At 41.9% G+C, this 72089-nt stretch overlaps 1 protein-coding gene across 1 annotated transcript; it reads left to right on the top strand.

Moving 5' to 3' along the window:
- Positions 1–23107: 23107 nt before the first annotated feature.
- Positions 23108–51820, top strand: LOC147883386 (uncharacterized). The gene is made up of 6 exons (XM_087399319.1): positions 23108–24170; positions 24553–24664; positions 24775–24900; positions 25910–26130; positions 27762–28622; positions 47749–51820. The coding sequence occupies exons 4-6, from the start codon at positions 25969–25971 to the stop codon at positions 51172–51174; spliced, it is 4449 nt and encodes a 1482-aa protein (XP_087255445.1). The 5' UTR covers positions 23108–24170; positions 24553–24664; positions 24775–24900; positions 25910–25968; the 3' UTR covers positions 51175–51820.
- Positions 51821–72089: the final 20269 nt, after the last annotated feature.

Genomic DNA, 72089 nt, shown 5'->3' with positions numbered 1-72089 from the left:
GACCTTATCTAAGAGCACAACAATCTTGCTATATAACTCAAATGATGTGGGTTGAATTCAAAGTGAAAAGATGGTCATGAATCTTTGCATCTCTTAGCCCAATGAGGAAATGTGGTAGTAATCGCTCATCTCTCATCCTCTTATGAGGCAATGGGAGTTCAAATGTTTGATTCTCACAATACATTCCCTCAAGGAATCATTGTCCTTTTGCTTTACCTCATATAATTGGTTAATAGGGCTCCACCTGGGACCTAGTGGGGCTAAATGATTTTGTAAGCATTTCCTATTCTCTTTGGCACTTAGAGCCCTACCAGTGGCCTACCTTACTATCGAGTCTCACCCCGAATGTGTTTTCCTTATCCAAGTCACTTAGTCCCTGAAGGTCTCACAAATTTGCTCGAACCTGTCCATAGTGGGACATTCGATTTCCCTCTCCTAGGAATTTAGTGATAGGCTTAGAGATGGTGATTAATCTGCTCCTTGAAGAGCTGACATCCCTTCCAATGAAGGTTGGTGGCACGGACCTCCTTCCTAATGCTTGCACTAGGATCCTCATAGCCTCGTCGATGAGTATTGCTTGCGGTGTTGGTGGAGTTGCTAGTGGGGCCGGTGCAATGCCATAGTTAGCGAGCGCTAAGGATACACTATAAAAGAGTGTGCGTTGTGCAGGCCTTGTGTTAGCGAGTACTGGCACTCATGGTGGGCTTGGCTGTACTGCCTAGTTTAGTGAGGGCCTAGGCATAAGCACACCCATGTTAGGTACCAGTCAATAGGGTGCAGCCGAGGGTACGGAGCCGGCTCCCGCCCAAGCTAATTACAAAGGGGGGCGAGAAGCCATTATTCATGGAAACCTGTTCCGCCCAAAGTCCATCTATTCATTTCCTTACCTCTCAGGACTCAGTGGGTGTGTGTCGCTCTCTCTTTCTTCTATTTTATCAACTTTTACCTCTACATACAACTTCTCCCCCATGCTGTATGTGGAGCCTGATCTTTTTTTTTAGAGGTTGTTTTAGCTGTGCTTTGGACCCAGCTGTGTTTATACCCATTCTATGAAAGGGGGGTAGGGGGGGAAATTCCCCCCCTAGGACCATCACCGAGGGGTTCCAAGGGAGGGGGGCCTTGGCAGGGGTTCAGGGGTAGCAACCCCAAAGCCACAAAATGCATGAAAATTGGTGCATGACTTATATGGTCAAATTTGTAAGATAAGCCTTTGGCTCACATAGCATGAGAGCAATGGATATACTACTTGTATCTTGTATCTTCATGTTGCTAGATAAGGAAAAATGTTGGACTAGTTGTTTCTCCGTGGACGTAGCCCACACTGAGTGAACCACATATATCGATGTCTCTCTTTCCCTTCCATTCTATGCACTTTTTGCATTGTGGATTCTACGCATTTCACTTCTCAAATTGTTGCTCCATTATCGTGTTGCTCCTTACACCTCATAGAATTGCACCTAAGGCCTCGTAGGATTTAGCATTGAGGTAGACTTTGGGATAGTGTGTGTGCTTCCTCATGCAGATGTTGGTGAAGGGCCTTGTAGCTCCTCAGGCACTCTAGTTTGCCTAAGTTGCAAAGGGATTTACCATATCAGGGTCAGAAAAACCAAACCTCCCCATGAAGTTAGAGAGTGATTCCCTACGCCGTGAGGCTACGGTTGATGGTGTGGGGGGTTGAGGTCTGATTGAGCTAGAGTAAGGAGCCATGGAGACCTTAGGATTCGAGTTTTCACCTGCTTCTACATCAAAGCTCATTGCGTCCTTCAAGCTCGAGGTGTTTGTGTGTGCAAGACCATGCACTGAGTATGAACTTAGGATCAAGATCCCAGAAGGAATTGACACTGAGGTGTTTGATGGTCTAGGTACAATATATTTAGAGGAATAGTTCTCCAGCTCTGGTTTTAATCCTAGCACTCTACCAAATGTGAGGCACTATCCTCCATCTCAGGTTCTAATCCTAGCACTCTACCAGAACTGAGATACATGTATTGGTCACACTATCAGGCTGCTATAGTCAATTTTAGTCACTATGCAATTGTGGCTTTAAAGCAAAAGTCACTGCATTAACCAATGACTCCTTAAAGCAGTGAGACTAGTTTATAGCAACGACTGTGAAGTCACATCATTGTCCTTAAAGCAACAACCTCAATATAGCAGTGACTCTTAATGCAAGGGAAACCTTAATGCAGTGGGTTGGATATAGCAGCAACTAAATGGTGCTATATTAACCCTAAAGCTACAAGTTGACTTTGGATCTGACCCTTGTCAATTCATTTAATGCCACGTGGTAGAGTGGGTGAAGTAGGTGAGGTGTTAGTGGTAGTTGAATAACAATAATTAAATTAGCAGGTCACTGCGTTATTAACATAACGATTCATGTACTCACTGTGTTACGCTTAACACAGCGACACACAGACATGCTCTACGACTGATTGGTTTTTGGTGATTTCCTCAAATTTTTAAGTTTTTGTGTAAGGTTTGGAGGCTATAGGGAGTTCTACCCTACCTATTCTACCTACTCAAGGCAAATAATAATAAAAAACAACTTCTTGAAAGTGCAAAATGGGATGTTTTCAAAAGAATGACTGTCAACACACTTCAAGCCACTTTGAAATCTGCTTGTGACATCATTTCTTAGTGGTTTTTGTGAGATTTTAGTATACACACACCTTAATAATCATCTCTACCACCTATTCTTTTAAATCCACACCAAAAAATAGCTTTAATCAATTAAAATGCTTGAAAGACAGGAAAGGACGTCTTCTTCTTTTCCACACTCAACTTTCCACTCACACTTCATCTATACTCCATAATCAAGCTTCTAGTTAAGCTAGAAACATTGAGCAATGGGTGGATAATGAGAGAAAGCTTATGCATTGCAAAAGCGTTCCTTGAACGTTCATCAATGCTTGTATCATCATCACCACTTTTAGACTTTGAGCAGTTCTGATTATTGGCAATAGATCCTTGATTATCTAGAATAGATCCTTGACATTCTCAAACTGATGTCAAAATAAATTGATTGTCCAAAATGGTATCCTCATCATCATACACTTGGTCTTTAGCCTTCTTTGCATCTGACTTATTTTGTTTGTTTTGCTCTTTTGCATCCTTCTCAAGCTTGAACCATGTGTGGGGATTAAAGGCCACTGTGCCTTGACCTTGTTTATGTACAACACTTAAACACATTTTTATATGGATGACATAGAAGATTAGGGTGTTCTGCACCCACTAAAAACTTGTGTGGCTCTTCTTTGGCTCTCTCTCTCTCTCTCTCTCACCCTCTTAGTTCTGCTTCCATTGAAAGCACTCTCAACTGGTATCAGAGCCCAAGTGGTCTATCTAATGCTTGTGGGTGGTCTAGCTGAGCCCATGTGTGTGCGTGGAGCCTAGAGTCTGTTGCTTTAGCTATATGGAAGGATGGAGCAAGCCTGTGGGTGCTCGTTTGAGCTACCTAGGTGGTATTCGAACCTTGTAGAATCCTGCAAATCATTTTTGGAAGTCTTAGAGTAGTTTTTGCAAGCCTATAGTTGATTTTGGAGCAAAAAGACTTTTTTTGATGATTCCCTTGTTCCTTCTGATGCTGAGAATTCAGAATGACTTGCAAAGGCAACCATTGCCTGCTTTTGGTGTACTTTATTCTTGAATTTGGGATCATTTCATTGGATTTCTGACTCACTCTCTCTGCTTCAACGTTTTTTTGCCAGTGTGTTGGAACTCAAGTTTGAAGCAACCATTTGTAGATCTATCAGTTCTGGTGGACTCAGGAGGTCCTAAAACTTCTATGTTACTCATCATTTACTTTTGGTGGAGTTAGCAAACGGATAGGTTTACAAAAATGTTTTTCAACCCGTGTGTTAGACCCAATAATTGGGACCACGGTTTCCAAAACCGTCTATTCCATTGTGTTTCAGAGGCCCAAAAACCCCTACATGTCAACTCTTGTGTGATTCTATGGAGATTTAGAGATGTTCCGTCTCTCTGAGACATCGAATCGGCTGTTTCTCTGTCAAAAATCCATTCAAAGGTTCAAACCTTTGGGTTTTTTATTATAGGTCAATTGCAGAAGAGAGATATTTGCAAATTTTATTGCTGAGTCCGATTATGCAGTGACCCCCATGTTTTGAGGCATTTTTCACTAGTGGTCATTGCCATGGGGCCATGATTTTTTTGATATACCTTCTTATGCATATCACTCTGGTGGCAGTTTGATCCGTGTGCACTCATTTGTGGTTTGCATTGGGTTGCAATGGATGCTTTACAGGCCATAATGATGTATTGCGATCCTTGTTGGATGCACTGATAGGCCCACATTGCCTTGTGGGATGCTTTATTGATGAGTTTAGCACACAGATGCTATTCTATGCTGAGGGACAACCTTGACACACTGCAGTTGATGCACTAATAGTGATGCTCTCTTGGATGAGACATTATTGATGCTTATGTCCATGGATGGTGTTTATGCTTAAGGCATTTGGCTCTTATTGGCATTGGGTTTGCCATTCTTTTGTCATTGCATATTGGCATTTTCTTTTGGGCCAGATTTGCTCATATGGATGCATAGTGTATGCACATGAGTTAGATGCATTTTGATGCTTTGAGCTTTGAGTTTTTTTGTGATATTACCCTCCATTGTGGTAGACATATTTGGGTACACTTGGTATTTGGTGTGATTCTTTCTTGCAGGCACTAGCATTTGGGATTTTGCTTTATTTGCATTATGGCATCCTCTTCCATGTTTGAAAAGGCATTTTTTAGCATTTAAAAGTTTGATGGGATAAACTTTTCTCTGTGGAAAGAATAGATAAGGGATATGCTTATTCAAAAGAAGCAGATTAAACCTTTGGAAGGGATTGTAGCTAAGCTTACAAATATGTCTAAGGATGATTGGAATGAGTTAGATGCATTAGCAAAGTCTAATATTAGACTTCATCTTGTAGAGTCAGTTTATTTCACAGTAGTAAATGAGCAGGCTACAGAAGATTTGTGGGAGAAATTATGTGCCACTTATGAGAAGGAAACTGCCTCTAATAAAGTTAACCTCTTGAAGAGGTTGTTTCAGCTGTAGATGAAGGAAGGGGTCTCTATTGCTTCTCACTTGAATGAATTCAATATTATTTTCAGCCAGCTTCAAGCTCAAAAGCTGAATTTTGATGGGGAGACTAAGGCAATATTCCTCTTGTATTCATTGCCATCCTCATGGGATACCTTCCATACAGCTGTCAATAACTCTGCACCTAATGGAGTACTAAAGTTTGATGATGTTGTGGTGGGTAGCTTGTTGGATGAGGAGATTAGATGGAAGTCTATGGATGGCAACAAGCACGATGCATCCTTAAATGTGCAAAGGGGTAGATCATAGTTCAAGGGGAAGTCCCAAGAAAGAGGGAAGTCCCATAGCAAATCCAAGGTACACAACATTGAGTGTTACCATTGTGGCAAGAAGGGACACATGAAAAAGGATTGCTACAAGCTAAAAAGAGAGCAAAAGGATAAGAACAAGAACGCAAATTGGGGTGCAAATAAGAAGAAAGAGAGTCCCTGGGAGGACAAAGGAAAAGCAAAGATCGAGGAGATCAATGCAGTCACTTATGATAGTGACAATGACATTCTCTTCATAGTCTACTTGCAGAGTTGCTTACCACTTCAGATGATGCATATTCTCAAAATTGGATTTTGGATTTTGGTGCTTCATTCCATGTTACACCCCATTTAGAATGGTTCTCTACTTATGATAGTGGAAAGACAGGTTATGTGCATCTTGGAAATAGCTATGCATGTGACATAGTGGGAGCAGGTGACATAAAGTTTTCCTTTGCAAATGGGTCCGCTTTTGTTTTGAAAAATGTGAGACATGTGCCTAAGCTGACCAAGAGTCTCATTTCAGAGGGTCAGCTAGATGATGCTAGTTTTCAGACCACATTTGGTTTTTAGAGTTGGAAAATTAAGAAGGGCTCTATGGTTTGGCAAGAGGTGCCAAGTGTGGTATATTGTATCCCTTACATGTATTAGGGGTGTCTGATCATGTTGTTGCAATAACCAATTAACCAAGTATGTCTTTGTGGCATTGCCAATTCGAGCACATGAGCCAAAATGGAACGAAACTCTTATGCCATATGGGTTATGTACCACATTTCAGTTTTTTTGATTTTGGATTTTGTGAGCACTGTCTCTATGGGAAGCAAACTAAATCATCCCATAAAAGAAGGGAAAAGAAAGATCTTTAAAAGTTGGATTTGGTGCATTGAAACGTATGTGGTCCCATGCTCATTAGGCGGGGTTGAATTTTATGTGACATTCATTGATGATGCAACTAGGAAAGTGTGGACTTATGCTATAGTTCAAAAGAGCGATGTGTTCTAAGTATTTCAGAAATGGTTGGCTTTGGTTGAAAATCAATCAGGTAGAATGCTTAAATGCCTACGGACTAACAATGGTGGAGAGTATCTCTCTCATGACTTTCAGCATTTATGTGATACAAGTGGGATCAAGAGGGAGATCACGTCCCCTCGTACTCTAGAGAAAAATCCAATTGTAGAGCACATGAACCGCACCATTTAGGAAAGGTTGCAGTGTATGCTTTCCAATGCAAGTCTTTCATGTGCTTTTTAGGTTGAGGCAATGAAGATTGCAATGCATGTGATCAATAAATCACCTTGTAAGAGTTTGGATGGTGGTATTCTTAAAGAGGCATGGAGTGGAAAGAAGCCCTCTTACTCTCATTTGCATATATTTGGGTGTGAGGCATATGCACATGTGCCAAGAGAGCTTTGGAAGAAGCTAGATCCTAAGTCTAGGAAATGCATCTTTCTGGGTTATGATCAAAGTGGAGAGATGGGCTATTGTCTCTAGGATCCATAAGCAAAGAAGATCATATGAAGCCATGATGTGGTCTTCAATAAGAAGAATATGGATAAGACACCCATGAGGGATGTGGAAATGAGGAGAATCACTTTCCAGGATATGAATCCACCAACATATGTTGATAGACAACAAGTTGTCCATGCACCGAAACTGTAGGAATCTATCAACAAATTATCCATGCACCGAATGTGTAGGAAATGGTGCCACCAAGTGCTCCCACAAGTACACAATCAAAGGCAGATGATGGATCATTTATTGGTGGAAATGATGAGCCAAATGTGGCTGATATGCAGGCGGGACAGCAAGTTGAAATGCCCTTGAGAAGATCAGCTAGAGTGTCTAGACCGCCTAATAGGTTTGTTCCAGGGGGAGACTATGTGATGCTTACTAATTACAGGGAGCCTTCTTGCTACAGAGAGGCTATGATGCATGAGGACACCTGATAGGTTTGTTCCAAGGGGAGACTATGTGATGCTTATTGATTACAGGGAGCCTTCTTACTACAGAGAGGCTATGATGCACGAGGATCAGTGCAAGTGGGAGTATGCTATGCAATCAGAGGTGAGTTCACTCATGAAGAATAAGACTTGAGACTTGGCTTCTTGCCACATGGAAAGAAAGCATTGCCATGTAAATGGGTCTACAAGATGAAGGTCACAGGTAATGATGTGCCTAAGTACAAGGCATGTTTGGTTACTAAAGGGTTCAAGCAAGAGAAGAGTGTGGACTTTAATGAGATCTTCTCTCCGATTGTGAACATGACCACACTTAGATGCATACTTGGACTTGTGGCTACAGAGGATATGGAGCTTATGAAGATGGATGTCAGGACAATATTCTTGCATGGGGATCTGCATGAGGAAATTTACATGGTACAGCCAAAAGGATTTGAAGAAAAGGGCAAAGAGCATTTGGTTTGCAAGCTGAAAAAGAGTCTGTATGGACTTAAGCAAGTGCCTAGAGAATGGTATAAAAAATTTAACGCTTTCATTCGCTCCCAGGGTTTCAAAAGGAGTGAAATTGATCACTGCCTCTATACTAAAAGGGCTAAGGATAATATATTAGCCTGATACTCCTAGAACTTTATGTGGATGATATCCTATTGGCTACAAGAACACTTATGAGCTAGATGCATTGAGGTCCAAGTCGCATGAGCAATGACGCAATCGAAGCCTTCTTTCAACCCCTTTACTTCTTTCAACCCCTTTACAGATTTCTAGAAAAATATAGGCAGAGTATCTATGAAGGCATGCTAGACTCGAGAATCATGCATATGGAAGAGTTGCTACAACTGGCCTTGTGGTGCAGTAAGGATGATGATGCCACAAGGGTTGCAGATGATGCAGCATATGAGTAAGTGGAGACAGTCAAACAAGAAAAATATGATGGTTAATATAATGACAACAACGACTATGCTGGGGTTAGTTTGAGCTTCTCTGCTGAATTCGTTGAGCTATCGGAGGCAATGGAGGGAGGAGGAGCTGCAAGCGACCAGGGGATCTAAGAAGAGGCCCAAGCTCTCAACACCAGTTGGAGATGTAAAACCAGGGGGGAAGATGGATACCAAAACTCCATCAACACTAGCTTCCACCCCAAGCAACAATAGCAAAGTGCAAAGAAACATGCATCCGCAAAGAAGTCGGCCGTTTAAGAAAATAGTTCAAAATCTGGTACACCATCCTCTGGATAGAAGCTTGGTCAGTTTACTTGCTAGCCATGCAAAAAGGCCTTCCAATCAGAATATGCTCTAAGCTAGCACACCAAGATTGAGCAAGGGAACAGTTAATAAAATTAGCCAACAATAGATGAGAAGTTTTTTGCAACTCTCACTATGAAAAAGAGGCATGTTATGAGGTTATGAAAGACAACCAAGACCTTGATAAAAATAACCATTGCTTGATGTATACACTTGTGCTTTGAGATAGAAATGACTAGATATATGGTTGGACATGAAGATCATAGCATTTGACTAGAACCAGATTGGTCAAAGCAGCCTACAGCTTGGCAATATTTGCCCCGTACTTGAAAGCTTACTATAGCAAGCAAAGCATTAGGAACTCTTGCAAATTGAAGAGCAGCATTTGGATATAGCTTACTGAAGGATTTGATCAGCCATTGTCAAGGATTGAGGCAGCCATTGCTACAAGGTACAACACTAAGGAAGCATTTTATCCTGCATGAAAGAAGAGGACTATTGGGAAAAATGGCATTGCTTTAAGCAATTCAGATAGCCATTGAATCTTGGAATTGAAGGATCACTTATGGACATTCTATAGAAAATCAAAGTCTTGAAGGATGGCATCCCATATGGATAAATGTTACAGAAGCCAGCCATGCTTTCCTATTTTGACGGCAAACAGTCCGACCATTGTTCTCCTATTTTCGATTTGTTTTTCATAATCTGACTTGACAGCATGTTTTAACATTGTATAAGATTTATGGATATGTTTTTGTATTTTGAAATGGAAAAGATTTACTTCTCGGATTGAGGTCCAACTTGTGTGCAGTTGTCGGAAGACAGTCCGACACAATTTTGAATGTCAAATTGTTATTGACTTGAATCAGATCAGAGATGTATCCCAAACCTTGCTTGTTGTACGGATTCCTATAGTCAAGCTCATCAAATATTGCATGCGAATTGATCTTCTCTTGTACATCATATCAACGGCAAAATATGGTGCAAAGGCATAGCGCACTCTCTTTTGAATGTTGATCTCCTTTAATCGGTAAACAATCATCGTTTGAATCTTTATCATCACTGGACCTCTTTCTTGTTGCTCCATTTGTCGATGAAGAAAGCTAGAACTTATTGGCATTGCATAGTCTTCATACACTTCTTTGCTTTCAAACTTTGTAGGAGTGCTTTCCAATTTGTCAGACTTACTGTTCGACTGTTTGGATTGCTTTTTGTCGGAATATTATTGAACTATTGTCCAACTATTTGAACTAGATGTCTAATGGGGTCTGATTTCAGTTCATAATGTTTCTGATGTTGATATTGAACTTGACAAATATGTATGTGAGGAAGATGCTATCATTGAGTAGTTCCTATTGTCCATCAAGAATAAGAATTCTATGTTGGATAACCAAATTGTTCAAATGAGTACTGCAAATGGTCTGACATCGGTCCTACATAGTAAAGAAGTTGTTCTAGATGGTCAAGCATCCATTTCCAATATTGAGGATACAAGCATGGTGAGAGTGCTCTCCACGAAAGTGGAATGGAAGAGGGTGTGTGAGAGAGAGAGAGCCAAGAGAGCCACACAAGTTTTTGGTGGGTTTAGAACATCTTAATCTCCTATGTCAATCATATATATGTGTGTGTTTGAGTATTAAACATAATCGAGGTTAAGGAACAGTGGCCTTTAATCCCCACAACCTCCCACTTAAAGGCAAATGATCCTTTAAGAAAGAACAACCAGTGAGCATACTATCCAATGCCCATCAATATGTGACAATACTCAAACCATTGACTAGGTAGATTCTTTGTTAGCATATCTATAGGGTTATCATCTATATGAACCTTGACAAGCTCTATGCACTTTTCCTCAAGTATCTCCCTGATGAAATGATACTTGACCTCAATGTGTTTGGTCTTTGCATAAAAGATCAGATTCCGGGCTAGATTTCGGGCTAGCTGAATAGCACTCATGGAATCACTATGCAATTTTGGTACACTTGTATGAATCCCCTCTCCCACTAAGCTGGATCAAGCCATCTAGCCTCCTTGCAACCCTCTGGCTGCAACATACTTGGCCTCTGTGGTAGACAAAGCAATGTAGTTCTGGGCGTAAGACATCCATGACACTGCACCACCTACAAAGGTGAACACATAACCAGAAGTGGATCTCCCACTATTCACATGCCTTGCATAGTCTGAATCTGTGTATCCAAGTACATGTATCTCTCCTCTGCCAAAGCAGATGCACATCTCCTTGGTACCCTTCATGTACCTCATGATGCACTTAACTACCTCCCAATGCCTCTTTCCTAGATTAGCCATATACTAGCTAACAACTCCCACTGCAAATGCGATGTCCGATCTAGTAGCTATCATAGCATACATAAGACTCCAATCAATGATGCATAAGGAACCTTGTCCATCATGGCCCTCTCCTCATCTGATTTGGGACTATCTACCTGACTCAGTTTCACATATGGAGAAAATGGAGCCCTTATTCCCTTCCCTCCCTCCATATTGAAATGCTCCAATACTTTTGTAACATACTCCTTCTGTGAAAGCCAAAGGAGTTTCCTACTCTGGTCATGCATGATGTGCATACCAAGAATATGACCTGCAGGTCCCAAATCCTTCATGTCAAAGGCCTGAAGGGCCATCACTGGATTCGAGCAGAAGTAGCGTGGATGGTGCAGATGGAGCATAAGGTAATGTTAGGATTGAAGGCAGGGTCGATACCACAACTGATAATAAAGGAACCAGCACAAAAACCTCTGAATGATCCATAGAGACCACTAGGCCAGTACAAAAGACCACCGACGCCATAGATGGAGAGGCCGGTGGTCATGAAGGTAAGCTTATAGCCCCAGTGACAGAGGATGTCCTAGTGATGGCATAATTGGTAAGAACATGCACATTATGAGCACACCTTGTGCTTGGATAGCATGGCAAAAGCTTCTCTGCATGCTCACTCATCTATTTCGAATGCCCCTCAAGTGGTGACCAAATGTTGACATTTTAAATTTTTACTGCCATTCTTTCCACCCTCCCTCACTCACAGATAATGCGTGTGTGCAGGCATGGGAAAAGAGCACCCGTCAACCTATTCTCTTATATGTGGTATAATGTTCCTACAAATGTGCCAAGTGCATATTACTAACACATATGCAATAGTATTATTCAAGAATTAAATGGAAAGAATGCCACGGGATGATCTTATCCTCATTCTATTAGTTGGTAGCCCTTTTTTTTTTCTAGAGAACCCCATTTGAAAAAGGAGCACCTTAGCAGGCTATCCTATCATCCTCACCTTAACCATTGTGTAAATTTGGTGGAGAAAATTACCCATAACTTCATAAAATGCTTATTTTGATGCATATAACTTTACTAAATGGTGCAAAAAATATGATAATTATCTAGATCATGTCTTGCCATTTGATTTGATATATCATATGACCTGGTTTGGATTTTTCAATCAAAAGATATGGGTTAAGTTTTTGACATTCATGAGTCCATAGCAATTTGATTTGTACAAGACATATCTATCGTGAGTAATGAGGCTAAGGTATGTAGGTTCGGACTTCACACGTGTTTAAATAAAGTCTTTATTTGGACAAGGCATATGATAGCGTTCAATGGAATTATTTGATTATTGCTTTTACAGTGTAGCTTAATTTGAGCTTTGTTTGCAAATGTAGATGCTGCAGTGTGCGTAAATGCGGAATTTTAATGACAACTAGTGTTTTTTTGAAGGCGAGTGTTGGAAAATTAAGACTCATCAATGTCAAGAACTTCATTAGCAAGGCAACTACCTACAGATATTGTAAACAATGTTTTGGGGATTAACTTCACTACAATCGTCACTACACTTGTATTCTTATCTTCAATAGATTGAAGAGCTAAGATTCCATTCTCTTTTAATTTAGTCATGTAAACCTGCGACTTTCTCTTTTCGAGCTTTGGAAATTGGGGAGGGGTATGGGTGATTGGAGGTCCTCAAGTTCCCAAACAAAGACTTGAAATCTCGAGGATGGAGGGCACGAGAACATTCCACCCAATGGAATTCTACTCACATAGAAAACGTCATAGAAAAATCATGTGAATCTCCTAAACGCTCAAATTTCAGATCCCGTTTGACAAGTTCCGTATTGCTCAATTCATATTTAAACGGCTACCCAAAATTCGCACTTTTGTTTTCAAATGAATCCAAATAAAATCGCAGTTCATTTTCAGCGCTGCTTTCATTGCTCAATTCGTATTGAAACCGCCACCCAAAATTCGCAGTTTGTTTTCAAAACAATCGCAGTTTTTAAAGCTCAGATTAAAAGATCAGTAGACTTGTATTCTACAAAAAAACATGCACAAACTCACGAATCACGATCGTGTAAAGGAATTTAAAAACCGCGGGGGAAAAAAAGAACTAAAAACGAAAAACGACCTGCAATTAAAAAACCGCGAAAAGACTAAAAAGCGACAGTTAAACGTTAATCAAGATTTAAGCACGCCTAATTTTTAACTTAATCCAAAAGGTGCCCGCGTACAATCCACCACGTCACCGTCTGCGTCAGGCGAGCCACGTCACGCACCAAACGCAAGCACTTTTTATTTTAAAATATTATTATTATTTATTCAAAGAAAAGGCCGATCGCAGTGTCAGTGAGCCGAGACGCCACGTCGCAGAGTGGGAAAATCTGGAGGGGTACACGTGGCGGGGGCCAATTCGAGGAAGCCGCACTTTCACGTGAAGCAGAATATTGGGAGACACGTGTGGAGCAGGGGTTGGAAGGGAACTGACTGAGCACATGGGGGGATCAATAGGCGGGCTGTGATTGGTCAAAGATGTGAGGGCCAATAGGCGATCAGATCACGAATCCGTATAGAAGACCAAATATCCTATTGATCTCGTTTGCAGTCTTTTCGCTTTCATTTGAGACGGCCCCGTGCTATCTTCCCGTTTCACACGTTGCCTCCCCCCCTTTCACATGTTTTGTCTCCTTATCCCATCTCCCCACTCTCACACCATGCTCCCATTGTTCGCCATGCCAAAGCGCCGGGTATCATGCATACATTTCCATCAAAGTGGGGAGGTAATTTAGAGAAATGGAACACGATTTCGGGCAGCACAAATAATGCTCCCCCCCCTCCCCCCCCCCCCCCCCTCTCTATATATATATATATATATCCTACCATCGATTCCATGTATAATGTTAGCAACCACCCTAGTGAATGGCAACTACCAAAGGGAAGGTATGACACATAATTTCCATCAAAAGTGGGGAGATAATTTAGTGAAATGGGGCAATTCTTATAATGTTCCCCTTAGAGTCTCTCTCTGTCTCTGTCTCTCTCTCTCTCTCTCTCTCTCTCTCTCTCTCTCTCTCTCTCTCTCTCTCTATATATAGGAAAGACATGATTACAATAATTTGGTTTTGAGAAGAGGGGAAACTGCCCTCTACCCACGCTGCACGAGGCTTGTAAGATAGCGACCCTATGGTAAGACACTGCCTAACCTAAAGAAGAGTCCAACTAGCTAGAGGGTCCCTAGAACTGGCAACCCAATTCAAGTCTTGCAAGTTTGACCAAAAATCAAGTTCACTTGAGCTTGCATAAAATTCTTTAGTAATATATATAAAACTTTAACATTTACTCCAAAAGTATACACAAAAGACAAGACAATTGAGGTGAATCAACTTGTTTGTACGTATCCAATGCATTCAAAAGTTAGATCATTGCATCTATCAATTTATATATGGTTTAAGGCTATCCCTTTCGTCATCAAGAAATCATAAATAAATTAGCAAATAATTTCGAATGCATGCACAAATGTATAAACTAGATTAGGTGATCTTCATGATCATGCCAATTATGGAACAAGTACTCTTATATAATATTTATGAATCATTTGAGCAGGTGGACATTATACAATGTAGATTTTGATGAATAATCTATAATCATAGTGACATGAAATGCTATTCATCTTGCTACCATAATTAAGAGTTTTGTGATGTTATTTATATGCATGTGTGGGGAATTTGATCTTATAGCATTGTGTTTTAAGTTCAGTCTAGCTATATAATAAAGTTGAGAATGCAATTATGCACCCCATTGATAAAATCACATTGATGGTTGCCACATTGATTTTGATAACTTACTTGTAGGTAAAATAAATTGATGCTTTCGTAATTTCGATCAACTTACATATTGTTTAAGAAGGGATATGGGTATACAAACATTGATGAATTGTAGTTTTAGAGAGAAAAGCTAGTCCCTACATCAATGTTCCCCAAAAGGTTTAGCCGACCCACATTTACTCACATTACATCTTGGTTTTTAAGTGTCTAGATTTAAAGTGAAATCCTTCACATTAACATAGTTGTAAGATAATTTATTAGGTTGTAGTCCAATTGAGAGTCACACGTAACCATTCACATAAATTAGGAGGATAGGATCATTATAAACCATGCATCATGTAGTATGATTACTCGCTACATGTGCAATGCAACATTACCTAAACTTGAGGCAACTTTTTTGTCTTTAGGCCATAGTTAAGCCAAAGTATCTACTTTTCTCATAGCCTACTATGACAATATATGGCTAGATATGGATTATTGTTAAGAGGGCAAGCAAATCTATTTGTTTTACTTATTTTAAGTAGAGGGACCAAACCGCCATACAAGAACCTTTGCTTTTGGAAGTAGTGCCACGCATTATGTATACATGATTGAAATCCCATTCATCTTGTCTACAAGAAATAAAGTGAAAACATACGTTAACACTTCTTAATCCTTTAAAGCTTATTAACTTCTTTTAAAGATGCAAAGTGTGACTTCCCACAAAGACATGATAGAAGACTTCAAGGAATCTTGTACTTGAAAGATTGATCAAGGGAATATATTCTATAATGGAAATTTCCTTTAAAATAGTCTTTTAATTCCTTCTTCTAATAATCATATTTGTATCCTTAGTGCATGTCTACATTCTTTGTGAAGGCCTCTTTCGTTGTTCACTTTATTGTTTCTTAATGTTCCATGTAGTAGGACATCTTGTCCTTTAAAGCCTTACCCCATACATCCCGATAATTTTCCCTGGTATACATAGGGCATCCATTGGGGCATTCTTGTATCCCTAGGCTTGACCTTGACGCTTAATTTTCACATGGATGACATAATTTTTATTCAAGGAGTCTCTTTAGTACAAAACATAACTTTTATGAAATGAAATACTTATTCAATATGATAGAATGCTTTTTTATTTCGAGTGAAAAAAGGCAAAATAAATAGCTTCACTATACTACAAAATGTATAAAAATTCCATGAACATGTAGATGTAATAGTGAAGGTTTGAACATCCTAGGTTTATGATTTGAAAAGCAAGGTTATGCTATCTTTTTCCTACTTTAAGAAATCAGAAGGGACACAAGGCATCATTATGCATTTTGTGCACATTTCTCTTTTGAACATAGTTTGTTTCTTATTGTCATAGCACCCGTTATAAATGCTAAAGATAGGTTTTACTAAATATTCAAAACAATCAAAGATGATTAACATTTTTCATTTCCAATAAGGAACTCTAAAATATGAGCGTCTTTATTTTGAATAATTACTTTACTGAATTGGGAGATATGGCTTTCATTTAAACCAAAGGTATCCCTACGGGATAAATATTTAGATTCCCTATATGTACTTCAGTTTAAAGGCATTCTAGAGTTGTATTAACCTTTACAGTGATGACTATGGGGACCCTCTTATTTTTGCTACTATACCATGTATATAATGTGGCAATTTTTAGTCACTCAATAGATAGTTCAAACCCATCTAATTGGGGTGTGAAGCGGACATGGATACATCCTCAGTATCCTATATCATGACAATAGCAAATGAGTGATTTCCTTTAATTGCTTCCAATCCCTCATAAAATTTCATACGCATCATCCACACAAACTAACAAGGTAGTCAATTTATATGTCTTTATATATTTATGAGCAAGTACATGGTTAAAATACTACTATTGAGAAAATTACTGCTATATATAAACCCTTTATAAACTAAAAGAAGGTACATATTTCAAACATTTCTGTTTTAAAAACTAGTTCTGTATATTATATTTGGACGTATAATTACGCAATTGTCACTCAATAGATAGTTCAAACCCATCTAATTGGGGTGTGTAGCGGACATGGATACATCCTCAGTATCCTATATCGTGACAATAGCAAATGAGTGATTTCCTTTAATTGCTTCCAATCCCTCATAAAATTTTATACACAGCATCCACACACACTAACAAGGTAGTCAATTTATATGTCTTTATATATTTATGAGCAAGTACATAGTTAAAATACTACTATTGAGAAAATTACTACTATATATAAACCCTTTATAAACTAGAAGAAGGTACATATTTCAAACATTTCTATTTTAAAAACTAGTTCTGTATATTATATTTGGACATATAATTACGCAATTGTCTGCTTGTATTTTGTAAACATACTCTATGTATACATATTCAGATGTTGGGGTACTCAGACAAAGTAATCACATGTGATGTGATAAGTATTTATATAATCCATATGGGTATAAGGGATATGTAAACCCATGAATTTAAGGATCCAATCTATGCTCTTATCTATTATGTTAAATATATAAAAGGTGACTAACCTAGGCAAAAATCATGGTCAATGAAGAAGCAAGAGGTAGTATTTATATAATCCCTATGGATATAAGGTATATGTAAGTCCCTCAATCTAAGGACCCAATCTATGTTTTGATGTGTATGTTAAATATATGAAAAGTTAATAACCTAGGAAATTTGAAGAGATACGTAAGAAGATGACAAAGGCAAACACATGGTTGCTTTGCATAAAGATGCCATGGGATTATACCTTAGTGGACTAGATATAATATGTGATCCAAAAGAGAAAAGTGGTGCCCTCAAACGAAAACAAAGAGAGAAATCTTCCAAAGATCTAAGCATCAAAGTTTGAGCTTGAAGAATGGAGGAGGAAGGCAGAGGATGAAGCTTCCAATCTCAATGCAGTTGAAACTAAGATGCAAAACTAAAACAAGGGGCACAATCCTGAACTTAACCACTTTATAATCTCTCAAAATTTGAAACGATATCTAAGGAAAAGAAATAGAAGAGCTAAAAACTAGTTATGAGTGAAAGTAAAAGTCAAGGTAAAAAAGGAGGCTCATGTGAAGGACCCCAAATGATGGCCTCAGGTAGTTCAAAGACATAAACCTCATAGGGTTATATAGGAAAACTTCGAGGAGGAAATCCAAAGGAGGAACAAGGTCCTTGATTCAAAAATGGTGGGGGACTAAAGAGGATGCAAACAACCCATTGGATACAACCATTTGTTATATATAAAATAAACTTGGGATAGACCACCAAGTCCAAATTGAAAATGCATGGACGTTGGGGAAAGGATGAGTCCCATAAAAAAAATTTCATTGTACAAAAATGAGGTAAGATGTCATCATGAAGAGGGCAAATTTGAAAGGGACAGGGTGATTGATTACTGTACATAGCTTATGGAACAATCATAAAAAAATTGGTACAAATGAGGATGCTAGATAGAGGCCATATACATGTGGATCTGACTAAAGAGCCTTAGACCATAGCTATGTACATTGCAACATGAAACTTCCATCCCAATCAATATTGGACTATCCCATAAAAAGAGTACAAACATATAGTGCAAAGGAAGAAATGATAGGTTCTTGCTACCATGGACACGAGTTCTTAAGTGTCTTGTATAGTGTAATTCTAGAGAATTTCAAACGACCTTCTAGAAAAGAGATGACCATATCCTAAAAGAACGACCCTAGACTTTCGAAAGATTACATAGACACGTCTATGATGTTTTTTACTAGCTTATGCCCCTCTTAGAAGGCATCCCTTGCCCCACCATCTTCTTAGTCCTCACCATAGCTTGCCTAAAAGAGGCCATCAAGAAGTTACAAAACGGTAAAGTTAAGGATTCGATGGGCCTCTAAGCAAAACTCCTAAGCTATGGGTGAAAATACTTTCTCTAATACGAGCCAAGGCATTTAATGAAACTTTTTTAACAAAGGCTTTCTAGCCTCTTGAACCACCAATATGCAACCATTCACAAGGCCTTACTCTAGCACTAGGATATTTGCAGATTCACCTTTCCCATGCAACACACATTGCCATCGACTAGATTAAGATCTCATAACTTAGATTCAAATCAAGGGATGACACAAGATTGCAACCATACAATATTGGAAAGATCTAAAGCTTTATACTCTTCTTGATATACATGGGTTGGAAATTGAGGCCTTCCAAAGACCTTCCATAGACGTTCACAAATCTCTCTCTCTCTCTCTCTCTCTCTCTCTCTCTCTCTCTCTTCACTTCTTATGTATAGAAAGAAAAACAGGTATATAAATTTTAAAACATTGCACGTCTTTGTGATCAGGAATTCTCATTCTCAAGTGTGGCTCATTCCTTTTCTCTATTTTGGGGAATATCTATGAGTACAAATGACATCATAAGTAAATGAAGGGGATGAATTAACTCTCATAAGTAAGACTTACATACCTCGGGAAGTGGTTTCCCCTCTTTTTTAAAGCTTATAGTGCTAAAGCAATAGGGATGCCAAAATATAAAGGCTCTCCTATATTTATTTATGTGCATTCACACTAGCATTCTTTAGCTAAGATTCCATTTTGTTTTCATCTACTTTCATGAAAGAAGTCAACATTTGCTAAAAAATTATGCATATTGTGCATTAGTGAGCATAAATAATGGACCTATTATTTTTTGGTTATGTTAAAAAACAAACTTAAGCATCAACTTGTCAACACATAAATGTAGCATAAACAATGGGTACAAGTTTTGTCCCGTTAAAATTTTCGTAGAAAGTGTCACAAGGTGTTAGATGCTAGCTTTCCCTTGTTTTCTCCTTTGTCTAGAAGATAATACAAAATGTTGAGAACAAGCTATCATGAGGTTTATGGCATATCTTTTCAAACTATCTTGAACTTCATGATAGGTTCATCTTGTATGAAGTAATGTTCACCTAGTATTCATGGTATTAAATTGGACATGTATATTTACATGATGTCTACCTTCTTATTTTGAAAGGTTGAAAAAAATAAAATTTGATGACTCAGCTTGAGAAGGGCCATATTGAGATTTTATATGCATACAATGTAAATAAGCTCATAAATATTTGCATTAAGCATATGATTTACATGTAACCTACAAACTAAAAAAGGTGATTGTAGGTATACACCATATAGGCAAATATAGCGGGCATAATATTGCTGAAATACACGTGTGCTGCATAACAAGCCACAATTGAACCACTTATCATTTTAACGAGGACTGACAAAGTTAACTTATGCTCAAACAAATGCCATTTGCATGTATTGGCTATAGGGAATCAGTTGTTTCCCTATTCAAACTTTGATTTATGCCATGTAAAGTTTGGTTGAGTGCTGTATCTTAGCATGTTTTACCCTCTTAAGGCATCACAGTCCATTTATTTAGAATGCATAATGAGTCATTATTTCTTCAGTACTTGCATAAGGTCAATAGAAGGATTTCCAAACAATGTACTTCCTTTTGTTTTTGAACTATTTGAGAAACCTATAATCTTTTTAGGTATTAAAGGATCTTCAAGAGATCATTAGATTTTGTTATTTTTGTAAAAAACTTTATATTGAATGAGAAGGCTTATCCAAGCTTAAAGAGACGGTTAAGTGTTCTATATTTGAGGGATATGGTTAAAAGTATAGCCTTCTTTTCACCTTTTATCATCATAATAATTATATTGGTGGAGTTTGTTGGAAACTTATTTTATGCTAGAATAGGTGGCAAAGTGGAGGATAGTTGGGATGATATAAATTATATATACATGTGAAAGAGATTTGGTGGAAGATTTAAATAGTCAATATAATATGTTCTCGTTACTTAAAAATGGATATTTATGATGAATATGTGAGCTATTGTATATGTAAAGATTTGGGAGTCTTCCTTCCTCTTAAAAAAGAACAACACATGGATTTCTTTCCTCTTTTAGCCCACTCCTATATGCTTTCCATTTCTCCCTTAAAGCCTATGGCATGGCATGATGAGGATGCTCTTCCACGTTTGTTGATGTGTTTGCATCAACGTGTCACTCTCACATATATTGTTTAAAGGATTGATTGTGCACCAAGGAATCATTTAGTGTGCAAAAGGATCTTGGATTTGGGCGATTGCATCCAAGGAAAGAGGTTGAAGGTTGAAGTGTGGGAGATTGTGTTAGAAGGGTGTGAGCAAGAGATTGGTTGAAATGATGTGATGTGTCTTAAAATAGATGGTGGGAAGTTTTTTCCCATGGGGAAGGGGTTTGAGCTTAGCTTGAGGGTAAGTGTGAAAGTGAACTATAATAAAGCTTGAAATGGTAGTTTTTTAATATGAGTAGCCTTTAAGATAAGGAATGTGTGTAAAAAGTTAATTAGGGGCAAAAGTGACCTTGATAAAAAACGACCTAGAATATGAAGATTCATCTCGATCTGGATGTTGATTGAGTTGGGTAGAGCCCACACAAGCTAGCCAATTGTAGTGTGGCAATTGATCTATGGTGTGAGATCCTAGTGATGTAAATATGACTCCACAACTTGTGATTCGCAAGGTAGTAAGTTGTCGACAAATCACCCAAAGGCATGGTTGATGTGGTCCTGATGCTAGATGTAAGCTATTGGTAAATCACAAGGGGACATGTAATGAGGAGGATGAACTGTTGAGGATCGAGGATTGATGAGTGCCAGATGAAGGTGGTGTGGATGTTCACTAGCAATGGAAATGCCCTTGCTGATGATGATTTGGACACACTTGGGTGCGCATAATATAATATATTGAGGTAAATGCACTAATCTTTATCTTTTGAGAGCACTACTTTACTAGACGATGGGGACCTCTGGGCATATGATAATCTAAGCTCCTTTTGCAGATCAAGCTTTCAGCTATGCTGATTTTGCCTTGCAACAACAGATAGATCATAGCTATGGCGATTCAGGGCCGACAGATACACACACACCGGCATTCTTTTGATTGCTGGTTCCATTTTTCTAGCTGCGTTCGTTACAGAATCAATCTTGATTAGTTGTGGCGATTTGAATTTGTAACAGATTTTGCTGTACCCGTGTTCGAAATTGCAACGATTTTGTGGCTGTGTTCGTGATGGCTGTGGGGGGATTTGATGCGCCCAACAGCTGTTCGAGTCGAGTTGTCACAGATCCCGAGTGCACTGTGTGATTTTTTGGGCCCAACCTCAGCTGCGTTGGTTGATCAATCGATGAATCAATGGCTATTGGACTATGTTGGATAGTGGCAGGCTGCACGTTTTTGCGTCCAATTTTTAGCTGCTAACGTTCGGTTATTTAATCGACAGCTACGCGTTCTTTTCCGGTGTCGTTCTCTGTATCTCTCCTTCTTTTATTTGGATCGACAGTCACGGCGTTCATACGGAGTCTTCTTTTATGTTTTTGACGAGGTCGCAAACCCACACTGACCGGCGCCCGCGTGGTTCCATGGAGGCATGACCCACGAACAGCGTGCAGATTCTGGCCTGGAGCTCGATCATTGATGTATTTAACACTTGTGGGTGCGCTTTTTTGAGGGACTTTTTGGGTGTGTTTGTCGGGTGTGATGAGCTCGGGGGGAAAAAGGATCCTTTGCCCTGGAATGAAATGACTGGAGAAAGGAAGATTCGGGGGGCGGGGGGGGACGGGGGGCGGGGCGGTGGGGAGATTGAAAATCTAAGTCTGGGGGGGCTGGGGGGGGGGGGAGGTGGGGGGGGGGGCCAGGATTGCCGGTGCGGATTCGCAATTGGGCCAATGGGGTGGGTCGTTTTCGTCGCGGGGCGGGGCCGAGGGGGGACTGGAGCTGGGGCCTGGAGATCTTGAGGAATTGTTGGCGTATGCGGGGGGATCCCACCAATGGGGGCAATGAGAGAGATTGAGAGGGGGGGGGTTGGAGAGAGGCGGAGAGGAAGAGGAGGGAACAGGGGAGGGGGGGGAGAGACCGATGCAGAGAACCAAAGAGAGAGTCTTGAGGAGACACACACACGAGAAGAGAGAGAGACAGAGAGACACACACACACAAACACATATACAATTCACATATACAGTTCACATAGAGACACCCACACACACAGACGCATACAAACACATACACAATTCACATATACACACACAGAAAGACAAACGGGAGAGAGAGAGAGTGAGACACAGACACACACACATATACACACATATACACACATATATACAGACATAGGCCAAGAACGGGATAAGCAAGCCCCAGTGCAGCTTTGGACACGAGGGGAAGAGTCGCCAAAGGGAGAGAGACAAAAGTCTCCATTGTTAGGAGAGGGGTGCATGCATAGCATGAAGATGGATTGAGAGAGAGAGAGAGAGATGCTCTCTCACATAGATTTATATAGAGAGAGAGAGACAGAGACAGAGACAGAGACAGAGAGAGAGAGAGAGAGAGAGAGAGAGAGGAGAGATCCCATAAACAAAATCAAATTGTTTTGTCACTGCCTGTTCCTCTCCTCCCCTGTTTTCCTCATTCATCTCCACTGTTGCAATTTGCACCCTCCCTTGTTTGCTCTCTTGCTGAGACTTTTTGCTCCCCTGCTCCTCCTCTTCTCACCCCAAAAGCTTTCAAGGTGATCATCTTCTCTTGCCATCTGCTTCATCATCATCATCATCATCTATCTCTTGCTTCCCTTCTCCTGCTGTTTGCTCCCCCAAACAAGAGCTCAAGGTCATCGTCTTCTTGCTCACTGCCCTCTTGCATCTGCTGTTTGCTCCAACCTCTCCCTCCCTCCCTCCTTCCTCCCCCGAAGAAGATTCCAAGGTCATCATCGTCTTTCTCACTTTCAAACTTGATCATCCTCTTGCTCACTTTGCATCTCCTGGTTACTCCTTCCTCTTCCCTCCTCAGTCTAACGTGATCATCGTCTTGCTCGCATCTTCTGGTTACTCTTACCTCCTCCTTCCTCCCTTTCCTTCTCCCTCTTCCCAATTCATTTGGCCTTCTTTTCTCCCTTCCCTTTGCCCTTCCCCTCCCTCCCCCATTTCATTCCCATTTCTACTTCACCCCAATCTCTTCCCTTGCCAGCTTCCTTTGCTTCCCAACGGTCGCCCTTCCCACTGCCTGTACACGCAAATCAAGATCTTCACTGCTCAATCAAATCGCCCATTTCCCCCACCAGGCGATGCAACGCAAGGATTCTTCCCTCTCCACTCCTAAGCAGGGACTTTTTCCTCACCATCTCCTGTTTAAGGAAATGTTTTCTAACCTTCCATTGCATATGAAGGACCTAACGTCCGAAGCAAATAATTCGGAAGCTCATATTGAATCAGCTGGGAAGATCCAGCCAAGGCAGTTATAAATTCGATGTTCTGAGCGGTATTATAAGCCACTAGCAACAAGCTTCCGTGAAGGATCGCTTCGTTTTGCAAGGCAGTTGTTGGCTTACAGCGGCGTTCGATCTTTCTCCACTTAATAATCTCCCGTTCGGAGACTAACAAAAAAGCGGGACACTTCTCCGGTGACGGATCTTAGAAAGTGCTGGACCTTCCTGAAACTTCAGTTTTCCAAGGCAAGTGACTTCTCCGTGTCTTTCCCCTCCTACTTCAGCTCGGGCTTGCTTACAGCACATGCGCTCAAAATAAAAGCTCCCTTTTTGCTGCTTGCGGGTCACCCGTCGCATCTCCCTCCTTATAAAGCCTTTTTTGTCTAGCCCTCTCTTGTGCTCTTCAACCCACATGGCGTAGCTCAGTTAACTCCGATCTTTTGCATCACACCAGTAGACTTTCCTAAGGGAAACTGTATTTTAGAGATCGATTTCCTGATATTGCACAGATTCCCAGCAGCTCATGATGAAAGCGTTCTCCGTTGTAGACATCCTGACTGGATAAGTAGCTTACTTCTTACTGAGAAAAAGGAGGCGTTATTAATCGACCTTCTCTGCTTCGTTACAGGTTGCAAGGGATCCCCACTGTGCCACGTGGACTGGGATCAATTTACTCAGACTTGGTCAACTTACCCTGCATAAACAGAAAATTTTCTCCCTTCCATGCCAAGGACTCGCAGGTAAGAGAACTCTAGGTTGATGGCATTGACATAAAACTGGATCTGGACTACACATTCCATCTGCAGGATCTACTAAAGTCGTGATTATAAATTTAAGTCATGATTTACAGGTACATAAGAGACCTGAAGGTTATGTGAGATTGGGGACTTTCTGCAGTTGTTTGGAAGCATGAAATGAATGTGGTCACAAATTTTGCTGGGAATATGCCAAGGAAAATCAGGCTGCAGGACTGTAGGTGAGTGTTTGTGTGCCTGCCCATGCCTCCATTGGCACAGGTGAATGCTTGTGAAGGCGAACTTTTTTCCGGCTCCAAAGGCCTGATTGCTAATAGAAAAATCCACTCCTTTCCGTGTAAACGGTGATGTGGTTGTGGCTTGTTGTATGCAAGATTTTTTTTAACTTGGGTAAAGTCAACATATGAATGGCAGTGGTGGCAAAAGCTGTTCCTGAGAGATTTTGCTCTTTTCTTCACTTCATATGAAAATGCCCACATTAGTGATTATTTTTGTGAGACAGTTAGTACTACAGAAATTCTTAGTAGGAATAACACTATTAAGAAAGTCTATACAGACCAATCTTTGCATGGATTATCTCTTGATCTGTATGTATGGTCGACTCAACATCGTTAAAGTTTTTTTCCTTCTGTATCTCAGGCAGAGGTATGCCCTCAAATTTGAATTCTGTCTTGTTGCATCCAGCCGCGATTGTTTATGTTTTCTCAAGGTTTGCAGTTTGGATCGATGGATTCTGTCTGAACATGATTCATTCTTCCTAAGAAGCTCTCTTAATCTTTTTGAACCATCTTCCTCATTCTGTGAGGACTTGTACCAAATGAAGCACAAAATCAGTCACCATGGTGTTTGAACTCAGGACTTACCAATCCGACATTATGCTCACTTTCCTGGTTGAATGATGTTTCTTACGGTTCTTTACTGTTTAGATGCTGCAAGTGGAAAAAATCCCCTTGTGCCTTTGACTATTTTATGCTGAAAGAAGTCCTTGCTTTGATGATTGTATTACAAATGATATCGGATTATCATTTTGGTAGAGCTCTACATATATGAGTTAGATGGTAAAAGTAGTGCTGTGAAAACATTTTCTTCGAACAGGTCCCATGGGGTGTGTTGCCTGTAACTCTCCCAATATAGCCATATATATATTTGTTGATCTGTTACTTCTCTCTCAACTTGCAGTGCATGAGAGACCAATGTTGATCTCTCGACTTGTTTTTTCTTGACTTGCAGTGCAAGAAAGCTTACATTCTTCTAACTCTTGAAGAGAAAGCAGAAGCTTGACTCAACCCATGGCTGTTTCAAGCACTCAAAGTGTGGAGAACTTTGGTACTCAATCCATGGAACAGCATCAGATTTTGATGAATACTGAAGTGATGAAGCATTTTACAATACTGAATAGTGCTTCCGTAAGGGAAATCATGCTACAGCATGAGAAAACCTTCAAGGAGCAGGTTCGTACATTAAAACCCTCTTAAACTTGTTTCTTGTTTAAACTAAAGTGGTCTTGGGTGTTCAAGCAGAGTGCACTGAACCACAGGGTGTTGCTCTATTGTTTCTGTAGAGGCTAGACGGCAAGCTTTGACATGTTTAGCCAGGAATAACATAAAAGATTTTAGTTTCTTCTTTCCCATGATCACATATATGAGTCTTGCGTTTATTCTACTAAGGCGTGCTCACTTTGGTAGGTATGCATGTATACACAAGTAGACATGTACAAAGAGTGAAAAAGACTTATTGATGTCTAAAAGAAACCAACATCGTCCATTAGCCCAAAACAAAGGTTCATGATGAGAGAAGAAGAAGACAGCGACGAAGAAGATGACTTTTTGATGCCTTAAAAAGTCCAAGGAGACAGCTGTACCTTATTTTCAGCTGAGAGTCATTGCGATCTCATAAAGTAGCTGATGCAAAAGGAAGTTCCAAGATAGTGTTGTAAACAAAAAGCACCATACAAATTGAAAATGAATATTGGAGAGTGTCTAGCCTGAGTCAACTTTTCACTAGAGGAGAGGAGATGTCCCTCTCTCCCTTCACAGTGTTCGGTATCCAAGGAACACCAGGCAGTAATCCATCAAGTTTTAGATCATTATCTCAGCTCAAGCAAAGTTAATGCCATATGCGTCATTGTCTGTTGACAAGTTTCCTTATCCATACGGCGATGGATTGTAGCAATTATTTACTCTAGGACACGTTTGCTCCAGTTTTTTTCCCTCTAGGATGGTAGTCACTAGATCACCACAAGCATGCGTATGAACCAGACAGTCAGGCTTGTCACCGTTCAATTTAGTCAGCTCATAATCAGACGCTTGTATACTGTTAAATTCAGGTGGTCAATTCTACGTGCCTACCCTCGTTGATTTGCGATGAAGCTTTATGGTGGTAACCTTTTGTCCTTCATTTTCGCATATTCACTTGTCCAAAATGCTTGTAACCTTGGGTAGGCACACTTCAGTGTAGGGGACCTTGTTGGTTTTGTACTTTCAAATGTACTTTCTACCATTTGACATCTTGTACAGCAACCGCTTTGCCCTTTGTCCTAGGGATCATGTTTGTTTTAACTTAAAACACCTGTGTGAGGGATCATACTTGTTTTAGTCCTAAAAGAGGCTCAAATCAGACTTGAAGAGACAAGAAAATGCCCTTTGGATCATGTAGTACACCGGACATTGAAAGATGAAGTCGTCCTCTTCTTAACTTACAGTCCACATAGCCTCTGCTTTAGAGCAAGTGGTCAATCTGACCATAAAGCTGTGGTGTGAGGAGACCCTCATGTCTACTCCACAATCTCAGTGTAGTTGAGATGAATCAATGATTGGATGAATGGAGAGAGAGAGAGAGAGAGAGAGAGAGAGACCTATGGCTATAATGTGGTAGCATTCTTATGCCCATTCCAACTAATTTCATTTACCTCGATGTAGATCCTTTATGGTTCAGTAGACGATTGAGTTAATGTATCGTGCCACTATATGACTACTATTCTCTAAGGAATTATTACGTGGATTCTTTGTTTACAAGTTGTGAACCTGTAACTTCCTTGCATGGACGCAAGTAATATTTCTAATATCTGCCCCTTGCATGCCAGGTCCAAGACCTTCATAAGCTTTATGCAGTGCAGAGACTGTTAATGCACAAGGTCAGTGGCAAGGGTTCAGGACACTTCTTAGGGGCATGTCCACCTGCTACACATCCACATTCCTTGACTGCAGAATCAGACCTGCTGAAAAGAAAACGAGGCTTTTGGGACAATATGATCATTCCATCCACAGACGATGCGGAAGAATGTAAATTGACATTTCTAAAAGGCAGACTGATCTCAGGAACATGGGAAGCGTCAGATATTACCAATCCACTAGGAGAACAAAGTAGCAAAGAAAGGAAGCTACATTCAGAAGACACCCCAAGAAGCACAAGTAGCCCCATGAAAAAAAGGGCGATAGACCTTGAACAACTTCCAGAAGATGACACAGATGATGAGCTGGAGAAGCGGGAGAGTGCCACCATTCCTGTAACAGTTGACCTGCAGAACAATACTAGGGCCTGTCCACCAGTGAACACCAATCGTGAAAATGCAAAAGGAACAATTTTTAGTCAAGATTTTGGGATGCATTTATTGCCGCCAGACAAAGAGTCAGATAAGGCATCTCAAGTCAGCCAGCCAGTGCAAAGTCAGACAGCAGCAGTTATTTCTGCTACTCTTAAAAAGCATAGCCCCAGCAAGGAAGATCCTGTCCATCTTACTCCATACTGTGAAGAATTAACCCTATGCGTGACTGCACTTGAGCCGGAGCAGAATTTGGGTGTTGTTGAAGGGAAGAAAATGGGCCTGCAGAAGAGTGGTGTGCTAGCTACAGGTGCAAAGACAGTATCAACTTTGGCGCTTCAATCCGAGTCAGGTGGCAGGATCTCACACGACAATGCAAAGCAGACTCATTGGCTTTTCCAGGTAATATTTGTATATCTGTTATTTAGTTAATTGGGGCGTAGATTGTATGGCCTTTCAGCTAAGCAAATAGTACTTAGAAGCTAACAATGCAAAGCAGAAAACTAGAGAGCTCTCAAATATTAGCCTCTGAGAAACAACCTGAGATTCCGGGCAGGGGGCTTATCTTCTTGTGCTTCCAGATATCGACTGTCAAGCAAAAACATGAGTTTCTAGGAACTTTACCTTAAGCGCATTGCTGCAACTTAAAAAGTGCTACAGTTCAGAAATGCATTGCAAGAATTGAGGTATCAGTTCTTCCGCTAGTCATGGGCAGGTATATTTGTGAAGCAAAGAAGATGGTCGAAGCTGTGCAAACGGTGGTTTAGGCTACCTGTGCAGGCTCTGATTTCTATAAAATTTTGAAGTTCTGGTACTCGGCTGACGTATAATTACTACTAAAGTTAGGGTTTTTTTTCTACCCCCGATGGGGTTTGCTGTATCAGCATTTTGCCACTCTCAAAAATTGTGCCGTTCATACTTTGCCTTTTTCCTTTCTTAGAACTTGATTCATATTGGCCAGCAGCTTCCTTTCACTTGTTTACTGGGTGGTGTCTAATTTTCAACTTTTTCACTTAATTTCTTACTCGTTTCTCAATTTAAAAGCCCCTTTTTTAGCTCTAGATAATGCTATCTATCTATGTTTGTGTAGGCATCCTCTCTCTCTCTCTCTATATATATACGTGTGTGTGTGCGTGTGCGCGCGTGCGTGTGGGCTCTTTGGTCATTATATCGTGCTCATACCGGTCGACTGTATGACCACTCTTCAGTGAATGTCTTCCCATACTTTCGAGCTTCTTATTTTTTTTTCCAAAGAAAGGAACCTTCTATTAATGCTTGAAAGATTTCATACAAAACAACAGCCCCGAAGGTGCCGAGTATAAAAAAAACTGGAAAAGGCTGAAAGAAAAACCAGCCTATTTCAGAGAAGCCCAGATCACTGCCTAGGGGATCTCTAGAACTGGGGCTAACAGCCAAGTGGGGGACTATACAGCCAGCGAATCCCTCACGGAGTGAAGATGTAGAAAACACCTGCAGGCCAAGCCTTGCAAAAACGAGCACGCCTCTCAATAGTCGCCCTGGAGCCTGGAGTCTAGCGTTCCCAAGTGGACCGTAGAGTGTAGATGATATCTTGCCAGATGGCAACCAAGGTAGCCGAGGGTGGAACCGAGCGCTCTCTCTTCACAAGACTGCACCGAGCCACCAGATGTTCCAAGCCGTGATGCTGGCTACCACCTCCCAAACACTGTCCTCCCTAGGAGGAGGAGGAGCTAGGGTGTCAGGGGGGATTGCCTCGTGGAGAGCAATCCTCTGAATGCTCTGACCCTATATCCAGTAGGTTGGGGAGATCTATCAATATGAAACGTGTGTCCTCCCTTTGTCAACTAAGCCACCATCCCCCCAGTGTAATCTCTGTGTATGCTCTGAATGCGTGTCATGATCCTGAGGGCTCTCATCCAGATCCTCGCTGCGCTACGACAGCTCCATAGGCAGTGCGGGATAGTCTCCAGGACACCATTTGAGCAGCAGTGGCACTGCCCCTCCACTTGCATTCGCTCCAACCATGGACCGATGGGCAAGCCTCCGAGATCTTCCTTGGACGCAAGCTGGACCACAACCGCGTCCATAACCTGGAGCGACCATCTCGGGGCACTCTCTGGGTCACCCAGTGTCTTTCCCTCGAGGGAGTCCACCTCGACGAGTCCATCTGAAGTCTCCTGCCAATCTGTGTACTGTAGGAAAAGAAAGGCACCTCATCTATCGTCTCAGACAGGCTGCCCCTAGAGGGCCAGAACCACTTCCCCAGGTTCCATTGGACCTCCCTCAGGGGTCTACCCTCCCATAGTCAGAGGCGCCATTGAGAGTTGTCCTGCTCTGAGATACTGGGATCAATGTGCCACTCCTTCCCCAAGCGTCCTACCACTCTGATCATCTGCCAGTGTATCCCATCAAGACTCCCATCCATCGTAGGGTCACTCCCAGTGAGGGGCTGAAGCAGTCCTCAAGGTCCTACACGGAAGAAGCTGGGGTGCATGCTACCACGCTGCATCGAAATCCTCAAAGGAACACTAGTACGGGAAAACTGCCCCAACCATCTGCTGTCTGTGCACATGTGAAGTCCTTCCTACCAGGACTCAGGAATGGCTAAGTCGATCTCGGCCATCCGCTGCCCTACCCCTCTCAGATGCACTAGGGTGTCAAGCCTCACGTCTGCCTCCATGGGTAGTCTGCTCCAGCGACCAAAAGACCCCGTTGGACCACTGTCCCACTGTGCCCAACCAATGTGAGTCCGCTGCCCAAGCATACGTTCCTCCTGATCTCTGACCTCTGGGTGCCGCATAAGGGGATGGTGCTCAAATTCCTCTTTGCATCTAGACTAGCACGGATGAGGCCCCGTGCTAGTCTCTGCCAAACCCTGTGGAGGCTCCTCATCAAGGGGGAGCCCTACCCCGTAAGGGGGGCCTTTGAGAAGATCCATCTATGTGAAGGCTGCCACTGTCCCCCAGTGCGTGGGGTGTTCCTCAGAAGCCCTTTCTGTAGGAGGAGCTTCCAAGGCTCGGCACTTGGGTGAGGCCACGATCCACCAACTTGCCCAGAAGGGCCCTGCTTTGCATCTCCGGATCAATGATACCCAAGCTCCCAATGCCTGCAGCATGATTGCCGTTTGCCAAGCTTCTCGGGCCCTAGAGTTCCTCGTGCCGTCTGAGCCTGCCCAGAGGAAGTTCCGTACCAACCGTCGGAGCTGCCCAATGCAACCTTTGTGAAAGCACCAATAGGAAGCAATATACTAGGCAGTGGCAAGAAGGACCTGGTTTGCCACTAAGGCGTGACTTGCGAGGGAGAGTTTGGCTGGGCTCCAATAGAGAAGCTTGCGCCAAACACTCTCAAGGACCGGGGCAATCTGCTGCTTTGCTGTGATGTCAATACCCACCTGGCATTTGAGGTATCTCGCTGTTTGGCCCCGCGATATCCATCTGGAACCAAAGTCACTCCCCCACTCACGGATCTCCTATGTCAAAGCCCGTGAAGAAGCCTATGGATTTCGTCCAGTTGATCCATGCCCCCGAGGCCTCACAATAGATAGCCAAGGCGCCTCTGACTCTCTAGACTCGCTGTGGTGCCCTCAACATACAAGGCTGTGTCATCTGCAAACTCCGAGTCAAGGAGCTCCTCGTCTTGTCTGATTGGGAATCTCAACCCTGTGAGACCCGCCATCTGTGATCTCAAGTAGTACCCTAGAGCCTTCGCTACAAACAAGAAGAGGAAGGGAGCTAGTGGGCAGCCCTGGCGGACCGAGCGAGAGAGAGGAAAGGCCTCGCCTGTGTGTCCTCCGATAATCATCCGTGCGTATAGCCCTGAAACTCCTCTGACCCATCTGTCTGAGAAACCCAATCTCCTCATAGTGCCCTCGAGGAAAGACCACTCCACCCTGTCGTAGGCCTTCTCGAAGTCCAAGAGAAGAACGGCCAGTGGCTGTGACTCCTCCCTGGACCAGTCGGTAAGATGAGGCCATAACCGCAAACTCAAGACTTGGCGAGGATCTTGTATGCAGTATCAAGCAAAGTGATTGGCCTCCATTGTCGGATATTTGACCTATCTCCTCCTTTCGGGATCAAACAAATCCACCCCTTGCGCAAGGACTGAGGGAGAAGGCCTGTGTCGAAAATCTCCTGGCAGGCTAAACGGGAAGGGGTGGAGATAATCTCCTAGAAGTTCCGGAAGAAGGCCGGAGTCAAGCCATCCTCCCCTGGGCATTTCTGGGTTGGGAGAGCCTTGAGGGCTTCCCAGAGCTCCTTATCTGTGAAAGGCTCCTCAAATTTGCTGCATAGGTCCCACGAGGCTACTGTTGGAACGTGATCCCAAACTAGCTCTCGGGCCACAAGACCGGTTGGGGCCATCCTCTCTGTTTGAAAGAGCTGGCTATAAAAACCGGTGATCATGTCAAGAATCTCCTGCGGGTCAATAATGATGCCGTGCGAGTCCCGGAGACGCTATAGTTGTGTGTCGGTCGATCAGGGCCCAATGGTATGAAAGAACTGCTTCATCATCCTATCGCCCTGCTGTACCCATCGGGCCCGGGAGGAATGATAAGAGAACTCAGCCCGCCGCAGCTTCGTGTCCTGAAGCTCGAGATGAGCACTCTCCAATCTGTTACTAAGCCACTAATACTGGGTCCTGCTCCTTGAGCCTCTCGATGGAGGCGAGGTCTCTCCTCAAAGCCCGCTCGCGCTTCTGAAGAGTCCTCCGCCTGAGGACATGAGCCTGCAGCTCCACACTGCTCCTCTAAATCGCATCGGCAACCCACGCAGCCCAGCCCTCACTCGATGCCATCTCTGAGTGCTTCCAGATCTCTGCCATAACTTGCTGAATCTCCTCGTCGTACAAGAGGTCCTCTGGGATGCGGATCCCCTTCTGGGGGAGACCTCGGCGGGGCTGATCCAAGTGAAGTACCAGTGGAGAGTGGTCGGACATTGTGGTACCTGCGAGAATCCCAGTAGCGCCGCCTCTGTGTAATGCCTAGTCCCCAACATAGAAGCGATCTAATCTCTCAAGCAATCCATCGTATCTCCTCTGTCCAAAGGAGAAGAGAAGGCTACCAGGAGTCTTGCTGAACTCTGGCTCTCTCCATGGGTCTCTGCCACTGATCATGAAAATGAACTACTCCCAGGTACTACGCTTTGCTGCTGGCATCTCAGAGAACGAGGCGCCGCCCTGCTTGTCTTCCCCAAAATCCAGGTTGTTGAAGTCCCCTCCAACAATCCAGGAGTCAACATCCGGAAGACACTTTGACAGCCTCCTCCAAGAGGCCGGGCAATGCTGCCTACACGTTGGGCACACACGTTCAGGATTCCAATCCTGGACTCTCTCGTCCGAACTCCCATCCAAACTGCCCGTCTTGGAATGAGCTCGCCTTGATCGTAGACCTCTGGAGCCAAGGTCTGTGAGACTGAGATGCAGACCACTCCGCTCCGTCCTACTGCGGGAGACCACTCCTTTGGACCTCTCCTTGGAAGAAGGTGATGATGTCGTCTGATGTTTGCTGCTGAAAACATGTGCTCCTGAATCATAAGGATGTCCACTGCTCGCCCTACCACTGCCCTCTGCAACTCCTGCCGGAGCATCAAGTACTGCGGGTGACTACGAACATGGTCGTGGAGCCCGTGTACGTTCCAACTCACTATGGTCTAGCTCATGAGGACGGGGGAGTCGGGAACAAGGCTCTCCTATGGGTGGGTGCCTGTCCTAGAGAGACTGACTTGTGTGATTTTGCCGGGGGTTTGGAGGGCGAGTAGTCAGTGTCTGTGCGGCATCGTACTAGGGTGGATATCGGCTCAATACCGATCTTCTGTGCCCACTTCATCATGAAGGAGTCTTTCACCCCGAACAAATCTGCACACGTCTGGAGGGGCCAGAAGTGTGCTTGGTCCACCTTTGCCTCCATCGAAAATATGATAACTCCCATCGCTAAACCACACACCGGCTCCTCTCGCGTGAAGCTCAGCTGAAAGTTCACTTCCGCGCCTTGGGCATACCAAAGATCTAGTCCCTGTGGGCCCATCCACTCGTCCATTATGAGCATAAGCTGATTACCCAAAATAGCATCAAACACCTCCGGGGACCAATTCTTTAACCCTGTGGAGGCAAACGAAAACATCAAACGGGGTGTGTTTGAGATCCCACTGCACTGATCAACCCCCCCTTGCAGGGCGGAAGGACCATGAGCGTGACCTCCAATGGTAGAGGGTATGAGTCCGGAATCTCCAGATAGTTATAGGGTCCTAACCTCCAGAAGTCCCGCGGTAAGGGATACCCAGGTTGGAGGTTGGGAATTGTTGGCCGGGAGGACGAGCCTCGTCTCTCAGGATCCCTCTCTGAGCGGACGTGTTGATGCGATGAGAAGGCTGAAGGGGGTGTCGTCGTTCCCTTGTCTGATGGCAAGGGTGTCGAGAAGAGAAAGAAGTTGCTACTGGAGTGGAGAGGGGAGTGGCGGGAGAGGGAGAGGTCGGGACGCGGGGGACCGAGGGCGGGGGGCGGGTGGTGAGAGTGACCATCGGAGGGGGGGCTAAGGAGGGAGGAGGGGGCGGGGGGAACCCTGGAGGGGGAGGGGGAAGCGAAGAGGAGATGGGGGAGGGGTCAAGGGGGGGGGAGGGGGAGGAGGAGGGAAAAGGCCGATCCCAGGCTCCCCCTGCTGATTAGGCTCGTTGGGGCTCTGGATTGGCTCCTCCACAGCCCTCGTCGGGCTAGCAGCTGCGGCTTCCACTATGGCCGCATCTAGAGCTCCTGGGGTTCTCTGCTACTACAAGGGTGGGTGCGGAGGCTGGACTTCTGAAGTTGGAGGAGCGGCTGAATGGATAGAGGCTCCCGCTTCTGGGGGGGCTCCTGCTGTTCCTCTTTCGAGACCTCTCGGTCAACTCTGTCCCTCTTCCTGCAGTTGGTCCTCTGTCTGCGGCGTGTGCGGGCCTACTTGCTTGTTTTCGTTTTATTTTTAACCTGTGTCCAGTGCCCTTCCGAGGGGGTAACCCATGGGGTCTGAGACTCTTGCTGCTCTTGCTTGAGAGGGCGTTGAACTTGGTCCTGCTGACTCTACCTACTCTGTGGAGGAGGGGGAGGAGGCGCGCGAGGGAGGCCACGGGGGCAATCTCTGGCGAGGCGGCCCATCTGTCTGCATCGAAGACATTGGCTTGGTAACCCGGAGATCTCCACCCTCTGATGAAGTGTGCCCCCTTCCAGGGTCTCGAGAAGGATCAACTCTGGGAGGGACTCCGGGCTCTCCACCACCAGTCTGATCCTGCGGACTCCATCATCTGCCAGAACGGAGGCGGTCGTCTCTGGCGGGGACTCTAGCACCGTGCCAAATGTCCGTCCCATGGAAGGGAGGATGGCTTGATACTCCTTGGGGAGCCCTGGGAAATGGAGTGTAACCGGGAACCGCGGAACATGGTGTGTCGTGTCCATGTCCTCCACTGTGAACCCATGGTATCAAGGAAAGAGGTAGACAAGGTGCGGGCCAAGGAGTAGGGGGCTCTGCTCCACAAGTGTTGAGGCAGTGTCAGGGAGCTCAGCTGGATGAGGAAAACGCCTCGTCCATAGATGCCGACCTCTTGGATGTGGTCGCCCTCTAATGTCAAGCTCGCTCGGATCCACTCTCTCACTTGTCTCCGTGTAGGCGTGAGGCCCATAATTCTGCCCACAAGCGCCTTGTCTTGGAGGGAGTGAACTACCTGATGTACCTGTTGCTTGTCAGCGGGGGAAAGAAGAACCTTGACGGTCGTGGGATTCAAGGGTGCTGCCATAGAGCCCCTCTGGCCAGACCAAGGGTCACCACCAAGGTTTTCTTTCGCCTTAACAAGTGCAAATGCTCCCGCTGCAGGGAGGAAGAAGAGAAAGGGAAAAAGGGCAGAGGGGGAGACGGAGATGAGGTAAAGTGAGGGGGGGTGAGGACGGAAGAGGAGAGAGGAAGGCAGGGAGGACGGAAGGCGGAGAACGAGGAGGGGGGGACGAGAAAGCGAGGAGGGAGAGAAGGCGAGGGCAAGGGGCGAAGAGGAGGCGGGAGAAGGCAGCAGGCGGGGGGGGGGAGAGAGGAGGCAGAGGGGCGAGGAGGTGGGGGCGGTAGGAGGCGAGAAGGCGGAAGGGGGAGGTGGTAGAGGCGGCAGAAGGAGGCGGGACGGGGTAGCGGGGGAGGCGAGGAGGAGCAGCGGGGAGGGGAGGAGAAGGGGGAGCGGGGAAGCGGAGAGGGGAGGTGGGGGGGCGAGCAGCGCGGGGAGACGAGGCAGGAGAGGTGGGGAGGGTAGGCGAGAGGAGATGGGAAGGGGGGGTAGAGAGGTTGCGGAGGAGGTCGAGGGGGGAGGCGGCGAGGGGGAGCGAGGCGGCGGAGGCAAAGGGGGCTGTGGGAGGAGGAGATGGCGGGAGGGGAGAAGCAGAAGCAGCCAGGCCCGTCCAGGGATTCTTCTTATACTTTCGAGCTTCTTTGCTTTGGTTTCTTAGGATGCTCATTCCTTTGGAGACCTTCTTCAGGCCTTGTTTTCTATTACTGTTTTTAGCTATGAGTAGTAGCTGTCCCACTCTAGGACCGCCATGAATTTAAATGCTTTCTTAATGCAAAATTTCTTTTACTAAAAAATGTGTGTGTTATCATGCATACTTGTCTTATAATGATGCTGTAATTGCATGTTTCCTATTTGGGGACTGCTCTTTGTAATATAAAGCTATATGGATTTCACAAAAAAGTGTGTGTACATAAAATTTGATCTTCGGAGCAGTCTTTTGAAGCGTCATTTCATGTGACGGCTTTCATGCTTTGATAGTTTATGTAATCATGGTTTGGTAAGTGTCACGGGGGTGTGAAATTCTCAGTACTTTAATGTACTAAAAGATCGTGACAACTTTGGTTTTAAAAGTCCAAGCGTGGGCTTAATAATATGTAATTAAACGCGGCATGGTGCCTCGCACATAAGCGTAATCAATCCCTAGGCCCAAAGGCATTTCAAGGAATTAAAAGAGTGGTTGTTGGAAATTGATGATGTGGCATTTTTAATGAGCCCCCTAGAGGGCCATGTACCTTCAGTGGCCCCCCTAGAGTTCCCGGTGGCTCTAGTGCCTTCTACATGCTCCTTTGCCATTCCTGGACCTTTCTGGGCCTTCTAAACTTCACATGTGTGGTTTTCTCTCTCATCTTCTCCCTTTGTTGAGATTTTGGACTGGTTTTTTAGCCTCCTTCAGCTGAATTTCGTTTTTCTTCTTAACTTCTCACCCGTTTGGATTCCTCGACTTCTGTTTGGCCCGATGGCTTCCCCTCTGCCTCCCCTTCGCAGTGATATGCTTTTCCCTCCGTGCGTTTGGTAGAACGGGCAGAGTTGAGCACTTCTTTTGCTGGTTGAATTTGCAAAAGTGGCTTTTTTTGGGCCTTTTTGCTTCTACAGCGTCCTGGGCCTCTCCTCTTGCACAGCTACAGCTTTCTGTTGAATTTCGAGTGGTCCCACACGCTGGTTGATTGGTTTTTCTCAGTTTTGGAGGGCTTTCCGGCGATGAAACTTCTCTAAAACCTTCTCAATGCATTCCTCTCTAAAGCACGCTTCTTTTGAGTCCAAGAACTCCCACTTCTTCGCGATAGAAGTGCTTCTTTTCACATTTTTTAGTGGAATTCTTGCTGGTCGGCTCTTGTAAATGCTCTTTCTTCATGCCATTGCACTCCTCTTTGGCTGAGAATGCAATTGGGCATTGGCTACTATGTCCTCTTGGCGATTGAGGACTTGGTTCAAGTTTTCAGGGCTTGGTGAGTTGTGATTTTGCTGTTGCAATTTCTTTTTGCCATAAGCTATTGGTTGGCCTCGTGTGCCGCCTCTTTCTTGGTTCACAGGTGCCTAGGCAGTGCTACATGAGTCATTCTTTGATTGGGTACTTTGCTGATTTTATTTTGGAGCTTTGAAAAGCTTTGTGAATGCCATTTGGAAACCACTCAAAGAGAGTGCAGCTGGGGTGCAGTGTGATTGCATCTGGACAGCCAATGAAATTGCACTCGGAAAAGAGAATGCCTTTGGATTGAGCCTATGGGTTAAGTGCACTTATGTGATGGTGTTCTATGCTTGAAAGCCTTGTGAAGGTTCAGTGAATTGGGACTGCGTGCTTAGTTGCAGGGAAGGTCTCCCAGATGCAACTTGTAATCATTTCACTGTGAAATATAAAGAAATACCGAAAGGGGCGCCACGGTGTTTGGGGCCAATCGGGTGCACTTGTCTATGTTTGTTGAGCAGGGGCATTCTAGCCTCCATCCCTTTTTGAGTGGTTTTGTTTGTGAACAAATGGGTAAATGCCAAATGGTGATCATGCAATGGTTAATGGTTGTGATATATGCTTTGTGGGTTGTAAATAAGTGCTGAAGTGATTAAAGGTTTAGTTCCACTGCCCTTTGAGTGATTAGAGGCTGGTTTCATTGGTTCCATTGCCGGGATACCACACACTCTTCTCAAGAGATGGGCCTCGGTAGTTTGGTGGGAGGATATCTTTGCTGCACTTTTTGATAGTTGAATATTACAACCATAAACATGGTGAGTACCCATGAGCAAGAGAGCTCTACAACTCCGCAAAGGAGAAGGTAGGAAAGCCTTAATGATCCAGCTAGTGTACAACTGTAGGGAGCACAACAAATGCCTTTTGAGCAGGCTACACATGAAGCTACAATTGAGCTCAATGGTGATAGTAGTTCTAGCAATGAGTTAGATGATGCTACTATGTTAAATGCACAGCTTGCAAGTGCAGTGGCTGCTTTGACTCAATTGACTCAAAATTTGGCTGTGCAAACAAATGCCGAGAAGAAGAAGAAATCAAGAAAGCACAAGCACGGAAAGAGTGAGTACACACATGCATCAGCTTCTCATGGCGGACCGCACACTCATGCATCAGTTTCCCATGAGGGACAGCCATAAAAAATGACTCAGTGACTTCCAAGAGAGAGGAATCCTCCAAAAGAGCACTTGAGAAAAAGGTACAAAAAGTACAGCCAGTGCAACAGTATGAGCAGCCAGCACAAGGCCTTGGTTTGGGTACTACTCCTCAAAATAATAATGTGCAGTCCATAAATGTGCACAAGGCCTTGGTTTGGGTACTTCTACTCCTCAAAATAATAATGTGCAGTCCATAAATGTGGCGCAGCCACCTCAGCCATATTTGAGGCAGCAACCTGAATATTTTGGTACAGATTCTATCTTTGATGCTATGTTGATTTCATCGCCAACTGGGCATAGAAAGCTGGGAATGCAGCCAGGCATGCAAGCCATAGCATATGCTCCCATGCCTAATGTTCAGCCAAGCATGGCTCTCCCTAGTGAAGGGAATGCTGCAAAAATACAGCCATCTTTGGGACAGCGAATATCAAATGTATATAAAGAATTTAAGGATGGTGGTTCTCATGTCAAGTTTCAGACATATAATGGAGTACAGGACAGGTACAAAGCCCTCACATTCCTTCAACAGTTTGATGCTGCATTTCTTGGGGTTTTGTTTACAGAAGCATCCAAGATGAGGAAGGTTGCCACATTTTTGAAAGGCAATGCACTTAAGTGGTACACCAACATTATGCTTCATGGAGATGCACCTGCTACTTGGCTAGAATTTAAGCAAGTGTTCTCTTCTACTTGGCTTACTCCAACTTTTGAAGTTGAAGTACTTTCACACTGGCATGACTTGTCATACAAACTTTGCAAGAATCTTGATGATTACACCCAGAGGTTTTGGGGTGTTTTGCTGCCATTAAGCTCTTACAGGCATGTTTCTTTGAAAGAGCAAATGGAGAGGTACTATTGTGGATTGCCTAGTGAGCTACGTGATTATTGCATCAAAACCAAGGTGGGTTCTCTGACTCAATTAATTGAGAATGCAAGGACAGCATATGCATGGATGTAGGAGAAAAATTTGGGCTTTATGGACAGCAAGAAAGAAGACAATAAACGGGCTGCCAAACACCAGGATAAGGACATCAAATTTGAAAATAAAAATTATGGCAAACGATTGTTTCAAAAGGGAGGAAAAGCCCAATTCAAAGCTGGTCAAAGGCGTGGACAGCCTAATAAACAGCCCCGTACCAAGTTATCTGATGAAGAGAAAAAGTCACTCATGGAGCAAAACAAATGTTTTATATGCAAAGGAGAGGGACACCGCATTTATGATTGCCCATCCAAGAAAAGAGACAGGTCAGATGATGATAAGAATGGGGATAAACAGGCTGATTGGAAGGGCAAAAGGCCTAAACCTTCCGCAGGACTTCTTCCAAATGTGATTGGGAGTTTGCCACATGTACACGATGAAGAGGAAACGAAAAAGACTGAGATGTGTAGAGCATGGGGAAAAATCAGAAATCAGAAATGTTTGTTTTTCTTTGATTCTGAGGCAAAGGCGAATTTCATAACTCCTGATATGGCAGGAAGGCTTGGCATCAAGCCTGAGGGAATGGGGCCATCCGGCATGTGTGATATGGCCAACCTTGAACTCAACACCCCTGTCACTCCTATCATTGGCAAGTTGAGGATGCATATCCAGGGATATCAAGATGCAGAGGACTTCTACATTATGCCTTTGCCAGAGTGTGATGCTTTGCTTGGGATGCCTTGGATGTACAGGGTGGGGGCTGATGTGCAGATGAGAAACAAGAAGATTTCTTAAACTCATAGAGGCAAAAATCATGTACTTGATGTAAAGTTGAAAGGAGAGTCCATCCCTGTAGGTTCAGCTTCTTGTATTTCCAATGTAATAAAGCATCATATTTCAGCGTACTTGATTTTTGTCAAAGAGAACAGCCAACCAGTTCAAGAAGGCTCTACTCTTTCTGCTTTAGATAGAGAAAGGGCTGCTTTTATTTCAGATTTTCAGGATTGTTTCTCAGAGGCACTTCCTCAAGAATTACCTCCCAAGAGGCCCGAGGATCATCAAATTGATATAATTCCAGGAAGCTCACCGCCTAATATACCTCCCTATCGTGTCAGTAAGGCACAACAGGAAGAGATAATGTCACAAGTGAAGGAACGCTTGGAAAAGGAATTAATACAGCCAAGTAATTCTCCTTACTGTTCCCCTGTGTTGCTTGTGCAAAAGAAGGATGACAGTTGGAGAATGTGTATTGATTATAGGGCTTTGAATAAAGTCACAATTAAGAACCGTTTTCCAATTCCATGCATTGATGATATATTGGATTGGTTGGAAGGTTCCTCAATGTTCAGTCGTATTGACCTTAAAAGTGGATACCATCAGATAAGGATACGGCCTGAAGATGTCTACAAGACTGCCTTCCGCACTTCATTTGGCTTATATGAGTTCCTTGTGATGCCTTTTGGTTTGACTGACATAATTTTTAGAGCACACAGAAAGTTTGTGGGCGCTTTCTTCGATGACATCATTGTGTTCTCTAAAAATAAGCAGGAGCACAAGAAACACCTTACTATTGTGTTTCAAGAGTTGAAAAGATACAAGCTGTTAATAAACACCAAGAAAAGTGAGTTCTTTATGCATGAGATTCATTTTCTTGGTCATATAGTGTCAAAGGATGGAGTCAAGATGGATCCTGCAAAGGTTGAGGCCATAAGGAGTTGGCCAATTCTGAAAAATCTGCATGAAGTCAGAAGCTTCCTTGGGTTGTATTCATACTATCGGAGGTTTATAAAGTACTTTGCAGAAATTGCTTCTCCCTTGCATGCTTTACAGAAGAAAGCTGTACTGTTTCGGTGGGGATCAAAGGAAAATGCAGCTTTTGAACAACTGAAGCAAAAGTTGTGTTTTGAACCTGTTATTATCTTGCCAGATCTTGCAAAACCCTTTGCTGTAACTTGTGATGCATGTGGGAACAGCATAGGAGGCACTTTGATGCAAGATGGCAGAGTGGTTGCATATGAGAGCAGAGTTCTCAAAGATGCTGAATTGTACTTGTAGACATACGAGAAGGAAATGTTAGCCATGCTTTGACCACATGGAAACATTAGCTTCTTGGAGCTGATTTTTATGTGCAGACAGATCATCAGTCACTTAGATATTTTCTCACGTAGAGAAAATTATCTGAAAAGCACATGAGATGGGCTAACTTCCTCTCAATGTTTCATTTTCAAATTGTACATGTGTTGGGTAACAAAAAAGTCGTGGCTGATGCACTTTCCAAGAAACCACAGCGTGAAGTAGTCTCCAAGAAACCCAGTGTTTCAGCAGTGAGTATTGCTTACAACAATGTGTTAGATGTGATGAAAGATCAGTATGTTAATGATGCTAATTTTTCAACTATTTATGATCAGCTTTCTAATGGTCAAAGGCATGATCACTATATGTTGAAAGAGGGTTTTATTTTGATGCATGGACGACTTTGTGTCACTGATCAGATGCGACAGAAAGTCATGCTCCTCCATATGCTGGACATAGGGGAATTACAGCAACAATTACAGCAGTGGAGCAATACTTTTATTGGCCATCTTTAAGGAAAGATGTGGAAGAATATGTGAGAACATGCATGGTTTGTCAGAAAGTAAAGTTTGACAGGCAGAAGGCACTTGGGTTGTTACACCCTTTGCCAATTAAGGATAGACCATGGCATAGCATAGCTATGGATTTTGTGTTTGATCTTCCACGTACTCCTACTGGACATGATGGATTGTGGACAATAATTTGCAGGTTTAGCAAACAAGCCCACTTTGTGCCAGTAAGAAAGAAAATTACAGCAGATCAAATGGCCAAATTTTTTATGCAGCATGTCTTCAAGTATCATGGGATGCTTGAATCCATAATCAGTGATAGAGATCTAAGGATGACCAGCCTCTTTTGGAGAGGGTTGTTTGAAAATATGGGCACTACGCTGAATTTTTCGTCATCTTTTCACCCTCAGTCTGATGGACAATCGGAGCAAGAAAAATGTTTAAATGCTATGTCTCAGACCACAAAAGCAAATGGGAGCATTATTTGCTTTTGCTGGAATATGCTTACAATAATACGGTGCACACATCCATAGGTAAAGCACCTTTTGAAATAGTGGAAGGTGCCAAGAAGATACCTCCTATTTTGCATACAAAAGAGAAAATCTTCGAAGCTGATCGTTTTGTGGAAAGCCTTGAAGAGGCTTACAAGAAGATTAAATATGCCTCGCAAAGAAGTCTAGACAAGCAGAAAAGAGCAGCAGATAAGCACCGCAAGGAATTGGTATTCACAAAAGGTGATTGGGTTTTGCTGCGTTTTCAGAAGGCAAGCCTGAAAAAAAGAAAGGCAAGGAAAGGTTATACACAAAGCTGAACATGCGTTACTATGGTCCTTTCCAGGTTTTTGAAAAGATAAACAAGGTAGCTTACAGGCTGAAGTTGCCTCCGCATTGGAAGATACATAATGCCTTTCATGTGAGCTTGTTAAAGCAATATCATGGAGATATCCCCAAGGATTTACTTGATGAGGTACAGCCTGAAGTGGAACAACGGATGAAATTCTGGTCCCATAGCAGATTTTGGCACACAGAGATAGAAAGCTCAAGGGTAAAGTTATCCGTCGCTACTTGGTAAAATTTCAAAATTACCCATCACTTGATGCGAAATGGATGGAGGAAGGTGAACTGGTAGATTCACCTGGGATATTGCAGCTTTACCTTGATGCTTTTCAGTTAGAGCCGATTGCGGTCCAGGCTCCTAAAGGTAATTCAGCAGAGCGAGCGTCTGGAGCATTACCTGGTGTTCGAGAGGGGGGTAGCACCTCCACTCCCTCAGTACAGACGGGTCACCGTGATTTCATGAGGTCGCTTGATGACACTGTATGTTTCATCCGAGATACTGAGCTGACAGTATTTCTGCTGTGAGACTTCAGGATATTGATGCATCTTGACTATTGATCGCCGAGGATCACATAGATTTTGAGCAGTGTATATGGATGGATACATGCCTCTCCTAGCTATATTTTCACTGTCTTTGTATACTATAGCTGCGGCTTTCTTGTATACTCTTTCATGATATATTTCATGCTCGCTTCTGTGCTTTGGGACAGCAAACTGTGGTTTGTTGTTTCAAGAGAGGGGTATGTCACGGGGGCGTGAAATTCTAAGTACTTTAATATACTACAAGACCGTGACAACTTTGGTTTTAAAAGTCCAAGCGTGGGCTTAATAATGTGTAATTAAACGTGGCATGGTGCCCGGCACATAAGCGTAATTAATCCCTAGGCCCAAAGGCATTCCAAGGAATTAAAAGAGTGGTTGTTGGCAAATGATGATGTGGCATTTTTAATGAGCCCCCTAGAGGGCCATGTACCTTTAGTGGCCTCCCTAGAGTTCAGGTGGCTCTAGTACCTTCTGCATGCTCCTTTGCCATTCTTGGACCTTCCTGAGTCTTCTAAACTTCACATGTGTGGTTTTCTCTCTCATCTTCTCCCTGTGTTGAGATTTTGGAGTTGTTTTTCAGCCTCCTTCAGCTGAATTCCGTTTTTCTTCAGAACTCCTCACCCGTTTGGATTCCTCGACTTTCGTTTGGCCCGATGGCTTCCCCTCTACCTCCTCTTCGCAGTGATATGCTTTTCCCTCCGTGCGTTTGGTAGAACGGGCAGAGTTGAGCACTTCTTTTGTTGGTCAAATTTGCAAAAGTGGCTTTTTCTAGACCTTTTTGCTTCTACAACGTCCTGGGCCTCTCCTCTTGCAAAGCTATAGCTTTCTGTTGAATTTCAAGTGGTCCCACGCGTTGGTTGACTGGTTTTTCTTAGTTTTGGAGGACTTTCCGGCGATGAAACTTCTCCAAAACCTTCTCAATGCATTCCTCTCTGAAGCACGCTTCTTTTGAGCCCAAGAACTCCCACTTCTTCGCGACATAAGTGCTTCTTTTTGCATTTTTCAGTGGAATTCTTGCTGGTTGGCTCTTGTAAATGCTCTTTCTTCATGCCATTGCACTCCTCTTTGGCTGAGAATGCAGTTGGGCATGGGCTATTATGTCCTCTTGGCGATTGAGGACTTGGTTAGGGTGCAGTGTGATAGCATCTGGACAGCCAATGGAATTGCACTCGGAAAAGTGAATGCCTTTGGATTAAGCCTATGGGTTAAGTGCACTTATGTGATGGTGTTCTATGCTTAAAAGCCTTGCGAAGGCTCAGTGAATTGGGGCTGTGTGCTCAGTTGTAGGGAAGGTCTCCCAGATGCAACTTGTAATCATTTCACTGTGAAATATAAAGAAATACCGAAAGGGGCGCCATGGTGTTTGGGGCCAATTGGGTGGACTTGTCTATGTTTGTTGAGCAGGGGCATTCTAGCCTCCATCCCTTTTTCAGTGGTTTTGTTTGTAAACAAATGGGTAAATGCCAAATGGTGATCATGCAATGGTTAATGGTTGTGATATATGCTTTGTGAGCTGTAAATAAGTGCTGAAGTGATTAAAGGTTTAGTTCCACTGCCCTCTGAGTGATTAGAGGCGGGTTTCAGTAAGGGTAGAAAACCCATGATAAGAATGGCTTGGCTGTACCAAGGCTTGAATGGGTATTTGGCAATCTGCCAAGTATCATTTCTTCCTGACATTTCTGTGGCATGATTGTTTGGGTCCTCGTCAGCTAGATTATCCAGCATACTTCTCGTACAATGCTGTCGTTTGATGGTGTAGTTGCATGGTCCCTATCTGGGAACTGCTTCTTATAATATAAATACAAATATGTTTGTGTGTGTGTATTTATATTTATATTTATATGTATATAAATATTTATGTTTATATGTATGTATGTATGTGTGTATGTGCTTGTGAGATAGATTCTCTTGTTTACTTGTTTATAATTCCATTTTCTGATGTAATTGCATGTTCCTCTTCTGGAAACTGCTTATTGTAATACATGGATTTCACCAAAAAAGTGTAAGAGTGTGTGTGTGTATGTGCGTGCGTGCGATATTGGGCACTCTGGACTCTGTGGAAAGACATAAATTATAGTCTTTGGAGATTCTACTTTTTCCATGTTTTACTGTTTCCGGTCACTCAGGCAATCCCTTTATGATTGCCTATGTGTTGGTTAGATAGATTACTATGTTTACTGGGACTGCTTTTTGTAATATAAACATACACAGATCACCCTCCCCCCCCCCCCCCCCCCCCCCCAAAAAAAAAAAAACAAAAAAACGTGTGTGTCTGCGCGCACGTGTGTGTGCGTGCATGTGTGTTACGTATATATCTACTCACACTCTTTTTTTGGTAAGAAATATATCTACACACACACTACATGAATACATACATGCACATACATAGATGTATGCATGAGGTTGGATATTTTTATATTTATTATTTATCTATTTGTAAATAATATGTACAATAATGATGTATAAGATCTCCATATACATATATATGGATGTGGGTGGATAAGACAGAATCCTTGGGAATGCAAGTCTTTGTGAAATCTATCCCACTGAGGGAAAGTGAGAAACATACTCTCCTCCATTGACAAGCATACACACACATTACGGAAAAATACAACAGCAATGCAATGAGTCTACATTAAGGAAATCCTAGGGGACCACAACAAAGTCGTGGACATGACACATCATGTAGCTCATGTAGCTAAGTATATGCTTGCAGCATAGCGTAGCAAGCGATATAGAAGGTTCTCTCAGATTTTCAGAAGTAACGAACCACTATCATTTTATAGCGGTCACCAGTCCCATGGACCTGAAGGGTGTACAGGGACTTTAAAACAATGATATCATATCATATCTCCTCTCTCTCTCTCTCTCTCTCTCTCTGTCTCTCTGAGTTGCGTGCACATATATATATAGCCTTTATATATGTAGATTTTATATCCATTGCCCCAACATACATGCATACATATATCATTGTGGGTGGGTGTGCACGCGGGAGTATGTGTATGTATGCACATGTGTGTGTGCATGCGAGCGAGCGAGCGAGAGAGAGAGAGAGAGAGAGAGAGAGAGAGAGGCATGTGAAAGGATATACAGCCATATTCTTCGATATCGCCTGTATGGGACTCTCTCAGTCATTGATCCACTAAAGTCGCTTATGCACTAGATCCCTGAGTGGGGGCTTAATTGACGGTCCTTTCATGCATATGTTGCTATTGCATAGATAGTTATGCACAAACACAAGCTTGTGCATGTATAGCTGCTATTTTCGTGGATGAATACTTGAGTTGGGAGCTAATTAGCCTCAGCCATGGTCCACCTATGCTCAACTGCCAAAACTGGGACACTTGTCTTGAGTTCGTATTCAAATGAAACTTGTTTTACCCTGCACACATGCAGGCATGTGTACACACTCAAAAAATGTGTGTAGCTTAATGTGGCTACTCAGAATAATGGCCGTCTTTACACAAGATAGTGGTTCCTGTATTTACATATCCGATGAACATGATTGCTATGTGAAATATAAGCTGTATCTAAGCTATCCAATGTCAAATGGTCAAATTTTCATGCTTATGAAAGGACGATTGATACACATAATAAGCTTTTAGCAGGCTACTTTGTATATCTAATGTAGGAAAGTGTTCTCATTTGTAGGGTGATAATTCTGATGTAGCCTTTAAATTCTCTTTTACTTAATGAAGATTTCATTTTATCCACAGTAGAAGTTGATGCCTCAGTTATTAAGTCCTCATTCCTTTTTTTCTTCGGCAGGGATCAGAAGTCAGTGCCAACCCAGTGGCAGCAATATCTGCAAGTCAAGAAAAGCAGGAATTCGTCACCCAACCAGTTCTTTCTGAAGCTTCATTCAATCCATCCAAACACAACGTCATTCCCAAAGAGGTCCAGCAAGGCCAACTGTCCAAACATCTGGATAACAAATCAACACCAAAGGAAGATTCCTCAAGCACTGATGGTAAATGGGGCAAAGCTTTATTGGAAAACAAATTTCAAGAGCTAGGTGATGGAACCCAAGAAAGGAGGGTCTTTTCTTCATCTCAAAGAGAGGGTGAAAATGAATCAAAATGGTTCCCACCTGGGATGTACTCACAGGGTTGTGAACTTGCCACCGTAGTTCCAGCAGTTGGGGTGGAGATGAGAGTTCCAGAAGGGCATGCAAGTCCAGGCTTTGCTGTTCCAACAATCAGCACAGTAACTGGGAAAGGGCACAGTCAAGATTCAGACACAAACCTTTGGTATTCACAAAATCCTTTCATGCAGTTTACGCAGTACCAGCAGCAAGCTATTTTCCGGCCACAAGTGTTTCCTTCAGCAAACCAGGCATCTTGGTTGCAATCTTCTCAAACTATGCATGCAGGTCTTTATCCAAGGCAAGTTGTCTATGGTTTTCATTCCACAGATGCATCTCAAGCAGGGTTTGGGGCAGACGGGTTGCAAAGAGGTCAAGGTGAGGTTCCTGGTCCTTGGAACATGCTAGGTCTTGGACACCACTACTCAACTATTCCTTCAGTCCCTCAGAAAGCGCCTTTCAGAAAGCCCCCGAAGCTTGTTCTGAAAAATGATGGAATCAGCATGGAACTCAAGTTGGCTTCACCAGAGAGGGAATCTGTTGAGAAAGTGAGTCATGGGAAATCACTGAATACAACCGCTTCCAAAGAGCACTGTCTGCATGATTCTTCTAAAGTGCGAGAGACAAACCGTGAATCAGTAACAACAGAAAATCATGCATCAAGCATTGCAGGGACAAAGCTAGAGAAAGCAAAGGTTGAAGGAATGAAAGCAGCACATAGAAAATTGCAGAGTCCAACTTTGCATGCCACTGATACTCCAAAGAGTTTGGTTTCTCCCTTGAAAGTAACTGTTTCTGAAAGTCATACAGTAGATATTCTTCCTTCTAGAAAGCTGCCAGAACAAATCAGCAATGCAGCTTCTCTGAACATCACTGATACAACGCCTGCAGACTACAAATCTACTAAATTTGCTGTTTCCTCCGCAGTTCAGTCTGCTTGTACAGAGGGGCAAGATGTTAAGGTACATGAAAACCTTGAAGACCACCTCATGTCCTCAAGAAGTCTAGCTGGTTCAGACAAAACGGGATCTCATTCAGGAGGTAAGAATGTGGCATTGAGCACCAGAGATCATGAGCCCTATAGTGTCTCTTATGCTTTGGCTCCACTTCATAGACCTGAGTGTGAATCTGGTGTGCACCAAGGTGGAGCTGCAGCTCCCCAGCAGGTTGAAGTTAAGAATAATAAGTCTTGGATGGAAGAAAAAGAGGCCAAAAAAATGTCTTGTACAGGTCATCTTTCACCCCAGGATGCTCAAGGTGATTGCCAAATTAAAGAAGATATTCAAGGGCTTGCTTTGTCAGGACAAGGAAGCAGTTCTGCACCATGTAGAGATGATGTAGAAGGAAGTGTCACGGGTGGGAATAGTGGATATAGGGATCACTGTGATAGTGAGCTCGTACGAGGATCTGGCTTGAAAGTTACAGGATCATGGACATCTAAAGACATGCAAAATTTGCTTAATCTGAATAGTACCGCTTCCTTGTCAGAAAAAAGGATTAGCCCACAGGGATGTGGGGACAATGGGATTTCTACTAGTAAAGCATATGATCCTGAGCCAAAATCTCAGAATGTTTTAGCCCAAGAGAGTTTAGACAAGTTGGTGAAAGATTCCCCACTGGAGCCAGCTTATCTTGAGAGGAGTGGCAATGATGTAGCAACTGTTGGACAGGAAAGACTGGACAAAGATTACTACCACACTGCAGGGGAAGTAGAATATGATGACATATTATTGGCAAAAGCCAAAAGAACAAGGCGGGAGATACCAGGCTATTCTAGAGATGATTTGAAGAATAAACAGCTGCCCAAGATTGTAGAAAGCATGTTGGATGATAAATTTCCCCTAGCAAGAATGGATTGCCCCAAATCAGACTCAACCACAAGTAGTGCTTCAATTCTTGGGGTTGCTGCTACTACCTCTGGGAAGGACACCTTGGCCTCATTAACACAGAGCCCTCCACAAGGACATGTCTCAAAACGGGAAGGCAGTGGCTCTGACTTGATGAGCAGTTCGAGTCAGTTAACAATGCAGAAAATGTCTACAAGGTCACGTGGTACAGACATGCTTGGCAATTCAACACTAGAGGTCAAGTATCTGTCTGAGGTCATTGACACTAGTGCACTGTACAAAGACTCTGAAAAAGGATCCAGTTCAAGTTCAGGGAAGGGCAAGCTGCCAGTGACAACCACTGCTGCAGAGAGAGGTGTCTCCTTGCATTCTACAAGGCCTGCTATGACTCACAGCCAGCCAGAGGGAACAACTGATGCATCAGATGAAAATTCAGATCAGGCTTCTGACAGTGACAATCTTGCTGCTACAATACTTCTGAGCTTTGCACCTAAACTGATTTTGCAAACTCCGAAGAGAGATTTGAAGGAAGAGAAAGGTAAACTTGCTAACAGGTCCAAGCCCAGACCTGGAGAATATTCTTCAAGTAAGACAAGACAGCTGGAGCAGTTGCATGGGGCAGGCAATCCACTGATCCCTTTACAAGGTGGACCATGCAGTGGATTAGGAACATCTGAACATGGAGCCAGACGGGGATCTCATTCAAAGTTTCCAAAAGAAGCTAAAGTGGGAGCTCGACATAGGGCTAAAAGAGTGGATTGTTCTGACTCAGTCACATTGACCCGGAAAGATCATTCTATTGATCAGGAGCAGTCAAGCGAGTCACAATCTGATAGTGAAGGCCATGAAGACGTAACAGCTATTAGAAGCAAGCTTTCAAGAGCTACCATGGAAGACCAAATCGATGATTTGCCCACTACCACTACAGGTTTTATACGAGAGAAATACCTGAATAAACTCGGCACGACTAGGGGGCATTCTGCAAGTGGAGAAAATTTGGAGAGAAATAACACTGTGAACCACATAGGAAAAGATGCCTTCCATACACCTACAGGTCGCCGCACTTCAAGAGCAACAATTGCAGCACGGTTGCAAGGATCCAAGGGGACCTTACGTCAGCATTCAAAGCAGCATTTGCCTGAAGAAGAGGAAGGCGGAAGCCCAAGCAAACGAGAAGTTAGTATAGGAACCAGGGCTTGGGGTGACTCCAGTCGGAGAAAGCGGTGTAAGAGTCGGCCTCGCAGTCAGTTTCCCTTGACCTAGAGGATTTTGTTGACTTTCACTTCCAGCTAACAAACGGCAATGTGGCCTAGAGGAGAAGGTGCCTTTTAGTTACAGTTCCAAGGTGGAGTAAAAGGTAAATATAAAGCGCCTTTTCAAACACAGCAGAGATTTTCTATTCTTATTCTATCTGCTACACTACTAATAATAATCATAAATACAAACCTTTACTTTCCTGGCTTTTGCTTGGTTTGGCTTGCCCCTCCTTGGGTGCCTACACTATGGGGGTGTGAGGGTGGTAGTCAGCCGAGGGACTTATGGAGGACTCTTACATTCTGAAATTTTCTTTGAGATTTTGCATGTACAACATATCAAGCTAAATTTGGTGTCTTTAAGAACCCAAGTTTTTGTGTCTTCAAAGATCCAGGCTGTTCATAAGGAAGGGGCACAAGCCCTAGTATGTTAAGCATGGCTCCAATCAGAAGAGTCATAATCGTTCTAGCATTTACCTACATGTAAAAAATGGCCAGAAGGTCTAGCTTAGATGTTGGCATTCATTCCAGGTAGTAATATCATCTGCAATCAAATCTGCAAGATTCCCTTCTTTGAAAGGACATTTAAAACCACACATTTACCCCATTGGTGTCACCAAGCAAGGATGCTAAATGAATTTGTAGCCTTTTGAAGTTGGGAGGGTTGAACAAGACCTATTTTGATAAATGTACTGTAATGTGTGGATATGGACTGATGGATTTCATTAACACTTTGTAATAAACTCAAGGTCGGCTTTCTTATCTCGTGTCAGTTTTTATCATATGATACAAGATGCTATGCCTTCAGGATCCTTCACCCCTGTAGCCTTGAGCCTTCAGTCATTCTGACGTGGCATATCACCTTGCCGCAATCCTACAAATTAGCTCCATACAATTAAGTGCTTGCATCTACATGAAGCTCTTGTGCCTCTATTGTGTAAGAGAATTGACACTTACTCGAAGCGTTCTCATGGGATTTTTTCTTTCCATGCTAGTGCATCATTTCGAGTTCATTCCATGAGCGAAATTGACATTAATACATTCATTCACGTTCTTGTAAGGCTTCTCTCTTGAGAGTAGTAACTTGGGAGGCATTCCATTTTGGGGCCTTCGAGATCACTTGTGTGTGGGTCCAATCCTTCCTAACATCTTGCTGATGGGCGACACTTGGCACTCCATAAAGTCCTTCATGTACCAAAGCTCCACAAGAGCCTCATTTCAGTTTTTGCACTAGCAGCACAAGGCAACACCCTTGAATTTTGACATGATTGCTGCATGGTACACTCTCATCAAACATCTTCCCTTCCACCTATCCAGTGCATCCAAATCGATGGACTATAACCCATTAGGACTAGGAGTCCCCCTCATTAAAGTGCTCTCGTGGCCAAAGTCGTCTAGAATAATACACATGTGGCACTAGCAATTGGGCCACATAAACTTCTAGAGCCTCTCCAAACTGGCACGCTCCAACATGGTGGATGGATTGCTACCATGTCTCACAATCGAAGACCCATTCTATGAATCTTGTGTCATGGGGAAACAACATCTCACAACCTTCTCTAGTCTTCATGGCCATCGAGCAGAAAGATTTTCTTGAGCTAGACTACTTCGATAAGCTGCCCTATGCAAAAGCAGTCACTAGAGGGGGCTCTCTACCTCCTCATCTTTCTTGATGACTACAACACCTACACCAAGGTGTATTTTCTTTAGCGCAAAAGAGCAAGTTGATTGAATATTATCTCATCAAGCGATAGTTCAAACTGGAAATCCATTACAAACAATTCGTACCGATGGAGGTGGCGAGTATTGTTCGAAAGCATTCAATTCATTTTGCACTGAACATGGAATCACTCGTCAAACAACAATTCTAGATATTCCCTCACAAAACCCGTGCGCCGAGAGGAAATTGAGGACCATCATGGAAGTAACCCGCACCTTATTGGCTCATTCCAAACTCCCACAATCATTTTGGAGTGAAGCAGCCATGACTGCAACATATATTCAAAGTGTCTTCATTCTATGGTGACCAATTGATGTCCCTAGCCGAAATCTAGACTGGTAGGTGACCAAACATCTCTCACCTGAGGATATTTGGCTGCAAGGCATTCGCACATGTTCCAGACAAACATCATAGGAAGCTCAACCCAAAGTCCATAGAGTGCATTCTCATCGGATATGGACATCTATTTAGTGTAAAAGCCTATTGGATGTACGACGGTAAAGCTTCCAAAGTCATCTACTCACATAACATCATTTTTCAAGAGAGGCCTTCATAGATCATTACTCTGATCCAACTTTTGGGAGCCATGAAAGAGACAGAGGTGTCCATAGGCTCATGTTCATTACGTCGGTCGACAATGATACCAGCCACAACTTCATCATTCCATCCAAAGCTAAAGAGTTAGGCCTCAAGGTCAAAGAAAGCAAGGGTAAGATGGTGAAAACCATTAATGCCCCTGGACAAGAAGTGGCTTGGATAGCAAAAGGTGTCAGCATGCAAGTAGGGAGAGCAGCATCAGCAAGGCCAAATTCTTAATCGTGGTCATGGACAACTTTGAGATAGTGCTAGGGCATACATGGTAATGAGCAAATCGGGCTGTCATCAACTACCATAATGAGTAGGTCGTGCTTTGCCACCGTGAAGGAGGCTAGGAGGCATATGGATCCCCGATTCTATTTGTAAAGAAGAAGGAGAGAGACTTGAGGCTCTGTGTCGTACTTCATTGCCTCTATAGTCTTGGTCTTCAAGTTTTTTTGCTCTCTGTTTTGCCCTCCATCTATCTCTTAGACGTGCTATTCATCTACTCTAGCAATTTCTCTGATAGCACTTAGTTAATAGCTTGCATTGACGATTTATCAACATAGAACTAGGCTTGCACTTAGAGCTACCTAAAATTTAACTCGATTCCATATTTCAAAAAACTCATATGTACAAAAGTTTGAAGATCTCATAAAACTTTTGCATATGGTAAGTCACAAGATCCCATGCGTTAGACAACTTCTGGTATATACATATCACATAATTTTATATGTACGCCTAACATATGAATGTATGAAATGATTTGAGTTACTATTACAAAAGTGCAATCATGAAAGTGGACACATATCAAAGAATGCAAAAATGCATTCATGTAGTATGACATAGAGCTCATTTTATACATGCAAGAGATAAGTAGGTAAATGAAAAATGGCAAAAAAAACTCCCTTTGAGAGTTTCCAAGAACTTCCAACTGAGAAGTAGTCCCATCTAGCCCCTCACCTTATGATGACAAGAACTAGGAGTCACCTCTTAGGCCAAGCCCTAGTGTAGGCTTAGACTTCAAATCCAAAGAAGTGGAAAATAACTAGTGGTGTCCTTATATAGCTGTGTCAATAATATTACCATTAGTAATATTATTGGTACCATAAATACTCTGCTAATACTATTGGTAATATTAAATTTACAAGTGTTAGTACTAGAATTATTACTAGTGTTAGCCATGATATGAAAAATACCGACATGAATGTTTATAAGACAATTATTGGTAGCAATATGACAAATATTAGAAGTAATATTTCGCACCTAATGTACTATCATATTTATAGTTTTTTTAGTGGCAACAACATTTTTATTTTCTAGTATTTAATATGTTATCGGTGGTAAAATAATCTCATACCGGTAGTAGTTGTCCTAGTATTGGTCATATCCAGTTAAATTGGGAGAAATTATCCATGGTCGCGTCGATGTAAATCATGTAAAAACTGCATACAATTACATGAATATGAAATTCCCTTGAAAGACTCTAAACCTTTTCCTGCCACAATGGATCAACAAGGAAGCATGCCCCCATGACCAATTGCTTATGAACTAGTTTGTTTTAGAACTACACAAGGACTTCAAGGGAGTTCTTGGCACTATCCATACCGTCAACTAGCTTGACAAAATGAGAGGTAGAGACACATTAGGAGTGGATAAAGGATTCTAAACTAGATAAAGATAAGAAGAAGTAAAATTCCAAAAAGTCATTTGGAAGCAATACACAATATTCCAGCCCAAACATAGCATCAATGTCATCATCAAAAGTGGAGAAGAAACTAGGATGAAGCCCCAAAGAAGGATAACAAGAAGCTAGCCATGAAACTAATGGTAGCACTACGTCGAGATTCCATAAGGGAGCCTAGTGTGGCAAGTGTAGAAATCATGGGCATACCTCTACTCTGCAGCTGCCGCTGTCACCACAAATGATCACATCATAGCATTTTGATACCCCATGATATTATCCATTCAACCTGCGCCCATCCACATTGGCATAGACCCCCAAGTGTGATTATAAGCTTCTATTTTTGGGTCAAAGGGCACTATCATAATGAGTTCCCAATGGTTGAAGCATTAAAAAGAGGTCTCAAAAAGTACCAAGAAGGTCTATCACATGAGCCTGAGACCAACATGGTCCTGGTTGAACCATTGGACAAAGAACCTGATGACCCAGAGATATTGAAGGTACAATCAAAGCCAATAGTAGTGGTTGTAACTTGTTCATAGGATCCCAAGGTGTTGTTTACTCCATTTGGTGCAACAAGATTGAAAAGGGGAAATAGAACGAGCTTGATTGGGAGAGTAGAAATATACTCAAGGTGAAGCGGCAGATCTATGTTGAATTACAACTCAATGATGGTGCATGTGGTTATTTTATGGCAAGCCTATAGCGAAAAGAATACAAGATTAAATAGGTCATTAACAAAAATTAGGGATGAAGTCCTATAGCAAAAATAATTTAAAGAAGAAAAAATTATGTAAGTGTGTAATTGCAATAAAAGAAAGGGCAGGGTAAAGCCCATATATAACAGTTAAGAAAAAATTAGGGTTGAATGTTAAGAAAAATTAGGAATTAAGTCCTATAGCGAAAAGAATAAAAGATTAAATATCAAGGTGTCTTATCAAGTATAAAAATTGATTTAAATGTATTTCAGGGGAAGGGAAAAAAACAGGTGGGAGGGGGGCTAGGGGGGGTTTTGCTAATTTCATAGAGTAAAATTGTGAATAAAGTTAGTATGCATGTGTACACGCATGCATAGGTACATGTGCACATGCGTGCGTGTGTGTGTGTTCCTATCCTCTAGGCTAATCCGACCAACTACTCAACCTTGTCAATTTAATTTCAAAATGCTCAAAGAAAAACTTAATATCAAAAAGAGTATCCAAGTGATTCACCTTGCTTGCAAGAATCAATCATCAAAGTATGCTTCTATTAAGCAAATATAGTTATGTTCCCTGTCATATTCAAGTAAGATTTTCCATGAAAAGTGAAAAACAATCTAGACCCAAAGAAATTGTGCATCACGTTTAGACTAGTTAGGGATTTAATACTTGAAACAAAATAGAATCCATGGGCTGATTTAAATTGAGAGCAAACACCACATGATAATAGCTAATGATTTTCAAAATTTTCCTATATGTGGGGATCATCTTTGGTAAACCAATCCAGGTGAAATAGAAAAGCATGCTAGCCAAATAGGTGTTGTGTCTAGGTCATTAAGAGTATATAAATGGTATTTCAAGTGCATTTTTCTAAACCTCATTGATTCAATAAGAAATTTCCAATGCAAATATTTCTTTTATACACATACATGTTTCATCTTTGGTTGTTTAAATTGTAATTGATGTTTGTAGTGGAACACTCATTGTTGATAACGACCATTGTCTTTCTTTGATAGGCCTATGTTGGCATTTTGTTGGGTTGCAATTTGAATGAGGGGTTTCCTTTAGAGTCCTCATTGACCTTTCTTGTTGAGTGGATCTTGGATTGGGAGTCTTTTTGCCATTTTGGTAGCATTGTCACTTAATTTTGGAATGATGTAGATCTCTGATAGGCATCATCTTCAGTCACTAGCCTTTAATTGAGTTTAATGATGTCTTCTCTTATGTCTTGTATCGTGCTACCGAGAATGAACTAACATTGTTCTTTTTATCCTATTATATTAATGTCTTATTTGTTGTCCAAGGTATGCCATCTATTTGTTGCCAAGCATTCAAAAGTCATGCATTTGATGTACTTGCTCTTGGAAAACGTATTGAATTGTTGCAAATTTTGTTGTGGGTTGTTCTTTCTGTCTTCTTTCTTTAATGTGTTGAGAAGTGGCCTTTCATGATTTTGATAAGAGAGTAATTCTTATTGTTTCATCTTTGTATTTGTCCTTGGGGATACTCTAGTGTATGACAAAGATATGTAATTCCTCTTCTAGGGCTTCCAAGGCTAGCATCCATATTTGATACTTATCCAGGGCTAGCCCTATTGTAAGAATGTTCTTGAAAGCGACGTCCTAATTGTTAGGATAAAAGATCGACATAGTCCAAACACAACAATGCCTCACTCTTCTTGATTAATACACACAATCCATTATCAAAAGCAAAATGACATGAAATCACAAAAATGAAGAAAATGTAGACATATGACCAAAAAGCCTTTGTCTTGTATAAAACCAAAAGACAGACATAGAAAAAGGAGCATAGTGCACCATTACTATGGTTTTTCATTGGTTACAAAACTCAAGACTTGAATCTAGAATCTATATTTTGATCTGACAATCCAATTGAGTAGATTAAAGCGTCATACGAGGTGGACATCTGGGTATCTAGCTTCTCAAGTAAAAACTAATCGATCAATTCTCATTAGAGCTCATTGTAGAAGACGCTCCGCATAGCTCACTAAGTCAACTCTCATTAAAATATTCTTCAATAAAGAATTCTTCATAGGCATGCCAACCACCACCACAAAGAGTTCTAGCCAATTCTTAATCTGCTTAATTCACAATGAAGTCTTCATAGCCACGTCAACCACCATAGAGAGTTCTAGCCAATTCTTAATCTCCTCAATTCCCAATAGGGATGCTTTTATCGAAGCTATGCTTATATATTAAACAATATTGGTAGAATGTTGTACTTTTTAATAGATTTTCTTTTGAATTTTGAAGGAAAAAATGTAAATCTTGGCGAAACTTAATATTTTTTTGCATAAAAGCTTCAAACCCTGGTGAATGTTTCAAATATTTATTTTTATTAAAGCATACAAACTTTCGACTCCAAAATAAAATTTTAGCTTCTTAATGAAAATAACTTGAAAAAATCATCCATGATTCCCAAAGATATCGATTACTGATTGGATCACAGAGACGCTACAACCACAAGATCTACAAGTGATAAACATGCACCAACCACATCGCATGGCAAAGGTCTCCCCTAACAGACACTTTTAGACAATCACCCACCACTAAAATTTCATGGGTTTTTCACCCAATTCAAACCATATTCCATATCACACAAAATAAAGCGCTCTGCTTGGTAAGGAGATTTTGGCCGAGTCCAATACAAGTTTTGGAATCCAAACTAGTGGGATTACTACATGATGGTCTTAAAACATTGATAGTTGGTGATATTGGTATCTAGATTCACCCTAGAATGGAAGAATTTGAAAATGGTCAATTTGTGCAGGTGCAAAGATATTTTAATAAATCCAACAACTCTTTACAAATTTTTATTGGTTTCTTTTTCCATGCACTTGCTTGCTATATGGCTCATAAGATTGCCAGTGGTGGAATGCTCTTGAAACCATGTCATCTCTTTGCTGCCATAGTTGATCAATTTCATGAAATCTTTGTGGGAGCATTTTGAGATCGCTACATGGAGTAGTATGACAAGGAGAAATGCCAGTCCCATAATGTCTTTGATAGAAAGCAAATTGGGATATGATGAGTTTAGGGAGTTCAAGTTCTTGTTCAACTTTGCACAGGAGGATTGTTGTACAAGGGAAGAATTCCACCACCCAACACGGCTAGATGAGACATGTCTACTTAAGCCATTTAGTGCATTGGCTGCACATGACATTGACTATGATCCCATGAACACACTCCTAGTTGACGACACTCCTTTGAAAGCAGCATTAAATCCACCTGGTTCTTGCATAACTCCTTTTGCCTATGATAGAGCTCCTAATGATGATGAGCTATCCGATCAGTTGCTCCCATACTTATTGGATTGAGCAAATGCTAGAGAAAGTGCTCCTATCTTTACAATGAGATACCCTTATGAAGGCCATGTGATTGAGGGCATTGCAACTGCCCATGGTGAGCATCCATCCAAATTATTTGTTGAAGTCTTTTCTGCAGATCATGCTTGTGTTGATGCTATCGTTTCACTGTTAATTGAAGATCCAAAGCCCACGGACTGGTTTATCATCCAACAAAGAATAGCAAACCTTCCACATGAGATGTGCCAACAGATTCTTAGGCATAATCCTTATGTAAACCAATACCCACCATACACTAGGCCTTGAAGGCCAAATTGTAAAGGACTTGTACATTGATGAATACAAATGTTGTTACTTTCTAGATACAAACTTGTACTGGTTACTTTGTAATACAAACTTTGCTGATAAAATTAATGGTGAGCTGATAAATGTACTAGTGCTCTTACATGGTATTGGTGCTGTTAAATGGTACTAGGTGAGCCATTGTTTTAACCAGTGCATAAATAGCCAATGTCGATGCAATAAAATATATGGTCCTTTTTTATATGTTATCTTTTATGGTATTTTTTGCTCAACCATATAGTACCAATTTTGGTTATGGATAAAATGATACTAACTGTTAGTCAAGTCTAAGCTAAGGAATCATGTGTTATGTCTGTTATGGTGCTCATATAGTTGGTTGTTTTTTATTGACATTACAGATCCATTAATGTGTAATAGAGCTGTACACTCTTCTACTCTAGAGCTACAGGAGGATGGAATTGCAAAAAGGGCTGATAGCATCTTCAGAGACCTTATAGATGCAAGGTACGGCCCAGAAGAAATAGCAACTTTGGATGTCCGAGATGACAGTCCCTTGGGTCGGCTACTAACGACGATGCTGAGGAAGAAGGGCCAAAAACTCCTATGTTCTAGGGTCGTTCCTCCTAGAACATAGTATATTAGGGTGTGTGGAGTGCAGTGCCACAGAGTTGCTATATGTATCCAAGCCTGATCGAGTTGTATATTGGGGTGTGTGGAGTATAGCACAAAGCTATTGTATCCAAGCCGTTTGGGCTCCGTAATGTCATATGACTGATTCTATATGTCTCATTATGATTTTATATGGCACCTTCTGATTTTGTATGGCTCATTCTGAATTATAAGTGCAATATATTAAAAAGAGGAATAACATTACAAAAATATGATATGACAGTAGCACAATGGTTCTCTCTCTCTCTCTATGTCTCTCTCTCTCTCTCTCTCTCTCTCTCTCTCTCTCTCTTTCTCTCTCAATTGACAGCAGATGTGCTACTTAAGATAGTACTACATAATATCACATAGTACTAACCAAATAATACTAAGTAGCATGATATGATAGTAGTACGATGGTTCTCTCTCTCTCTTCTCTCTCTCAATCTCTCTCTCTCAATTAATAGCAGATGAGTTACTTAAGATAGTAGTACATAGTACTAACCAAATAGTAATAAGTAGTATGATATGACAGTAGAACAAACTTAATATGAACTACAAAAATTACTACAATAGTACACAATCACTAAAAAATAGGACTAATAGTATTATATGATAGTAGTACCTAAACAATAATAATATAATAGTACACAATTAAAACTAATAGTACTAAAAACTGTTAAAGTTCCTCATTGCGGAGCATCCCCGAGAGAAACAAGATGCCTTTGTATTACAAAAAGCAGCCCCTAAAGGGGCAGCTAAAAATACAAAATGCGCGCAAAAATATGTAAGAGCCATTGCAAAAATACATGCTCAGCAATAGTTGTTATAGAGAAATGTCTACCAAGATTCATTCGTGCACCTCTTGGGGTACACGATACACCGTTCTCTGGCCTTTAACCTTGTGTTTTGCTTGCAACATTTGGAACTTTATTGCCAACATCCCATCAACATGCACTATAGCGGGAGGTACATCTTTTAGTAATGCATAACTACTTTTGCATTTTGGGATTTTTGCATAAAAGATTCTAGAAACCACTTGATCCCCAATGTTGAAGACATTACCCCAACCATCCATCTCTTGCTCTATGAGGAATGTTTTTGATTTTGAGCAAAACACCACATAATAATCCTCATTATCTTCGTTTGTAGGGGACCATAGTACTGCAAAATGGTCACCCATCTGAAGCACGTCAGTCAGCTGGTCTCTATCCATCGCATATGTTACAGATTCCTTCTCCATGTCTAATGTAGTCTGTCTATTGATGGGCTCCAGCCTGTTCAAGATGCATGGACTTGCATGAGATAAATTGGTGCACTTATCCCATGTTTCATCCATGTAGAATGAACAAAAGCATGAAAAATGTCTAAACAAGGCTTGTGTGGGATCTTTGTTACTAAAACCCAATATGCAGTGTGTTGAATGAATTTCTTTGATGGTCTGGTAGTTCCATGCTTTAGACCTGTCAACATCACCAACCTTTACTTCTATGAAGAGCCTTTGTTTAGAATCACCTCCCATCTTCCATGCCAACCATTCCACAACATCGTATGTATTTTGTAGCTTTGCACCATTTACATCCAATTGCTCATGGTTAATGCCCGCTTTATGACTGCACCAGCCCCATTATGTTCTCCATTGCCATGACCGCTTTCGAAAAAGTTCCACATCATCTGAATGCCAGTCAAAGAACAATACCTAGCATAACAAACAATAGATATATTGCATTTTAAAATATGCAACATCTTTAGTGTGATGTAAAAAATAAGGGGGCAGTGTCCAATGTCTTACCTTGCAACAAAGTAGAATGGGCTAGCGGCCTTGAGTTGAGATGTTGCCCCATCTGACCAAACCCAGTGTCTTTAAACTTCAAGCCTTTAGACACCAACCATTGATGGTGGAGCATAAAGCAATGCTGCACAAATAGTGTGTCATGTTCTTTGTCATCTGAAATGTAAAAGATGGATTGCTTTTTTATCTCGCTCGTCTCCTTCCAATAGCAAATATGAACCAAGATGGTCACTTGGTCACTATGCCAATGCATTGATTGAACCTCATTTTGCACTTTGAATGTATAGTTCTCTGCAAAGTCAACAACTGAAAGCACCACATCATCAGGAAAATTTGTGGGGCACTCTTTGAATTGAGAGTGTTGCTTGTAACTACAGAAGTTGTAAGTGATAAACACATTTAAGTGTTGCAAGTATTGAGGGATGATGATGGATGGAGGAGTTTCCTTGTATAAGAATTTTATTCTTTTCTTTGCATCACCTTTTTCCCTATCCTTGGTGACATATTCATATGTATTCCATCTTATCAATGCACCATTTGCATCATCCAACTCACATGGGCAGAACAACGATTGTGGGCACTTGTCACATTTGCGCAATAAGCATTCAAGCTTGTGCCATTCAGCATCCTCTTCCTTTGGACATACTGCCGAACGCCACATTTTAGATGCAGAAGAACAACTATTGGTGTGGGCAACACAGGTGTCCTCCCCTTGGAGCCTATAAACCTTGCATAAGCAATCACACATATCTCCATGCAACAATGTGCTAATCTGCCTCATGGAATTCACTGCTAGTCACAACAAGTCTAATCTTGTATGGTAAATACAACAACAAGTATTCCTTTCCTTCAGTTTTTTAATGAAATAGGGCTTCAAATTCTGAAAAAGAATGGAAACCAATATCTATGGAAGGATCCTCCTCCTCAAAATTAAGGATGAATTATGCCTGCAAAATCAATCATCAACAATTAGTATTATTTGAACTTAGAGAGCAACAAAAATCCTAGATAGTACTAAATAGTAAGTACAAAATAGTAAATGCTAGATAGTACTAAATATGTTTACATAGTACTAAGTGCTAAATATTTTACTAAATGCTAGATAGTACTAAGTGCAAATATTATTAACTGCTAGTTTAGTACTATTAGTAAGTGCTAATATTACTAAGTGCTAGATAGTACTACTAGTAAGTGCTAATATTACTAAGTGCTATATAGTACTAAGTGCTAATATTAGTAAGTGCTAATATTACTAGGTGCTAGATAGTACTATTAGTTCTAAATATTAAGTAGTAATATTAGTAAGTAATAATATTACCAGTGCTGGATAGTACTAAATAGTAAGTGCTAGATAGTACTAAATAGAAAGTGTTAATATTAGTAAGTGCTGGATAGCAAGTGCTAATATTACTAAATAGTAAATGCTTGATCTATAGTACTATTAGTACTAAATAGCAAGTGCTAGATGATAAGTGTGCTATTACTAGGTGCTATATAGTACTATAAGTATTGAATAGTAAGTGCTAAAATTACTAAGTTCTAGATAGTATTGAAGAGTACTTACTAAGTGCTAATATTACTAAGCGCTAAGAATTATTGAGTCTTAGTAAATAGTACTTACTCAATGCTAAATGTTACTAAGTGCTACATAGTGCTAAAATATTGTAAAATAATACTAAATAGAACTAATAGTAGTAATAGCAAAGTTAAGGCAAGGAAGAGAAAAATATCTAAACACTATTATATAGTACTAGTAGCAGGGTTAGTGCAAGGGATAGTACTAAATAAAACTAGTAGCAAGGTTAGTGCAAGGAGAGAATGATTACACTCGAAGTCCTTCTCTAATACAAACAATTTCAAACATCACACACTACTAATTAACACTAAATAGTACTATTTAGTCATAACGAGTATTCTATTTAGTCATAATAACTTACTTAAAAGAGCAAACAATACTATTTTGTCCTATCTTTATTCCTAGGACTGATTTCTAAAATATGGTCTATACTATAAACTTATTAAGTCCCCAGTGTAGTATTTAGTACTGTGATTCTATGATTTAGTGCTAAATTTGCTTCATATAGAGTCTGTTACAGTGCTAAATGTTAGCTTTAACATCTAAACAATACTAATATTATCCCTAACAGTACTAAATAGTTGTGAAGAGTACCAAATAATGTGTGTAACTTGGGCTTCATTGAAAGAAGGAAGATGCACCTCTGTGAGCTCCAAGAAATGGGTGGGATGTATTGCTGTTACGAGAATTGGAATTATCCCATTAATTTAATCCTTCAGTATTTAGTTTAGTGAGATCCAGCATTTTTGTTGTGTAGCTAATGCATGTGTGCTCGTTGTTCCGTAGTGATGCATGTGTGCTCCTACATGGCTGGATATACAACTGGAGTTGTATGAGTGTGTAGCATTGTGTGCACCACTTACGCGATGATGGTATGTGTAGCATGTGTGCACCATCCGTATGATTTTGTTCATGTGGAGCATTAGGTGCGCCATGAGATGGTATGTGTCGCATGTGTGCACCATTCATCTGTGATTTATTAATTTTGCATTGCTATAATACTGAAAGGTTGATTGATTGTGGTGATTAATTCCAAGGTTATCTTATGCTTGAAATATTTCATTACTATTGATCGTGTGAATCCAAGGGAAGAGTAATTGATCGGGCAATGGCATCTGGCAAGCATGATCCACCATATTTTGGGCGCGTAGGTGCAACTCCAGTGATGCGGGGATGAATAAGGCTTATGCCTAATTTTTTATATTATAAAAGCTTATGTACATATTTGAATTTTGGAATATTAGTGGCTTGGCTGTGTATAAACTAAAGTTAGAAAAAGCTTTAATTTTAGGAAAAGCCAGCTATTCTAGAAGGTGGATGGGCTTTTTTGTAAGAGGGTGCATGGAGGAAAGCACAAAGTCTTTTGTATGATTTTTGCTCAGAAGCTTTTTGGGAAATATACATAAATACATAGGAGGTGGAAGGAGAGCACCACTTCTATGGGGGGAGATTGTACAGAAGGTGGATGGGCTTTTTATAAAAGGGTGCATGGAGGAAAGCACAGAGGCTTTTGTATGATTTTTGCTCGGAAGCTTTTTGGGAAATATACATAAATACATAGGAGGTGGAAGGAGAGCACCACTCCTATGGGGGGAGATTGTACCCAGCATGCTTGTTCTATCTCTTCCGTTTGTGAGTTTTGAGAGTTTGTGCATATTTTCGAAGAGTGTTGCTGTGTTTTTCAAGGATTTGCAGGTTCCACGAGCGTTTCCCATCGTAGTGGTATCAGAGGCAAGATTTCATCATCCATAGCATGAGAAGCACATGCACCCTGCATCCTTGAACAAGAAACTGTAGCATGCATCAAATTGCGGACACCACATACAAGAGTGCAACAAAGTTTGAAGCAATAGAAGCGAATAGCACAGAACGGATCAGAGGCAGAAAAATGTGCGGTGAAGAAAAAAAATCACAACAAAGGAAGTCGGCTGTACGTAAACAAGTTGAAGCTTGCGAACGCACGCCTGTGCCTTAGCTCCTCCAAGCGTATGACCAAGGCAGCGACCAAGGCATAGTCCTTGACATACCTAGCATCATTGGCTGCGTGCGAGGAAGCCTTAGGAGATTGCTCTTAAAACTTCCCGGGCGGTCCCCCATCCCAGTACGGTTCTAGCTCAAGTCTGCTTAACAATTGGTGACTATCCACTAGATCAAGTCATTTTGTTGCTCTATTCTTTGAAGTTCCTAGTCATAAAGATATCCTTCAAGGCAAAAGTGCAAACAAGGGAGCAACCCAATGGATTTTGGAAGAGGAGAATCTCAAAAGCAAGCATTCACAAGAGCAGGAGGCAGTCTACAAGTGCTATCGGACATGAACTTTGCTTTGTACCTTGCAACGTGGATTCACTTGTTAGAATCATGTGAGTTCAAGAGCCCACAAAGATACTATTTGACAAATAGCCACATTCAAAGCTTGGAAACTGAATTGAGATAAGTCTTGTGTTTCTGTGTATTTCCTTTCATAGTGATTTCTTCTTTGCACTATGCACATACTTAACTATGTCTGGAAGGCGTATTCCATCAGAGATAGGTTATCCTGAAGATCTACGTCATGATGAGGATGTGGAAAACGATCACCATCGATCAAGAAGAAGTTCAACACCGATGACACTTACTGAGGAAGAATGGCGAGAACGCTATCAGCATGAGAAGCAACAATGTTAAGAAATTAAAGATGCTCTATGCCAAGTGACGACAACTTGGAAGCCACCTATATCGATTGAGGACGAGGAACCTATGCATGCATTAGATTCCGTGGATGCATGGAAACATCATGCATGGGACCTTGAGTAGGAACTTGAGTACATGCGCAACATGTGCGACATGCATAAAGCCAACGAAGAATGCACAAATTGAGTGTTAAAAGAGATAACTGAAGTCACAAAGAAGCGTATGAAGGACAGAGATGATGAAAAAAGTGAAAGCAGCAAATCAACAGACACCAATGATAGTGAGCGTGGAAGAAGCAAGACGAGACATCAAAGGAAGAAGAAGCGACATGTGAAGACTTCACTACAATGACATCATGACACTACTCCTTCACATGAGTCTAGTGATGAAGACATCGTGGGAAAGGCCATCTTGGAAGCACTCAAGCTTCGTGATAAGAAGAAGTCTGGTAAGATTAATCGCAAAACTTTTTCTTTTCCAAAATATGATGGTAAAAGAGATGGACAAGCTTTACTTGCATGGATTAGTTCTTTCAATCAATACTTTTTGGGAGAACGGTACAAAGAGATTGAGAAGGTAAAACTTACTACGAGTCACATGACAAGCAATGCACAATTATGGTAGAGTGTGGTTGCCAAAAGCACTCATGTTCCAAAGACATGGGAAGCATTCAAAGATAAAATCAAGAAGCGCTTCCTACCTACACAGTTTGAAGAGGATACTCGTAGGCAATGGTGAAGATTGAGGCAATTGGATACTGAGAGTGTGGATGCATACATCGAGAAATATCTTTCCTCTCTACTTCAATTGCAAACCATTGAGAAAGTGTCCCAAAAGGAGCAATGCCATACCTTTGTTAAGGGTTTACGTCCTACTATTCATGCTGATCTACGTATGCTTCGACATCTATAACTTTTGATGCTATGGATTTGGCATTAGAGTTAGAAAGAAAGTAGGGAAGAAGCTTTGCTACTCACACCCCTCGAGCAAAGAAGCATACTTCATACTTCAAGCAGGAGGGTGTAAGAGGTAAAGTTGGTAGATATGATGGTAAGTCTAATTGGAAACCTACTAAGTCATGTATTAATCGAAGAACCAAAGAACTTGTCACATGTTATGAATGCAAAGAGAAGGGACACTACTCTTATCAATGTCCAAAGAATCCACTTGCTACACATAAGACAGGTACCTAAGAAAAGAATGCTACCAACAACAACAGAGGCAATGGAGGGAGAACCAATGGACGTACCAATGGTAATAGTTAGTAGGGCCATTAGTTGAGAGCTGTGATTTCTTAGTCGCTCATTTGTGTGAGCAAGATCTCATTCTAGGGATGCCTTGGTGCGTCGATCATAATGCCAAACCTGATTATCTTGAACGCACCATTACTTTGACTCAAGGCACTGAGAGTATGACTCTAGGATGCGATAAGAATCTTCCCTCTTGGCCTATATTGTCACATACCCAAGCTAAAAGAGCTTTGCATACATGTGAGAAGAATATCTGGTTATGGTCAATAAGATTGAGGCTAACCTGAGACTAAGAAAACTAAGCAAGAGCCTTTGGATCCTTTTCTAGCTACCTATGATGACTGCTTTATGGAAGACTTACCCCTTGGCCTACCTCAATCTAGACCTGAGGATCATAAGATTGACCTTATTCCAGGTAGTGCACCACCATGTAAATCACCATATAGACACAATCCTACTGAGTAGCAAGAGATTCAATTCCAAATAGAAGATCTTTTGGCTAGAGGCCTAATTTGACCAAGTAGCTCACCATTTGGGACACCCGTTCTCCTTGTCAAGAAGAAAAATGGAACTTTCTGAATGTGCATCGATTATCGTGCATTAAATAAAATCACTGTGAAAAATTGATACCCCATTCCGAGAGTTGATGATCTACACGACAAGTTGAAAGGATCCACAATCTTTAGCAAGATCGATCTTAAGTGAAGATATCATCAAGTGAGAGTAATCGAGCCCAATATTTTCAAGACTGCTTTTAGAACCCAAACTGGTCACTATGAATTTCTTGTCATGCCTTTTGGATTGACCAATGCACCTGCCACATTTAGTTGGATGAGGAATCGTATCTTCCTACCCTACCAAGACTTTGTGGTAGTTTTCTTTAATGATATCATGATTTATAGCAAGAGTCGAGAGGAACACGAGAAACACTTGGATCTTGTTTTCTCTCTCTTACGTGAGAACCAACTATATGCCAATCTCGAGAAAAGTTCTTTTTTCCAGCCTGAAATTGAATATCTTAGACACATTGTTTCAGCTGAAGGCATTCGACTAGATCCCAAGACGGTAGAAGTGATAGTAAATTAGCCACAGCCTAAAGATATCCATGAGTTATGATTTCTAGATCTATGTAGTTTCTATTGCAGATTTGTTAGAAATTTTGCACACAAGGCACATCCATTGACCGAACTACTGCGTAAGACTCGTGCTTTCTCTTGGGGTGAGCAGCACACTTTAGCTTTTCAACGACTTAAGGGTGCAATGATGCACACACCAATTTTGACCATGCCAAACTCCCAGGGGATTCATAGGGGGAAACTTATGATATCACGTGAGTGTACAATAGGGGGTTTTTTTGAAATGAGGCATAAGCTTATACGTTGGGGGTGGGGGCTCTTTTTTTTTCCCCAATATTGAATTTAAGCTAGGGGGACCATGTCATATTTAAGAAGGGGGGACATAATATAGGTTACCTTGGGTAACTAGTCCAAACAAGTTTGATTTTGTGTATGGTTTTAAATAGTCATAGGGAAAGTAACCTAAATTTGCTTATTGTGTAAATGCTTGAGAGAGAATGTAGATTTTGTAAGAAAATAGTATGCAGCGGAAGATAACAACAAAACGCAAGTACACGATGGAAAGTTGGAGAGAATACAAAAAATTCTGATATACCAAACTGCTGATACAACTAATGGTTGGCTGTCCACCCGTGCGCTCTACAGACAGAGCTTCGATGGTGATCTAGACAGATGCTGGACGGAGGACTATGAGCGTGAAGAACTGGTGATCTGATGATAGGGGGTGGCCACTTATATAGTGTAAGTGGTTGACGGTCGGCCCTATAATAGGCAGTCGGCCTAATAGACAGTCGGCCTGGAAGACCAACCGACCCTTCAGAAAACATGCCGTCGGGCAGATGAAGGATCGCGCATAGGTCATACCGTCGGGCCTGGGGCTACCGGCAGCCCCCGGACCCTGCCGCTGGGGGCTTTGCCCCCAGACCCCCACCGGGGGCCTGCGCCCCCCGGACCCCCTGCTATCGGGGGGGCTATCGCCCCCCCGAACCCCCCCTTTGTGCAGACGGGTATCTACTCTTGGCTCCTAAGCCGTCTCATAACCATCTGGTCTACTCTAAGACCCCTTCCAGTGTCTAAACTGGGGATCCCTCCCAATATCTGATACCCATCATGGCTTCTCCTCATATGGGGGCCTTACAACATTGGGTACACAGAATATTGGTGGGTTACATGAGAGGTGGACATTTGAGCTAACTCTAACAGATTTAAGGAAAGGGGGGGACATAATGGAATTTTGGTGGTATCTTATAAGCTTAAATAGGGGTGTTTTATCATCCTATGTGGATCTTAAATAGGGGGTTTTCTTGAAGTTCATGCATGCAGGTGATGTCCCCCTTTAATGAAGAGTGAATCCCCCGGGGCCAAACTTTACGAGACCCTTCTTTGTCATGGTTACTGATGCTAGTGGACAGGGTTTTGGGGCTATGCTTATGCAAGATAACCATCCAATTGGATTCGAGTCACGTAAATTAAAACTAGCAGAGCTAAACTATTCCTTGTATGATAAAGAATTAGCTACTATGGTGCATGCCCTTAAACTCTGGAAACACTATCTTATGGGTTTTGAGTTACTCATTAATACTGATCACCAGAGTCTTAGACATCTCCTTACTCAGCTGGTGATCTTGGATCGGCACATTAAATGGGCTGCCTTTATTGACAGCTTTAAACCGATGATCCAATATCAACCAAGCAAAGACAATGTAGTTGCCGATGCATTGAGCATTGACCTAGCATAAATAATATCTCAGTCATCAAGGAAGACCCTTTCGAGCCTATGAAGGCAGACTATCCTATTGATTGAGACGTTTCAAAAATTTGGCATAAGATTAAGCAAGCTAATAACACCCCTATGGCCTCATATTCCATTCATAATGACTATCTATTCTACAAAAAGCGCTTGTGTGTCACTGCACCATTTCAACGCTTTAGAAGAGGTACATCAGCCACCCTACATGGGACATAGAGGCGTCGCTACTACGTATCAGACTGTAATTCAAGATTTTTTCTGGCCTAAGCTTAAAGTTGATGTTGCAACTTTTGTTGCACAATGTCTTATTTGTCAAAAAGTTAAGAGCTACAAGGGAAAATATCAAGGTTTACTTATGCCTTTACCAATTCTTGATGGCCCATGGGAGCAAATATCTATGGACTTTATTATTGGATTTCCTACAACTAGCTCAGGTTTTGATATGATTTGGACTATCATTGATAGATTTAGCAAGCATGCTTACTTTATTCCTTGTAAGAAGACCTTGACTGCAGTTCAGGCAGCTCATTTGTTCATCAAGCACATCTTTATACACCATGGCCTTCCAAAAGTAATTGTGTCAGGTCAGGATAGTAAATTTTGTAGTAACTTCTGGATCGCACTCTTTGACAATCTTGGTACGAAGTTAGATTTTTCCACTGCTTTTCATACCAAGTCTATTGGCCAAATCGAGGTCACACAAAATACTATTTGTGACATGTTATGTGCTTACGTGTCTAGTCAGCCAGGCAACTGGGATAAATTTATACACATTACAATTTGCCTACAACAACACTAAGCACTCTACTACAGGCAAATCTCCATTCCAAATTGTCTATGGAAAGACCATTCCTACTCCATTGACCCACCTTAAGCAGCACCAAGTAGAGGTTGCTGATCGATTTATTGAAGATTTCTCTAGCATTTTGGCTACTGTTAAAAAGAATATCGAGTATGCTCAAGCTATGTATACTGCACGTGCAAACAAGGGTAGAAAGAAAGTTGTATTTGCTGAAGTTGACCTAGTTATGTTACGTATTGAGAAGCACAGACTTAAGAGTCTTGTGACACACCTTGTAGTTAAGTTTGCCCCTAAATCCTATGGTCCCTTTAAAGTTTTGGAGCACATTAATGACAATGCCTATCGGCTCGAATTAGCACCCGATTGGAAAATTCATAATTCTTTTCATGTGCACATCGTGAAACCTTTCCATGGAGACCCATCAGTTCAACCTATTTTAGACGATGCACCATTACTTCAAGGAGAGACCTAGCTCTTAGAGCCAGACCAGATCATTGATCAACAAATCACTCAAACGAGATGTGGAAACTCGTATCCTACTTATCTTCTTACATTTAAGAACCACCCCGTTGAGGATGCTAAGTGGATGCCCAAGTGATATTTTCGCCAGTACCCTGATTTATTGACTACTTTTTTATCATGCAATTGAGGGAAATTGCGATTTCAAGCAAGAGGGATGTTACGAGAATTGGAATTATCCCCTTAATTTAATCCTTCAATATTTAGTTTAGTGAGATCTAGCATTTTTGTCGCGCAGCTGATGCATGTGTGCTCACTATTCCATAGTGATGCATGTGTGCTCTTACATGGCTGGATATACGGTTGCGGCTGTATGAGTGTAGCATTGTGTGCACCACTTACGCGATGATGGTATGTGTAGCATGTGTGCACCATCCATACGATTTTATTCATGTGTAGCATTAGGTGCACCATGAGATGGTATGTGTCACATGTGTGCACCATTCATCTGTGATTTATTGATTTCGTGCTGCTATGATACTGAAAGGTTGATTGATTGTGGTGATTAATTCCAAGGTTATCTTATGCTTGAAATA

This window comes from Dipteris shenzhenensis, chromosome 28, assembly GCF_047967505.1.
Source record: "Dipteris shenzhenensis isolate YYH24624 ecotype China chromosome 28, Dip_SZ_1.0, whole genome shotgun sequence".
NCBI lineage: Eukaryota > Viridiplantae > Streptophyta > Polypodiopsida > Gleicheniales > Dipteridaceae > Dipteris > Dipteris shenzhenensis.
This window is presented reverse-complemented; position numbering and strand designations above follow the sequence as displayed.

What these genes read in the sequence shown, in the direction of transcription:
- LOC147883386 (XM_087399319.1), top strand. Translation starts at nt 25,969, where the DNA reads ATGGCTGTTTCAAGCACTCAAAGTGTGGAGAACTTTGGTACTCAATCC. An exon ending in AGAAAACCTTCAAGGAGCAG is followed by an intron (nt 26,131 to 27,761) that starts GTTCGTACATTA and finishes CTTGCATGCCAG; the next exon opens with GTCCAAGACCTTCATAAGCT. An exon ending in AGACTCATTGGCTTTTCCAG is followed by an intron (nt 28,623 to 47,748) that starts GTAATATTTGTA and finishes TTTCTTCGGCAG; the next exon opens with GGATCAGAAGTCAGTGCCAA.